Raw genomic sequence first — 70,614 nt, 5'->3', positions numbered from 1 at the left:
TACTGGAGAAAAACCTTAAAAACCTAATGAATGTAAACAATGTGATAGACCTTTTGCCTCTCATGGTCAAATTCAAAGGCATGAAATAATTCATAGTGGAGAGAAACCTTATAAAAGTAATCAATGTAGTAAAGCCTTTTCATATCAGGGTTATCTTCAAGTCCATAAAAGAACACATACTGGAGAGAAACCCTATGAGTGTAATTAATGTGGTAAGCCCTATTCACAACCATGTGACCTCAAAAGCCATAAAAGAACACATATTGGAGAGAAACTCTATGAATGTAACCAGTGTAGTAAAGTCTTTGCATATCCTGGTTATCCTCAAATACATAAAAGAATACACCATTTGAGAGAAACCTTATGAATGTAAGCAATGTGGTAAAGCTTTTGCAGATCACAGTAGTCCCTGAATACAGAGCACATAACTGATCTTTTGATCAAATACTTCTTCCCTGATGCTTTCAAAACAGTCAGGAGCCCTGAGTCACCATTCCAGATAGCATGAAGGTTGTTAGAGGAACCTGAGTCTCAAACAGATTCCCCTAAGGTTGAGGAAATCTGGCATTGCACAGAGCTGTGGAGTATAGGTACACTAGTAGGGAGGGAGCTTTGGATGTGGGAAGAAGAGGATTGAAAGGCCAGAGATCAATACTTAGGGGATGTCCCTGAGGACAAGTTGGCTCGTACAATATTCTCTGTATTCACTCAGCTGTGGTGGGTCATCCCCCTCTTTCCTTTTCTCAGCAACTGCATGTAGCTGTTGGTGCAGCACCATTCAGGCTCCTACTTTGTGGTCTCCAATTTGACCTTAAAGATCCTCAGTCCCCACTGTGTCATCCCTGTATCGTGCCTGCCTGGTAGGGATAAGAATAATATATGAGACATTTATACCTCTCCCTGAGGACAACATCTAGTGAAACAGTAGACTCCATGAAATTCAAATTTCACCTGCAATCGCATTCTAGAAGAGTGACTCCTCCAGGAGAGAATGTCTCTGCTGAATAAATATTATCTTATTATCTGAATACCTTGCAGGATAGAAAGGAACTGAGAATGGGGGAGGGATTTATGACTAGGAAAAGATTAATTACATGGCTTGATTAGATTATTTCGTTGTTCAGATGTCTTGCCTTACTTCTATCTAAACCTGTTAGAACCCCAGGGATGATTTGGTTAAGTTAGATCTTCATTATTGGTCAAAAATTAGTCATACCAAATAAACAAGTTAATATGCTTTCAATTTTCATTAACAGTTTGCTTCGCCCCCATTGTTTCTTTCCTCCTTTTTATTATTTTAAAGAATAGTCTCGCCATGAATCTCTGGCTGGCCTAGAACTCAGAATATAGACCAGGCTGTCCTAGGACATTGGATAGGTCTGTCCACTTTACCTCCAGAGTGCCTGCATTATAGGTGGGCATGTCACAGCTAGATAATTCAGTTCTTCCAATTAGCTTATTGAGGATGAGTGGCTGAGCTTGACTTGATAGGGTAACCAGGACACAGGCTCTAGTCCTAACTCCAGTAACAGAAGAAGGATCCCATCAACTGCAGCTCTCTGCCTTAAAGTCCACTGTCTTCCAACTATGAGCAGCATTGTTTTACCTTATCATTGAGTCTATTATACCCATCAAAGGACCAGGGCAGAGTTTTGTCCTTATTCTACAGATAGTAAAACCCACCCTCATCAACAAATGTGGTTTTGCAATATAGTTGAGTACAGCTGTTCATTTCCAGAGCATCCGTATCTCCAGCCTTTTAGAAAATATGTTTCTGAAAGAAACTCTTTTATGTTGACTCAGGTGGCCTTGATGCCAGTCTGTTGCTCCCCAGGGCAATGACCTTGTTGTCCCCTGGACTAAGCTAACTAAATTCTTAAAGGATCGTACCACCACTCAGTTTTAAAGTTACTAATCTGAGTCATAATAATCTGTTGTGAGAAATACTAAAAAAGTCAGCTCACCATCTCTATTGCCCCACCAGTCTGTGTTTCCGCTCTAGTACCTGTACTGTCAGGCCATAACACTGTATCCCAGCAGGGTCCTGCTCATTGTGTTCTGAAGGCTGAGCTACTCTCTCCCAGGTAGTGAGTTTATTTAGCTTCCACACAGTGCCCCAAACAGCCCACAATCAGCTGTCTCGGCATCTAGTTTCCCAGTAGAAACATGACTCTTAAAGCTTATTTATCCAAACAGATTTATATAACAATAAGATCAAAACTTACAAGATGCTAATACAATAATTTCAGAGGCAATGATAAAGATAAAACTTTAACCCAATTATCCTAACCCTGTGAAATTCTTAACTACCTGTGGCTGTTTAAAACCACGTGGGATCAGGATCATCTTCCTGTTTGTCTGCCTCCACGTTGGCTTCTCTCCTTCTCCTCTCTATCTCTCCCTGTCCCCTAGACTCCTAACTCAGCCTACCTTTTTCCTGTCCAATCACAGGCCTGCCACTGCGCTAATGTGATTGGACAGAGAAAATTTTGCAACATTTCACCCTTTCTGTTTAACAAACAAACAAACAAACAAACAAAAAAAAAACGTTCTCTCAAAATATAAATTGAACACAACTATTACCATATTGTAAATTATATGGTTTAAGATAGATATAACACCCAGTCCAACATTTTGCCAATAAAATTGAACACTGTCCTCTATCCTAACTTAGCAGACTATAGTTCTGCACCTGGCTATGTCTTGGCTTTAGACTGAACGTCAACTGAAAACCATCCTCTTAAATCTGTTCCTCTCAAAGCAAAAAAGCCTGGACTGGCTAGGAGATTGTAGTTTTTCAACCCCGTCAGAAATCCAAGAATGACTGATAATAATTGAGAATATATAGGAAGGCTAACACAGCTTCCAAAACTTAGCCAATTGATAGAGACTGCTGAACACCTGGACAGTCCTTTACTTCAAAACATTGGGCATCGATCTTCAGTCTTCTGGCCAGGGTCATCTGACAGACCTAAAGAATCAGGAATATTAAGGACTAGCCTACTCTGTCTCTGCAGAATTAAGCTGTCGTAAACCTGATTGTGTCCTTTCTTTGGACAGTATTATGTCTGTAGATGAGAAGAGGCAATTCTTGTCTAGTTGTCTCGCCACAACCGGAGTAACTCATAAATGTTCAATTTCTTTTTTAAATCCAAGACAAGGCAAGCTGTCAGGAGCAGATACCCAATATTCCCGTGGAGTCCACATTAGACAGAATATGAGTATCCTGTGAGGCAAGTAAAGTAATCTATCTTTATACCATCTTAATACAATTGATTCACACTTCTATCTGTACTTGCTTATAAGCAGGCAACTAGTGAAAGCAGGATTTAAATCCAGAATTCCTGTGGAGCCCACGTTAGACAGAATTTGAGTAACCTGTTAGGACATATCACAGCAATATATCTTTATACCACCTTTCTGTTCAGCTCTCTGCCTAGAGCCAGATATTTATTTTAATACCCGTTAAAAGCAGGCAATGGTTATCATTGCACTCTCTACTCTGGAGTCAGTGACTAATATTCCCTATCCTATTTCATATTAAAACAATCTAAAACAAATGAAGTAAACTAAAATATTCTATGTGCCTACACTAGACCTTTCCTATCTTGCCAAGCAGGAAAAGACACTCAAAATTCCCACGTAGACCACATTAGACAGAATATGAGTATCTTGCGAGGCAAGTAAAACAATCTTATACCATCTTATGGTTTGGCTCTCTGCCTAGAGCAGCGAACTTGTTATACCATCTATCTGTTGAGCTCTCTACCTGAGCCACAGACTTCTTATAATTAATACCTGTTCAAAGCAGGCAACTATCACTGTTCTCTCTATTTGGAGTCAGTGACTACTTCCCTATTCAGTTTCTAACCACAGGTGAAATTCCCCAAGTGATTCAGACAAAATATGTATATTAATCTATCTGTAAATTAATCTATAATAGCTCAAGCTATTCAGAACCACTTGCTTGAAGTCAACTGATGGTCACAGTCTTCACTTTCACTGACACCACAAATCTGTCCTCAGTATCCAGAACCCCACCATGGCTGGTCTCCAGCACTTAATAAATGAATTGACATAGTGTATGTAGTCATTAAGAAATTTAAATTTGGTTTTCTGCCCTTTTACTCTTAGATTTTAAATTTTATACAATAACTGCGGAATTCAGTAGATTTAGAGTTTGGAATGGTATTGGGGCTCACACTCCATGTGTGATCAAATGACCCTTACTCCATATAGATTTCAGACACTATGGTTGATGACTGTGCAGCCTAGCTGACTCCAGATTAAACTTGGATCCATCTGCTCTACCCTAATTATTTCCTTAATAAGACACGGTTCTGAGTTTTCCATAAATTTATAGCTTCCAGTGTCTTGAAAGGAGCACTGTTGATATCAAGAAGAATGTGGTAGACATTTCCAACTTGTAAGATACTTTGTCATTATGGCAGCACTTTCTCTCTCTCTAACGAGAGAAATCCAGAAAGTTTTCTTATGAAACAGTTTCACTTGATACCTGTGTTGTCAGAATCAAGTATCTGCCAAACATTTAAAGTCTTGACCTTTCTAAATAGCCCCTAGCTGTGTGGATGATTCTCATTTGCTCTGCTTGCCAACTTTTCCTGTCACTCTCTTACCAGGTTGTGGCAGTTTCTGATTGGTGTGCTCTACATATAGTTAATATCTCTGATGTGCACTACCTGAGTCTTCCTAGTCATAGTTGTAGAGCTAATTCATGCTTCCTGCTCTTTCAGTCATTACCATGAAGTTTCTAGTAGTCCGTGTGTTTTAGGATAAAATGTTCTGTAAATATCTGTTAAATCCATTTGTTTCATAACTTCTGTTAGTTTCACTGTGGCCCTGTTTAGTTTCTGTTTCCATGATCTGTCCATTTATGAAAGTGGTGTGTTGAAGTCTCCCATTATTATTGTGTGAGGTACAATGTGTGCTTTGAGCTTTACTAAAGTTTCTTTAATGAATGTGGCTGCCCTTGCATTTGGAGCATAGATATTCAGAATTGAGAGTTCCTCTTGGAAGATTTTACCTTTGATGAGTATGAAGTGCCCATCCTTGTCTTTTCTGATAACTTTGGGTTGGAAGTCGATTTTATCCGATATTAGAATGGCTACTCCAGCTTGTTTCTTCAGACTGTTTGCTTGGAAAATTGTTTTTCAGCCTTTCACTCTGAGGTAGTGTCTGTCTTTTCCCCTGAGATGGGTTTCCTGTAAGCAGCAGAATGTTGGGCCCTGTTTGTGTAGCCAGTCTGTTAGTCTATGTCTTTTTATTGGGGAATTGAGTCCATTGATATTAAGAGATATTAAGGAAAAGTAATTGTTGCTTCCTATTATTTTTGTTGTTATTATTTTTGTTAGTATTATTTTGTTGTTTCTGTCTTTGTATTGTTGTATTCTGTTATTATCCTTTGAAGGGCTGGATTCGTAGAAAGATAATGTGTGAATTTGGTTTTGTCATGGAATACTTTGGTTTCTTCATCTATGGTAATTGAGAGTTTGGCTGGGTATAGTAGCCTGGGCTGGCATTTGTGTTCTCATAGTGTCTGTATAGCATCTGTACAGGATCTTCTGGCTTTTATAGTCTCTGGTGAGAAGTCTTGAGTAATTCTAATGCCTTTATATGTTACTTGATATTTTTCCCTTACTGCTTTTAATATTCTGTCTTTATTTAGTACATTGGTTTTTCTGATTATTATGTGTCGGGAGGAATTTCTTTTCTGGTCCAGTCTATTTGGAGTTCTGTAGGCTTCTTGTATGTTCACCAGCATCTCTTTCTTTAGGTATGGGAAGTTTTCTTCTATAATTTTGTTGAAGATATTTGCTGGCCCTTTAAGTTGAAAATCTTCATTCTCATCTACTCCTATTATCCGTAGGTTTGGTCTTCTCATCGTGTCCTAGATTTCCTGGATGTTTTGAGTTAGGATCTTTTTGCATTTTTCATTTTCTTTGATTGTTGTGTCCATGTTCCCTATAGAATCTTCTGTACCCGAGATTCTCTCTTCCACATCTTGTATTCTGTTGCTGATGCTCACATCTATGGTACCTGATTTATTTCCTAGGTTTTCTATCTCCAGAGTTGTCTCTGTTTGGGTTTTCTTTATTGTTTGTACTTCCATTTTTAGATCCTGGATGGATTTGTTCAATTCCATCACCTGTTTGGTAGTGTTTTCCTGTAACTCTCTAAGGGATTTTTGTGTTTCCTCTTTAAAGGCTTCTAGCCGTTTAACTGTGTTTTCCTTTATTTTGCTCTTAAAGTCCTCCATCATCATCATGAGAAGTGACTTTAGATCCATATCTTGCTTTTCTGGTGTGATGGTGTATCCAGGACTTGCTAAGGTGGGAGAGTTTGGTTCTGATGATGCCAAGTAACCTTGGTTTCTGCTGCTTTTGTTCTTATGCTTGCCTCCTGCCATCTGATTATCTCAAGTGCTTGCTGCCCTCAATATATCTGATTGGAGCCTGTCCTCCCTATAATCCCAGTTGATTCAGGACTCCTCAGAGTCCAGCTTTCTCTGTGATCCTTTGATTGAGGGGTCCTGTGAACCTGATATTCTGGGTGTGTCAGAGTTTTTGGCAGTCAGGCTTCCTCTGAGACTCTGAAATACTGGTGTGACCCAGCTCCTGTTATCCTGGGATCCTGTTGTCCTAAGATCCTGGGAGTGTTACAGTGCCTGGAAGTGGTGTCTCCTTTGAGGACCATAAAGTTGTCTGGTCAGTGATCCTAAGGTCGCATGGAGAGTCCTCTGGGGAGTAAGGGGTGCCTGCCAATTCCACGCCCAAGGTGACCCAGTGCTGGTGCCAACGAGAAGGGACTTGTGCCCCTGGTCAGGCTGGTTTCTGCTTCCCTCCTGCTGTCTCAGGTCCCACAAGATTGGATTGAAACAGATGTTGTGTTCCACTCACCAGTGATTCTAAGATTGCATGGAGTCCTCTAGGGACCATGGGGGTGTCTTCCCTGAACATTTTTTTCAGGTGCTTTTCAGCCCTTCAGTATTACTCACTTGAGAAATCTTTGTTTAGCTCTGTATCCCATTTTTAAATGGGGTTGTTTGAATTTCTGGAGTCCAGCTTCTTGAGCTCTTTGTATATATTGAATATTAGTCCCCTATCAGATTTAGGTAAAAATCCTTTCCCAATCTGTTGGTGGCCTTTTTGTCTTATTGACAGTGTCTTTTGCTTTGCAATTTCATGAGGTCCCACTTGTCAATTCTTGATCTTACAGCACAAGCCATTGGTGTTCTGTTTAGGAATTTTCCCCCAGTGCCCATATCTTCTAAGCTTTTCCCTGCTTTCTCCTCTATACATTTCAGTGTCTCTGGTTTTATGTGGAGTTCTTTGATCCACTTAGACTTGAGCTTTGTATAAGGAGATAAGAATGGATCAATTCACATTCTTCTACATGATAACCGACAGTTGTGCCAGCACCAATTGTTGAAAATGCTGTCTTTTTTCCACTGGATGGTTTTAGCTCCCTTGTCAAAGATCAAGTGACTATAGGTATGTGGATTCATTTCTGGGTCTTCAATTCTATTCCATTGATCTACCTGTCTGTCATTGTACCAGTACCATGCAGGTTTTTTTTTTTTTCTTTCTCACAATTGCTGTGTAGTACAGCTTTAGGTCAGGCATGGTGATTCCACCAGAGGTACTTTTATTGTTGAGAATAGTTTTTGCTATCATAGGTTTTTATTATTCCAGATGAATTTGCAAATTGTCTTTTCTAACTCTGTGAAGAATTGAGTTGGAATTTTAATGGGGATTGCATTGAATCTGTAGATTGCTTTTGACAGGATCGCCATTTTGGCTATATTAATCCTGCCAATCCATCAGCATGGGAGATCTTTTTATCTTCTGAGATCTTCTTCAATTTCTTTCTTCAGAGATTTGAAGTTCTTATCATACAGATCTTTCACTTCCTTAGTTAGAGTCACACCAAGGTATTTTATGTTATTTGTGACTATTGTGAAGGGTGATGTTTCTCTAATTTCTTTCTCAGCCTGTTTATCCTTTGTGTAGAGAAAGACCATTTATTTGTTTGAGTTAATTTTATATTTAGCTACTGCACTGAAGCTGTTTATCAGATTTAGGAGTTCTCTGGTGGAATCTATATATACTATCTTATCATTTGCAAATAGTGATTAAATGATACTCTTGAAGATTACAGTTCACCATTTGGGTTGTGGCCCACAGTTTGACAATTGTTGTTTTAAAGCCCCTTGCAGAAATCTTGGAAATGATTTGAAATTGTAGAAGAGAATTAACAATATAGAGATATGATACAAAGAAAAGGAATAGAAATGAAAAAGTGTTGCAGACTGATTTCTCGAGGGGGAGATTTGGTTTTTATTTTCTAATACCAGGGCCCTTGACTGAAGAAACAAGTGCTGGCTTGTTTCCAGAAAATTCTAGAAGCGACCAATGTTTCTATCTTAATGCTCACCATAGGAAAAGGATTATAGAGTCCAGAGAGCCTTTGACTTGAATTTCAAGATGGTCTCTCATCACCCCTGCTGGTTCACTGTGTTGCAGAAGATGCCTTTGATGAACTTGTAGGCCTTCCCTCAGCATCCTTCTTGCAGGGATTACAGGCATATGCCAGAAGCTTAAACCAGCTTCCCAAAGAACAAGTATGAAGTCGTGGCTGCTTCTGTTTTTCTTGTTATGTGGTTTCTATGTGGGATTGTTCACATTAGGAAGTGAAGCTGAGATATATGCAGTTGCATGACATAATTCCAATCACTAGGCACACATATGTGGGAGAATTGGATGTTCAAGACTAGTATGAGTTCTTGAATTTGAGCCTACATTAGGATAGAAGACCTTCTCTTAGGAGAAAAAAAGTACAACTGAGCAATTTCTTAAAGTTTTTTTTGTTGTTGATTTGCATAGAGTTTAGCAACATGTTCTAGTTGAATTTTTGTTATTGTACTAAAACACTGACCAAAGCAATTAGGGGAATGATACCACTCATATGGCTTCCTGGTTATAGTCCAGCATGGGGAAAACCTAGGGAGAAACTGAAGGAGACAAAGAAGGAATACAAATTGCTTTTTTATGCTGGCCAGTTCTGTATGGCTAAGGATAGCACTGCACACATAAGGTTGTGCCACACTGATCATTAATCAGGGGTATAGACCTCAGCAAGTGGTCAAAGGATTTGAAAATACTTGTGCCCCATTTAAATGCACTTCAAAAGGTGATCTTGTGTGTGGTCACCAGTATCCAAGTAGATAGGAAGATCTGCTCTGTTTCCCAAGCTATCCCTATCACTGTCAAATAGGCCCATAAAAAGGTGATCAAAATGGAAATCATGGAGGTTGTACAATGATTCTCTGGCAACAATTGCTACTGAGTACCAGATCTATCAACAGGAGAGACCAACACTGAGTCACAGACATGGCATCATTCCCCAGGGTCACCTGCCAACAATCTGGTTTCAGGTTGACTACATTGGACACTCACCTCTCTAAAAGGATAATGCTTCATCTTTACTGGAACAGATACTTTTCTGGTTGTGGAGTTATCTTTCCTGCATGTAATGCTTCTCCTAAACCACAATATTACAAAATGCCTTACATGCACTTGGAGAATGCTTTAATCGCCACCATGGAATTCAACACACTATTACATCTGACCCACAAATTTACTTCACAGTCAGAGAAATGTGACAGTGGGCCCACAAAGTATGTTATATATTTTATATCTGGAATGTAGAAGATCTTTTAGGATATCTCTTGGTGCTACTAAGTTTTTAATGAAAGTAAACTTGAAAATGCAGTAGCCTAATCCAGACAGGATGACAAAGAGCACAGACACATCAGAAATAAAAGTATGAGTCACTCTTCTAGGAAAGGGGTCACAACTTGCTGAGGGGCAAGTAGAGGGGCATGGAGGAACTACAAAATGAGTACTACACAAAGGTAGTTATAAATGTCAGCTAGGGCCACATTGCCAGTTGCACAAAACAAGATTCTATCATGACTGAGTTTTAAAATTTTGTTCAGAATGCATTTATGTGGATATTTTTGTTTTGCTTCCCCAATTTCTTTGTCAGGTGATGTAATACCAATATACAGAACACAGGTGATAATCATATTGAAGACCAACATAACAGAAAAATGTTCTTTGACAGACACCACATTAATTTATAATGTATTTTCAGTTGTCCATGCCTCCTTCTTAGTGCTGGAATACTATATAAATTGAATATGTGCAGTTCTGATGAATGATAAGAAATTCTCTGTGAGTTGATGCAATCATTAGTCCTTTTTTGTTTTGATGATACCGTTTCCTTGAAATCACCCAACACCTTGACCCCTTATATTCATTGACATATTTTCCCACACAGATCCCTAAGTCTTGAGTGATATTGCTGCTCTACACAAACAGGTTGTAAGGAGGTAGTCCTGAACACAATCCTGACTTATTTAATCAGATACAGACAAGTTAAGCAGGTCCCCAACTAGAAGCCTTACCTCTGATGCCTAGAATTCAAGTTGCTGTAAAGTACACTACATGATACCAGAGGAAAAGGTAAAGGTAATAAATACCAAGTGGGACCCACATCATAAAGATCCCCCCAATTCTACATGTACACTTAAAAACAAACAATGTACCCTCTTACAGTGTTTTCCCTCATACAATGCTCAGGAAAAAGTGAAGAAGATGGTGGGAAAGAGCTTGAGAGTCAAAGGATGAGGAAGAAGGCTGTGAACATATATCTTCTCGGAATGGCATAGGTAGTCCAGGAAGTCTTACCAATACTAACCCCAAAATATGATCTGAAGAAGGAACACAACAACGAGCATACCAAACTGATTGGAAGAAAGTTTCCAAACTTTTAGACTGCATAAGCATTTACAGAAAACTGTAAATCAGGGAATGTAAGAGGTTCTCATCGCCATGGAAGGGAACAAAGATTAGTCATGTATTACCAAATAATGAGCAATAAGAATATAAACACATGCAATTTTACATGGTTTCTACAGATTTATTTCAAAATATATATGTATATACAAATACACATGGGCATTTAATAAGAATTAAATAAATAAGAGGCCATTTGCATTTTAGCATTACAGAAAGGATACAAAGGATATTTTAGAGACAGAAAATGTAAAGAAAGAACAATTAAACACTAATGTAAAAATCAAACTACAAAATAGCAGTTAAAAATAAAGCAATAAACAGTACCTTGAGAGAAAAACGACATTGAATTCAACAACAGATGATCAAAAATAATAATGTGATTTTGTATGTGTGTGTGTGTTTGTGTGTAATATTAAACTCAAATAAGATATAATAACTCTTATCCTGATAAAATTTATAATGAGACCCTTCATATAGAGTGCTTTATATGTTCACAGACTTCATTGACTTTATTGTGATAAAGGTATTGTGTATGATATTATTCTCACCACTATTTCTCACTGAATGAAACATATTCAATTCAAGATAAAATGGTGTGTTTTCATATAAAGTACAAGAGCCTTGTATCGCAGGAACAATCTGAACCCCATTGCCCTATTCATGTACTGTACTCTTCTTCTTCTTCTTCTTCTTCTTCTTCTTCTTCTTCTTCTTCTTCTTCTTCTTCTTCTTCTTCTTCTTCTTCTTCTTCTTCTGTTTTTCGAGATAGGGTTTCTCTGTATAGTCCTGGCTGTGCTGGAACTCACTCTGTAGACCAGGCTGGCCTCAAACTCAGAAATCCACCTGCCTCTTCCTCCTGAGTGCTGGCATACTGTACCCTTCTTAATATGTTACCCAATATTGTTAACATCTTCATAATACATTGTAAAGCTATTCAAAATCCTCCTCCTTTGTGATGGCCATCAACAATATGTAATGCTGCCTCTATGTTCCATACTCAACTAACATTCACTTTTGTTCCTCCTTTTCAAATTGGTTCTTTTTATTGCATCAGTAATCTATGATATTCCAAATTCCTAATTAGGCAATTTAACATTTTGCTAAAGTCTTAGTTTCTGTTGATGTAACAAAATACCATGGTCAAAAGGAACATGTGAAAGAAAGGTGTTGATTTACCTATGTACCTTGGTCACAGTCAGATAAATGAAACCAAGGCAAGAACATGGATACAAGGGCCCAATTAGAGTCCATGGAATAATGGTCATTACTGCCATCAGGTCTATGTTGTCTACAGTCCTCTTATAATTCCCAGAACAACTTGCCTAGAGGTGGCACTGTCCACAAACAGTAGGGTCATCTTATATTAATCATTAATTAAGAACATGGCTTGCACACATACACATGTCAAAATGATGTCAGTTATTCCTCACTTGCAATTCACTGTTCTCAAAGTTTAGGTTTGTGTTCTTATGAATGAAACCATTTCCCACCAAGCCTTTATCATTGGTATTTAATTAGGCTGTGCTATCCTGCTATGTTAGCACAATCTTAGTATATTACTTAATTTTTTGTATGATTTAGTAGTAATTCTGTTAAGACAAAGCAGAAAATAACATTAAGTACCATCTAACATTTTAAAACTACTGAAGTTTCAATAATGAAATTTATTTTTGTACTTCTCCCGAAAATTTGAATCTGATTTAACTAAGATAACATAACACTTTGGGACAAAGATAAACCCTAGCAATGCTGCACTAGAAGCCAAGATGGAGAAGACCTCCACAACTACCATGGCCTTTCCCCTGGTACTGTGGTAGACAGGGAGGAAGGTGATCCAGACACTGCAGAACATCAGCATGCTGAACGTTAGGAACTTGGCTTCATTGAATCTGTCAGGAAGGTTCCTAGCCAAGAAAGCTACAGTGAAGCTCCCCAGAGCCAAGGAGCCCAAGTATCCCAGGACAAAGTGGAAAGCAATGACTGAGCCTTTGTTGCAAATAAGGATGGTCTTCCCATGTTCAGATTTTGTATCTCTACCAATAAAAGGAGGAGATGTTACTAACCAGATTCCACAAAGAACAATTTGGATTAGGGTACAAATGGGAATGGCCAAGTTAGGTGCCCCTGCTACCAACATCCCTCTCACCCTTCTTCCTGGAGCAGTGAGCTTGAAAGCCATGACCACAGTTATTGTTTTGGCCAACACTGTAGAAATGGCTACTGTGAAAAATACTCCAAATGTGGTCTGCTGTAGGATGCAGGTGGCCTGGTTGGGATGTCCAATGAAGAGCAATGAGCAGAGAAAACAGAAGACTAGAGAGATGAGCAGGATATAGCTGAGAATGCGGTTATTGGCTTTCACAATGGGAGTATCCTTGTACTTCACAAAAGTGAAAAATACTAGTAGTGTGAGGGCAGAGAAGCACAGGGCCATGCAGCCTAGAGCCATCCCCAGTGGATCTTCATAAGCCAGGAATGACACAGCTCTTTGAAGGCAGTGGGTTTGCTCTAAGTTAGCATACTTATCATCTGGACACCTCACACACTGTTCCATATCTGCTGGTGAACAATCACAAACTTTTATAAGATATCACAATTATGTACTTAATAATTGAGTATGTGTATTACTCAGAGAATACCTCAAATTTATTTTGGTGTTGACCATTTATTTCATTACTTATTGCTGTAGGGACCAATGACCTAGGAATGCTCTGTATTATCCTATGCTTGGTGATAGAAAAAAACATACCATCTTAGGGAATGGAGGAGAAAAATACTTATTAGTTGTATAGGAAGGAAGCATAATTTATTTTTCAGTGAATTGTAAATAATAATATGCATGAACTCATATTATATAATTCCTTGAACCTTAAACTATCACAGATCTGTGTGGTGTGCTGACATATCTCAATGACAGCTGATGAAATGCATTATATACTTTGTTGTCTTTGAGTGTAGTTCCTTTAGTCAGTATCATCAAAAGGCACAAGAACATAAAATTACTCATGGAAATACTCTCTGCATAAAGTCATAATTCCATTATTAAAGACGTATGCATCATAGACCTCTGCATGTCCTCTTTCTTGTGGTAATATCTCTTTTCTCAACTACACACTACAAACTAGATGGCATGAATTTTATCGATATTCAAACTCATCATTCTTTCCTTAGCTAGGCTGTGATTGTTGATGAGTACTACAATATCTTTAGGTGCATTCTTGATTCTTGTTATCTTCACTCTTGTTCTAATTCTTTGACAGCAAATGTTTCATCCTTTAAAATATCTAAGCTCTTAAAATATATTTCATTAAACAAAAATTGTTGCCCTGAGTATATGGCCTTTTTCAAGGACCAAGTTGGATGATACGAGGAAAACACTGTGGACTGATCATGAAGTCAAATAATTTTGTTCAAATAATCAAGGAAGACTAAACATATGCATGGTCTCTGCTTAAAATTTATTGTTTAAAATGCTAACAGGATCCCATTGCCATCTCTCCTACCATCTTCATCACACTTGCTGAGCCTGAACCATACAAATAAGCTTCCCATTCCCCATCTTTCTTCCCTGCTTGCTGAGTCTTCTGGAACAAGCCAAGTTACTCTGAGCACCCTGCTATCCCAGGTGGACCTCCATTCTCCCCACCCCTACCTCTCCATTCACCGTCATCAGACCTGTGGGTCCTGAACCATACAGGTAAGCTTCCCTTTCTCCCACCCATCTTCCCTAATAGTTGAGTCTTTTGGAGAAAGCCAAGCTGCCTTGAGCAGCCTGATACCCCAGGCAGACTTCCATTCTCCTGCCACTTCTCTGCCCAGTATCATTAGATCTGCAATTCTTGAATCAGATGGACCTGTAGATCCTAAACCATACAGATCTGCTGATCCAGAAACATACAACCCAAGGATATCTATCAAAGGCCTGCCACACCAAGACCACAGATGTTAACTACCCCCCAATACCTACTACAACAAGAACATCCAGTGACCAAACCCATCTTGATGGCTAAAGGTCCTTGAAAGACCAGAATCAACAAAAAACCCAGGCAATATGGAACCCTGAGAGCACAGTTATCCTACATCAAGCCCAGGATATCCTAACAAAACTGAAGCACAAGAAAATGACCATAGATTAAACCTCATAAAGATGATAGATGCTTATTCCCCGGCAGTGTCTTCTCAGGCCTCAGTTGGAGAGGATGCACCAATCCTGTAGAGACTTGAGGACCCAGAGAAAGAGGAGCCTGGGAGCCAGAGGGAGAGCACCTTCTCAGAGGCAATTGGGAAAAGACATGTGATGAAGAACTGTGGGAAGGGGTAGAAGGGGTAGGACAATGTCTGGAATGTAAATAAATAAAATAATGAAAAGTAAGAAAATGTCTTCCAGTGTCTATTTACACCCAGGAGCTATGGCTATTCTACAGTACTCTGCACACAAATCCTGCCATGAGAGAGTCTCTCATGCAAGAAGCCAACAGAACTTCAAAGAGATTGGACCAGAAAAGAAATTCCTCCTCTCACATAATAATCAAAACACCAAATGCACTGAACAAAGAAATATATTAAAACCAGTAAGGGAAAAAAGTTCAAGTAACATATAAAGGCAGACCTATCTGAATTACACCAGACTTTTACCAGAGACTATGAAAGCTAGAAGATCCTGGGCAGATGTTATATAGACTCTAAGAGAACACAAGTGCTAGCCCAGGCTATAATACCCAGCAAACCCCTCAATTACCATAGATGGAGAAACCAAAATATTCCATGACAAAACTAAATTTACACAATATCTTTCCATAAATCCAGCCCTACAAAGGATAATAGAAAACTCCAACACACAGAGGAAAACTACATCCTAGAAAAAGCAAGAAATCATCTTCTTTTAAGAAACCAAAAAAGAAGATAGCCATATAAACCTAATTCCAACTCTAACAACAAAATAACAGGAAGCAACAATCATTTTTCCTTAATATTTCTTAATATCAATGGACTCAATTGCCCCTAAAAAGATTTAGACTAACAGACTGAACATGAAAACAGGACCCAACATTTTGCTACATACAGGAAATGCACTTCAGTGACAAAGACAGACAGTACCTCAGAGCAAAAAGATGGAAAATTTTTTTCCAAGCAAATGGTCCCAAGAACAAGCTGTAGTAGCTATTCTAATATAGAATAAAATCAACTTTCAACCAAAATTATCAAAAAAGATAATGAAGGACACTTCTTACTCATCAAAGGAAAAAAATCTACCAAGATGAACTCTTAATTCTGAACAACTATGTTCTAAATGCAAGGGCACCCACATTCAAAAAAGAAATTTTAATAAGCTCAAAGTACACATTGCACCTCATACAATAATAGTGGGAGACTTTAATACCCCACTCTTAGCAATGGACAGATCATGGAAACAGAAACTACACAGAGATGCAGTGAAACTAACAGAAGTTATTAACCAAATGGATTTAACAGATATCTATAAAACATTTCATCTTAAAACAAAAGAATTCTTCTTCTCCTCAGCACTTCATGGTAACTTCTCCAAAACTGATCATATAATTGGTCACAAAACAAGCCTCAACAGATACAGGAAGATTGAAATAATCCCATGCATCCTAAAATCTGGATGAAATGAATAATTTTCTAGACAGATACCAGGTACCAACATTAAATCAGGATAGGATAAACCATCTAAACAGAACCATAACCCCTAAAGAAATAGAAGCAGTCATTAATAATCTCCCAACCTCAAAAAGGCCAAGACCAGATGGGTTTAGTAGAGAATTCTATCAGACTTTCAAATAAAACCTAATACCAACACTCTTCAAACTATTCCACAAAATAGAAACAGAAGGAACACTACCCAATTTATTCTATGAAGCCACAATTGTGCTTATACCTAAACCACACAAAACCCAACAAAGAAAGAGAACTTTAGACCAAATTCCCTTATAAATATCAATGCAAAAATATCCAAAAAAATTTTGCAAAACAAATCCAAGTATACTCAAAATAATCATTTATTATGATCAAGTAAGCTTCATCCCAGAGATACAGGGATGATTCAATATACAGAAATCCATCAATGTATCCCACTACATAAACTCAAAGAAAAAAACCCACATAATAATTTCATTAAATGTTGAGAAACTATTTTTAATTAGATATTTTCTTTATTTACATTTCAAATGTTATCCCCTTTCCTAGTTTCCTCGTTGAAAATCCCCTATCCCTTCCCCCCTTGCCCTACTCCCCAACTCATCCACTCCCATTCCCAGTTCTGGCATTCTCCTATACTGGGGCATACATAGAACCTTCACAGGACCTAGGGCCTCTCCTCCCATTGATGACCAGCTAGGCTATCCTCAGCTACATATATAGCTAGAGCCACATGTCCCACCATGTGTTTTCTTTGATTGGTATTTTAATTCCAAGGAGCTCTGGGGGTACTGGTTAATTGATATTGTTGTTCCTCCTATGGGGCTTCAGACCCCTTCAGCTTCTTGGGTACTTCCTCTAGGTCCTTCATTGGGGGCCTTGTGCTCTGTCCAATGGATGATTGTGAGCATCTATTTGTGTATTTGCCAGGCACTGGCAAAGGCCCTCAGGAGACTGCTATATCAGGCTCCTGACTGAGAAAGTATTTTACAAAATCCAACACCCCTTCATGATAAAAATCTTAGAAAGATAAAGAATTCAAGGCCAGCATCTAAATATAGTAAAAGCAATATACAGCAAACCAGTAGCCAACATCAAGCTAAATGGAGAAAAACTTGAAGCAATCCCACTAAAATCAGGGACTAGGCAAGGCTGTCCACTTTCTCTCTACCTTTTCAATATAGTACTTGAAGTTCAAGCCAGAGCAATTAACAAAAGGAGGTCAAAGGGATAAAAATTGGAAAGGAAGAAGTCAAACTATCACTATTTGCAGATGATATGATAGTATACTTAAATGACCCCAAACACTCCACCAGAGAATTCTTAAATCTGATAATCAACTTTAGCACAGTTGCTGGATATAAAATTAACCCAAACAAGTCAGTAGTATTTCTCTACTCAAAGGATAAACAGGATGAGAAAAAATTAGTGAATTGACACCTTTCACAATAATCACAAATAATTTAAAATACGTGGTGTGATTATAAAAAGCAAGTGAAAGATCTTCATGATAAGAACTTCAAGTCTTTCTGCCAAGCGTGGTGGCACAGGCCTTTAATCCCAGCACTCAGGAGGCAGAGGCAGGTGGATTTCTGAGTTTGAGGCCAGCCTGGTCCTCAAAGTGAGTTCCAGGACAGCCAGGGCTATACAGAGAAACCCTGTCTTGAAAAACAAACAAACAAAAAACCAACCAACCAACCAACCAACAAACAAAACAACAACAACAAAAAAGAACTTCAAGTCTTTGAAAAAAGAAATTGAAGAAGATCTCAGAAGATGGAAAGATCTTCCATGCTTGTGGATTGGCAGGATTAATATAGTAAAAATGGTCATCTTGCTGAAAGCAATCTACAGATTCAATGCAATCCCTATCAAAATTCCAACTCAATTCATCATAGAGTTTGAAAGAGCAATTTGCAAATTCATCTGGAATAACAAAAATCTTAGGATGTCGAAAGTTATTTTCAACAATAAAAGAAATTCTGGGGGAATCATCATCCATGACCTCAAGCTGTACTACAGAGCAATAGTCATAAAAACTGCATAGTATTGGTACAGAGACAGGCAGGTAGATCAATGGAACAGAATTGAAGACCCAGAAATGAAGCCACACATCTATGGTCACCTGATTGTTGGCAAAGGAGTTAAAATCATCCAGTGGAAAAAAGACAACATTTTCAACAAATAGTGCTGGTTCAACTGGAGGTCAGCATGTAGAAGAATGAAAATTGTTCCATTCTTATCTCCTTGTGCAAAGCTCAAGTCCAAGTGGATCAAGAACCTCCACATAACACCAGATACACTGAATCTAATAGAAGAGAAAATGTGGAAGAGCCTTGAGAATATGGGCACAGGGGTAATTTCCCTGAATAGAACACCAGTGGTTTATGCTCTGAAACCAAGAATCAACAAATGGGACCTCATAAAATTGCAAAGCTTCTGTAAGGAAAAGAACACTGTCAGTACAAAATGGCAACCTTCAGATTGGGAAAAGATCTTTACCAACCCTATATCCTATCAAGGGCTAATATGCAATATATACAAAGAACCAAGAAGTTAGACTCCAGAGAACCAAATAACCCTATTAAAAATGGAGTACAGAGCTAAAGAACGAAATCTCAACTGAGGAATATAAAATGGCCGAGAAGCACCTAAAGAAATGTTCAACATCTTTAGTCATCAAAGAAATGCAAATCAAAACAACCTTGAGATTCTACCTCACACCAATCAGAATCAAAAACTAAGGTGACAACAGATTCTGAAGAGGATGTGGAAAAAGGGGAACACTCCTCCATTGTTGTTGGAATTGCAAGCTGGTAAAACCACTCTGGAAATAAGTCTTGTGGATTCTCAGAAAATTGGACATAGTATTACCTGAGTACCCAGCTATACCACTCCTGGGAATATATCCAAAAGATGCTCCAACATTTAACAAGGACACATGCTCCACTATGTTCATAGCAGCCTTATTTACAATAGCCAGAAGCTGGAAAGAACCCAGAAGTCCTTCAACAGAGGAAGGATACAGATACAGAAAACGTGGTACATTACACAGTGGAGCAGTACTCAGCTTTTTTATTTATTTTTTTATTAGATATTTTCTTCATTTACATTTCAAATTCTATCCAGAAAATCCCCTATACCCTCTCCCTGCCCTGCTCCCCAACACACCCACTCCCACTTCCTGGCCCTGGAATTCCCCTGTACTGGGGCATATAATCTTCACAAGACCAAGGGCCTCTCATCCCATTGATGGCTGACTAGGCCATCCTCTGCTACATACACAACTAGAGACACAAGCTCTGGGGGGTACTGGTTAGTTCATATCATTGTTCCTTCTATAGGGCTGCAGACTCCTTTAGATCCTTGAGTAGTTTCTCTAGCTCCTTCATTGGGGGCCCTATGTTCCATTCAATAAATGACTGTGAGCATCCACTTCTGTATTTGCCAGGCACTGGAATAGCCTCACAAGAGATAGCTATATCAGGATCTTGTCAGCAAAATCTTGCTAGTATATGCAATAGTGTCTGGGTTTAGTGGTTGTATATGTTATGGATTCCCAGATGCAGCAGTCTCTGGATGATCCTTCCTTCTGTACTCAGCTCTTAAAAACAATGACTTCATGAAATTCTTAGCAAATGGATGGAACTAGAAAATATCATCCTGAGAGACATAACCCAATCACAAAAGAAGAAACATGGTATGCACTCAGTCATAAGTGAATACCCAATATACAATTCACAGACCACATGGAGTTCAAGAAGAAGGGAGATCAAAGTTTGGATACTTTGGTCCTTCTTAGGAGGCATAACAAAATACTCACAAGAGGAGATACAGCAAAAAATTGTGGAGCAGAGACTGAGAGAAAGGCCATTCAGAGACTGCTCCACCTGGGGATCCATCCCATATACAGTTACCAAACACAGACACTACTGTGGATGCCAAGAAATGCTTGCTGACAGGTGCCTGCTATAGCTGTCTCCTGAGAGGCTCTGCCAGAACCTGACAAATACAGAGGTGGATGCTCACAGCCAACCATTGGACTAAGCTCAGGGTTCCCAATGGAGGAGTTAGAGAAAGACATGAAGGAGCTGAAGTGGTTTGCAACCTCAGGAAGAAAAACAGTGTAAACCAACCAGACTCCCCCAGAGCTCCTAGGGACTAAACCATCAACCAAAGGGTACACATGGAGCGACCCATGTTTCCAGCTGCATATATAGAAGAAGATGTCCCTGTTAAACATCAATGGAAGGAAAGGTCCTTGGTCCTGTGAAGGCTCAATGTCCTAGTGTTCCAGAAGGCCAAGACAGGGAAGCAGGAGTGGGTGGATTGATGAGGAAACAGCCTCATAGAAGCAGAGGGAGGGGGTATGAGAGAGGAGGTTTTGTAGAGGAAAACAGTAAAGGGGATAACATTTGGAATGTAAATAAATAAAACATCTAATAATTTTTTTAAAGTAAGAAAATATGTACATTTACACAATGGACTCAGCCTTTAAATACAGGATTATTAAATTTGAATACTAATTAATGGAACTAGAAGTAAAAGATCATAGAGACCATTAAAGAGATAAGGAATAAATCCCTTAAAAATACAGGAAAATACAATCTAATAGGTAGAGGTCTTTAAAGAGGAAAAAATGAATCCTTTAAAGATATATGTTAAAATACAATTAAGAGACAACCGGCCACCTTCCTGGTGAGAGCACAGGGGTCTGCCTGGCCTGAGAGGTTTCTGCCTCAGGCTCCACGGGAGCCACCTTGGTTCCGGGACTCCGCGGAGGGCAGGCTGCATGGGTGAGGGTGTGGAATACAGAGGCCAGCAGTTTCTGGGACAGGCGAGAGCCAGGGACCTTCTGAGGGGGCACCATTTTCAGCTCCAGACAACCGGACACATCCCTGGCCAAAGCAACACAGCTTCTGGGAAAGATACTGTTTTGGGCCTTCATCTTCAGCCAAGAGGAGGTCCAAACACCAGATAACTGTGCACATTCTCTGAAAGAGGAGAGCTTGCCTGCAGAGACTGCTCTGACCAATGAAACTCAGAGGAGAGAGCTAGTCTCCCACGTCTGCTGATAGAGGGTAAAAAAATCACCAGAGGAACAATCTCTAAACAAAGACAACTATAATAACTATCTCCAGAGATTGCCAGATGGTGAAAGGTAAACGTAAGAATCCTACTAACAGAAATCAGGACCACTCACCATCATCAGAACCCAGAACGCCCACTTCGCCCAGTCCAGGGCACCCTAACACACCTGAAAAGGTAGACCTGTATTTAAAAGCATATATCATGATGATGGTAGAGGACATAAAGAAGGACTTTAATAACTCACTTAAAGAAATACAGGAGAACACTGCTAAAGAGTTACAAGTCCTTAAAGAAAAACAGGAAAACACAACCAAACAGGTAGAAGTCCTTATAGAAAAACAGGAAAACACAATCAAACAGATGATGGAAACGAACAAAACCATACTAGACCTAAAAAGGGAAGTAGACACAATAATGAAAACCCAAAGGGAGGCAACACTGGAGATAGAAACCCTAGGAAAGAAATCTGGAACCATAGATGCGAGCATCAGCAACAGAATACAAGAGATGGAAGAGAGAATATCAGGTGCAGAAGATTCCATAGAGAACATCGGCACAACAATCAAAGAAAATGAAAAATGCAAAAAGATCCTAACTCAAAACATCCAGGAAATCCAGGACACAATGAGAAGACCAAACCTACGGATAATAGGAGTGGATGAGAATGAAGATTTTCAACTCAAAGGACCAGCAAACATCTTCAACAAAATTATTGAAGAAAACTTCCCAAATCTAAAGAAAGAGATGCCCATGAACATACAAGAAGCCTACAGAACTCCAAATAGACTGGACCAGAAAAGAAATTCCTCCCGACACATAATAATCAGAACAACAAATGCATTAAATAAAGATAGAATACTAAAAGCAGTAACGGAAAAAGGTCAAGTAACATATAAAGGCAAGCCTATCAGAATTACACCAGATTTTTCACCAGAGACTATGAAAGCCAGAAGAGCCTAAACAGATGTTATACAGACACTAAGAGAACAAAAATTCCAGCCCAGGCTACTATACCCAGCCAAACTCTCAATTACCATAGATGGAGAAACCAAAGTATTCCACGACAAAACTAAATTCACCCATTATCTCTTCATGAATCCAGCCCTTCAAATAATAACAGAAAAAAACAAATACAAGGACAGGAATAACGCCCTAGATAAAACAAGAAGATAATCCCTCAACAAAACTAAAAGAAGACAGCCACAAGAACAGAATGCCAACTTTAACAACAAAAATAACAGGAAGCAACAATTACTTTTCCTTAATATCTCTTAATATCAATGGTCTCAACTCCACAATAAAAAGACATAGACTAACAGACTGGTTACACAAACAAGACCCAACATTCTGCTGCTTACAGGAAACCCATCTCAGGGAAAAAGACAGACACTACCTCAGAGTGAAAAGCTGGAAAACAATTTTCCAAGCAAATGATCTGAAGAAACAAGCTGGAGTAGCCATTTTAATATCGGGTAAAATCGACTTCCAACCCAAAGTTATCAAAAAAGACAAGGAGGGACACTTCATACTCATCAAAGGTAAAATCCTCCAAGAGGAACTCACAATTCTGAATATCTATGCTCCAAATGCAAGGGCAACCACATTCATTAAAGACACTTTAGTAAAGCTCAAAGCACACATTGCACCTCACACAATAATAGTGGGAGACTTCAACACACCACTTTCATCAATGGACAGATCGTGGAAACAGAAACTAAACAGGGACACAGTGAAACTAACAGAAGTTATGAAACAAATGGACCTGACAGATGTCTACAGAACATTTTATCCTAAAACAAAAGGATATACCTTTTTCTCAGCACCTCACGGGACCTTCTCCAAAATTGACCATATAATTGGTCACAAAACAGGCCTCAACAGATATAAAAATATTGAAATTGTCCCATGTATCCTATCAGACCACCATGGCCTAAGACTGATCTTCAATAACAACATAAATAATGGAAAGCCAACATTCACGTGGAAACTGAACAACACTCTTCTCAATGATACCTTGGTCAAGGAAGGAATAAAGAAAGAAATTAAGGACTTTTTAGAGTTTAATGAAAATGAAGCCACAACGTACCCAAACCTATGGGACACAATGAAAGCATTTCTAAGAGGGAAACTCATAGCTCTGAGTGCCTCCAAGAAGAAACGGGAGAGAGCACATACTAGCAGCTTGACAACACATCTAAAAGCTCTAGAAAAAAGGAAGCAAATTCACCCAAGAGAAGTAGAAGGCAGGAAATAATCAAACTCAGGGGTGAAATCAACCAAGTGGAAACAAGAAGAACTATTCAAAGAATTAACCAAACGAGGAGTTGGTTCTTTGAGAAAATCAACAAGATAGATAAACCCTTAGCTAGACTCACTAAAGGGCACAGGGACAAAATCCTAATTAACAAAATCAGAAATGAAAAGGGAGACATAACAACAGATCCTGAAGAAATCCAAAACACCATCAGATCCTTCTACAAAAGGCTATACTCAACAAAACTGGAAAACCTGGACAAAATGGACAAATTTCTGGACAGATACCAGGTACCAAAGTTGAATCAGGATCAAGTTGACCATCTAAACAGTCCCATATCACTTAAAGAAATAGAAGCAGTTATCAATAGTCTCCCAGCCAAAAAAAGCCCAGGACCAGACGGGTTTAGTGCAGAGTTCTATCAGACCTTCAGAGAAGATCTAATTCCAGTTCTGCACAAACTATTTCACAAAATAAAAGTAGAAGGTACTCTACCAAACTCATTTTATGAAGCCACTATTACTCTGATACCTAAACCACAGAAAGACCCAACAAAGATAGAGAACTTCAGACCAATTTCCCTTATGAATATCAATGCAAAAATACTGAATAAAATTCTCTTTAACCAAATCCAAGAACATATTAAAGCAATCATCCATCCTGACCAAGTAGGTTTTATTCCAGGAATGCAGGGATGGTTTAATATACGAAAATCCATCAATGTAATCCATTATATAAACAAACTCAAAGACAAAAACCACATGATCATCTCATTAGATGCAGAAAAAGCATTTGACAAGATCCAACACCCATTCATGATAAAAGTTTTGGAAAGATCAGGAATTCAAGGCCCATAACTAAAAATGATAAAAGCAATCTACAGCAAACCAGTAGCCAACATCAAAGTAAATGGAGAGAAGCTGGAAGCAATCCCACTAAAATCAGGGACTAGACAAGGCTGCCCACTTTCTCCCTACCTTTTCAACATAGTACTTGAAGTATTAGCCAGAGCAATTCGACAACAAAAGGAGATCAAGGGGATACAAATTGGAAAAGAGGAAGTCAAAATATCACTTTTTGCAGATGATATGATAGTATTATAAGTGACCCTAAATATTCTACCAGAGAACTCCTAAACCTGATAAAGAGCTTCAGTGAAGTAGCTGGATATAAAATAAACTCAAACAAGTCAATGGCCTTTCTCTATACAAAGAATAAACAGACTGAGAAAGAAATTAGGGAAACAACACCCTTCTCAATAGTCACAAATAATATAAAATATCTTGGCGTGACTCTAACTAAGGAAGTGAAAGGTCTGTATGATAAAAACTTCAAATCTCTGAAGAAAGAAATTAAAAAAGATCTCAGAAGATGGAAAGATCTCCAATGCTCATGGATTGGCAGGATCAACATTGTAAAAATGGCTATCTTGCCAAAAGCAATCTACAGATTCAATGCAATCCCCATCAAAATTCCAACTCAATTCTTCAATGAATTAGAAGGAGCAATTTGCAAATTCATCTGGAATAACAAAAAACCTAGGATAGCAAAAAGTCTTCTCAAGGATAAAAGAACCTCTGGTGGAATCACCATGCCTGACCTAAAGCTTTACTACAAAGCAATTGTGATAAAAACTGCATGGTACTGGTATAGAGACAGACAAGTAGACCAATGGAATAGAATTGAAGACCCAGAAATGAACCCACACACCTATGGTCACTTGATCTTCGACAAGGGAGCTAAAACCATCCAGTGGAAGAGAGACACCATTTTCAACAATTGGTGCTGGCACAACTGGTTGTTATCGTGTAGAAGAATGAGAATTGATCCATACTTATCTCCTTGTACTAAGGTCAAATCTAAGTGGATCAAGGAACTTCACATAAAACCAGAGACACTGAAACTTATAGAGGAGAAAGTGGGGAAAAGCCTTGAAGATATGGGCACAGGGGAAAAATTCCTGAACAGAACAGCAATGGCTTGTACTGTAAGACCGAGAATGGACAAATGGGACCTAATGAAACTCCAAAGTTTCTGCAAGGCAAAAGACACCGTCAATAAGACAAAAAGACCACCAACAGATTGGGAAAGGATCTTTACCTATCCTAAATCAGATAGGGGACTAATATCCTACATATATAAAGAACTCAAGAAGGTGGACTTCAGAAAATCAAATAACCCCATTAAAAAATGGGGCTCAGAATTGAACAAAGAATTCTCACCTGAGGAATACCGAATGGCAGAGAAGCACCTGAAAAAATGTTCAACATCCTTAATCATCAGGGAAATGCAAATCAAAACAACCCTGTAATTCCACCTCACACCAGTCAGAATGGCTAAGATCAAAAATTCAGGTGACAGCAGATGCTGGCGTGGATGTGGAGAAAGAGGAACACTCCTCCATTGTTGGTGGGATTGCAGGCTTGTACAACCACTCTGGAAATCAGTCTGGCGGTTCCTCAGAAAATTGGACATAGTACTACCGGAGAATCCAGCAAAACCTTTCCTGGGCATATATCCGGAAGATGCCCCAACTGGTAAGAAGGACACATGCTCCACTATGTTCATAGCAGACTTATGTATTATAGCCAGAAGCTGGAAAGAACCCAGATGCCCCTCAACAGAGGAATGGATACAGAAAATGTGGTACATCTATACAATGGTGTACTACTCAGCTATTAAAAAGAATGAATTTATGAAATTCCTAGCCAAATGGATGGACCTGGAGGGCATCATCCTGAGTGATGTAACACATTCACAAAGCAACTCACACAATATGTACTCACTGATAAGTGGATATTAGCCCCAAACCTAGGATACCCAAGATATAAGATACAATTTGCTAAACACATGAAACTCAAGAAGAATGAAGACTGAAGTGTGGACACTATGCCCCTCCTCAGAATTGGGAACAAAACACCCATGGAAGGAGATACAGAGACAAAGTTTGGAGCTGAGATGAAAGGATGGACCATGTAGAGACTGCCATATTCAGGGATCTACCCCATAATCAGCATCCAAATGCTGACACCATTGCATACACTAGCAAGATTTTATTGAAAGGACCCAGATGTAGCTGTCTCTTGTGAGACTATGCCGGGGCCTAGCAAACACAGAAGTGGATGCTCACAGTCAGCTAATGGATGGATCACAGGGCTCCCAATGGAGGAGCTAGAGAAAGTAGCCAAGGAGCTAAAGGGATCTTCAACCCTATAGGTGGAACAACATTATGAACTAACCAGTACCCCTGAGCTCTTGACTCTAGCTGCATATGTATCAAAAAATGGCCTAGTCGGCCATCACTGGAAAGAGAGGCCCATTGGACACGCAGACTTTGTGTGCCCCGGTACAGGGGAACGCCAGGGCCAAAGGGGGGGAGTGGGTGGGTAGGGGAGTGGGGGTGGGTGGGTAAGGGGGACTTTTGGTATAGCATTGGAAATGTAAATGAGCTAAATACCTAATAAAAAATGGAAAAAAAATATACTTAAAAGATACTTAAAAGTATCTAGACTTTTAAGTAACTTGCAACTTAAAAAAAAACCACAAATGCCAGCCTAGACTACTATTCCAACAAAACTCTCAATCATTATAAATGGAGCAAACAAGATATTACAAGACAAATAAAATTCAAAAAATACCTACCCACAAATTGAGCTCTACAGAAAATAGGAGAAAAAACTCCAATCCCACAGGATAAGTGTTTCCAAGAAAACACAAGTAATAAGTAATTCCATAAAAGCAAATCCCAGGGAAGGACACCTAAAGACACACACACACACACACACACACACACACACACACACACACACACAAACCACCAACACCAGATCAAGAGGAAATAACAATCACTTGTTATTAATATCTTTCAAAATCATTAGTCTCAAATACCCAGTAAAAAAATAAGAGTGGATGAGAAAACAGTATCCATCATTTTGCTGCATACAAGAAAAGCCTCAGCATTAAAGATAGAAAGGGGGCTGGAAAAAAAGTTTTCCTAGTCAACGAACCTAAGAAGCAAAATGAAGTAGCCATTCTAATATCTAATAAAATAGACTTTCAACCAAAATTAATCAAAAGAGACAGACAATGTCCCTTCATACCCATCAAAGGAGAAATCTATTAAGATAATATTTCAATTATGGACATCTATGCCATGAAACACAATGCGAACAACATTTGTAAAAGAAACACTATTAAAGCTTAAACCACACATCAAAATCTACCAACTGTTAGTGGGAGACTTCAACATTCCAGTCTCACCAATCAACAGGTCATCCAGACAAGAATTAAGGAGAGAAATAATGAAACTAACAGATATTATGAATCAAACGGACCTAGCAGACATGTATAAAGTATTTCACCCAAACACAAAAGAATATACTTTCTTCTCAACATCTCATGGACCCCTTTCCAAAATTGACCATAGTCACAAAGAAAGTCTCAAAGATAACAAGAGAATTGAAACAATCCCTTGTATCTTATCAGACCACCATGGATTAAAGCTAGATTCAACAACAGCAGAAGCATCAGAAAGCCTGCCCACTTGTGGAAATTGAATAACTCTCTAACCAATGATGTCTGGATCAGTGAAGAAAAAAAAAAAGAAAGAAAGAAATTAAACTTTCTAGAATTCAATGAAAATGAAGGCACAATATACATACATTTATAGGACACAATGAAAGCAGTGTTAAGAGGATAGTTCGTAGCACTAAGTACCTTGATAAAGCACCCCGCCCCAGAGTTCCCAGGGACTTAACTACTAACCAAAGAATACACATAGAGGGACCCATGGCTCCAGCCACATATGTAGTAGAGGATGGCCTTGTTGGATGGACATCAATGAGAGGAGAGACCTTGGTCCTATGAAGGCTTGATACCCCAGTGTAGGGGAATGTCAGGCCAGTGGGGCAGGAGTAGATGCCTGGGTGGGGGAGCATCCTCATAGAAGCAGGGGGAGGGAGGATGGGATAGGGGGCTTCCTGAGGGTAAACCAGGAAAGGGAATAACATTTGAAATGGAAATAAAGAAAATTTCCAATAAAAAAAAGAACACTCTCATACCATCAATTTAAAGGTACATCTGAGAGCTCTAGAAAAACAGAAGCAAGCTGTTTGAGGAGTTGAAGGCTGAAAATAATCAAAATCAGGGATGAAATCAATCAGTTAGAAACAAAGAATCAACGAAATCAAAAGCTGGTTCTTTGGAAAAATCAACAAGATAGACAAGCCCTAGCCAAACCAAAAGATAGGAAGTACTCAAAAAAAAAAGATATGAAAAGGGATATATAACAACTGACACTGAGGAAATTCAATGAATAATTAGGTCCTCTGAGAGGCACCACCCAGCAGCTGGCTCAGATAGATACAGACACCCACAGCCATAAACAGTAGATGGAGATTGCAGACTCTTATGAAAGAGCAGGAGGGAGAATTATGGGCCTCAAGGGAGATAGGAACTCCACAGGAAGACCAACAGAGTGAACTAAACTAAATCCTAGGAGTTCTCAGAGTCAGAACCACCAACCAAAGAAAATACATGGGCCTCCCACACATATGGAGCAGATGTACAGCTTGGTTTACATGTTTTGTCCCAAACCACTGGAACAGGGGCTATCCCAAAAGCTGTTACCTCTGTGGGGAATATCTTCTACTGCCTTGTCTGGGCTCAGTAGGAAATAAAATGCCTAGCCTCACAAGTATTAAAGTACCAAGGTGGGAAGGATACCCGGGGGCCCCAATCCACTCAGAGGAAAAGGAATGGTGGAAATGGAAAAGGATTGTGATAGGGGCTGACTGGTAGGGGGGCAGCGAGCAGGATATAAATTGAATAAATAAAGATAAAAATAAATTAAAAAATTAAAAACTCAAGAGAAACCACATGCTGGCAAGAATGTACATTGAGGGGGAACATTCCTCCATTGCTGGTGGGAGTTCAAACTTGTATAACCACTTTGTAAATCAATTTGGCAGTTTCTAAGAAAATGGAGAATAATTCTACTTCAAGATCCAGCTATCCTACTCCTGGGTGTATACCCAAAATATTCTCTAAAAACCCACAAAGTCACTTGCTTGACTATGTTCATAGCAGGTTTATTTGTAATATCCAGAAACTGGAAGCAACTTAGAAGTCCCTCAAATGATGAATAGATAAAGAAAATGTGGTACATCTACATAATGGAATACTATTCATCTATGAAAAGCAAAGACATCATACATTTTGCAATGGATTTTCTGATTGCATGTATCTTGAGTTGATCATCCTGAATGACGTAACCCAGTCCCAAAATGGCATGCATGGTATGTACTTACTTATAAGTGTATATGAGCCATAAAATAGAATGCCCATGCTAGATGTCACATACACATGGAAGCTGGTCAGGAAGGAGGGCACAAACAAGGATGCTTGAGTCTCACTTGGAAGGGGGTGGCATTGATATTGTCTCAGAAGTGAAATGAGAGGAGTGAACTGGTTGGGAAAGAGGATGCAGATGAGAGTGAGGTAGTTTGGGTCAGGTGTAGGGAGTGGCAATGTGGATGGCCAGATGGTAATGAATGTAAATCTACAATTGATTGGGGATGGGTTTTAGGGACTATCTCCAGGGGGAAAAAACAGAGATCTGGGATAGGGGAGGTGCCCAAAAATCAATGAGTGTGTTCTTAGCTGTGACTCACAGTACTGGGGTTATGAAGACTGGGGAGGCTTCCTTCTATGGCCAGGCAGTAACCCTGATGGAACCAGAGGGACATCAACCCATTCACAAAATGTTCAACCCAAAACTTATCCAATCTACAAAAAAAAAAAAAATGCAGATTTGAGATGGAACAGAGGCTAATGGAAAGGCCATACAAAACCAGGCCCAACTTGAGATTCATACCATTGGCAAGCACCATTCCCTGACACTGTTAATGATACTCTGTTATACTTGCAGACAGGAGTCTAGCATGGCTGTCCTCTGAAAGGCTCCACCCAACAGCTGACTGAGAAAGATACCAATAGTCAAACTTTGGATGGTGCGTAGGGACTACTATGGAAGAACAAGAAGAAGGACTTAACCCCCCATACCCTCAAAGGGATAGGATCTCCACAGGAAGACAAACAGGAGCAACTAACATGGACTCTTGGGGCTCTTGGAGATTGAACCTCCAAGCAAAGAACACACATGGGCTGGACCTAGGTCTCCCTACACATATGTAGCAGATATGTAGCTTGGTCTTCATGTGGGTCCTGAACACCTGGAGCAGGGAACTATCCCAAAAGCTTATGCCTGTCTGTGGAATATGTACTTCTATCTGTGCTGCTGTATCTGAACTCATGGGAGTGGAAACAGCTAGTCTCAAACAGTTTTGAAGTGTCAATGTGAGGGAGATAATATATAAAAAAAGAAATGGTTATAAATGCTTCTCTCCCTAAAAATTTTCTGCAAAATATAAAGTCACTAACCATCATATTGTGAGAAAAATGAGTTGTTTGTAGAAGATATTGCAGACTATTTGAAGGGTCCAAAAATGTTGATATCATTCAAAAGATTAAATTCTGAAACACACAGATTTTAGGACTCCCATTTCCATCTAGGCCATCTTCTATTTTACTTTGGAAAGAGAAGATATTTGAATTCAACAATTTTTTTTTCTGCATGGATACATATACCTGTCTCATTGGAAACCTCATTTTCTGGGCAATGGGCACAGTCAAAGCAGCAGTCTGCTGTTTGTTTCTGATGAATTTTTCTGAATCCAGCAGTACATGTCACACTACACATGGAGGTGGGAACCTGAGGATGTATATGCATAATGTATGTATACATCAAGTGTATAATATACATATATATATATATATATATTTACATGCATATGCAACAAAATTTCATGGTTTATATGTATATATCAGATATTGCTATACATATTCCTCTGATAAATCACTTATCAATTTCAGGCACTTTACTATTTTGTGTAAACCTCCAATGTCCTGAATGTAACACAGTATTTACTATATCATGTAATATTAAGTGTGTAAGAATTGTGTTGTATAGATTCTAAAATTTTCCTTCCTAAGGTGATTAAATGCAAACAGAACATTTGTGTGTCATCAGTTTCTTTCACATGATTTATAAAGAAAAAAAACAATAAAATTGAGTTGGGTAAAGAGAAAAGGTAGGGTAGATCAAAAAATTCTTTGATAAATATGAGCAAAGTATGATATAAGACTCATTATATAGAGGATTAGAGGTGAGGAAGACACAACATCTGCCCCAAGACAGGGAGTAACTGGGACCAGTGGAACCCAGGCACCCAGGAACTCCACCTGACCAGTGGCACAGGTTCCTTTTGGTCTGAGCCAGTGCCCTGAGAAGACCTTGAGTGCAAACTCAACAGCCAGTCTCATAACACCCAGAGGAAGCTCCACTCCCAGGCACTCTAACACCCTAGGTCCACAGGATCCCAGGATCCCAGGGCCTGAGGAGCTTGTCACACCAGGATCTCATGGTCCCAGAGGCTGCTTGACCCCCAGGAGCTCTGATATACCAGGATCTCAGGATCACAGGATCCCAGAATCATAGGATCATAGTGACAACTGCACTCTGAGGAGTTTTGACACAACCAGGATCACAGAAAGGACAGGCTCTATATAGATATATTAAGGACAGGAAGCACTAAAAATAATCAGATGGCAGGAGGCAAGAATAAGAACATAAGCAACAGAAACCAAGGTTGCTTGGCATCATCAGAACCCAATTCTCCCACCATAGCAAGTCCTGGATACACCATCACACTGGAAATGCAAGATTCAGATGTAAAAATTTCTTTTCATGACAAAGATAGAGGACTTTAAGAAGTACATAAATAACTCTATTAAAGAAATACAGGAGAACAGACATAAACAGCTAGAAGCCCTTAAAGAGGAAACATAAAAATAGCTTAAAGAAATTTAGGAAAACACAATCAAACAGGCAAAGGAAAATGAACAAAATCATCCAAGATCTAAAAATGGAAATAGAAACAATAAAGAAATCACAAAAGGAGACAACCCTGGAGTTAGAAAACCTAGGAAAGAGATCAGGAGTCATAGATGCAAGCATCACCAACAGAATACAAGAGTTAGAAAAGAGAATCTCAGGTGCAGAAGACACCATAGAAAACATTGACACAACAGTCAAAGAAAATGCAAAAAGCAAAAAGGAACCCAAAACATCTAGGAAATCCAGGACACAATGAGAAGAAACTTAAAGATAATAGGTATAGAAGAGAGCAAAGATTTCCAACTCAAATGGCCAGTAAATATCTTCAACAAAATTATAGAAGAAAACTTCCCTAACCTAAAGAAAGAGATGTCCATGAATATACAAGAAGCCTACACAATTCCAAATAGATTGGACCAGAAAAGAAGTTCCTCCCATCACATAATAATCAAAACACAAAATGAACTAGACAAAGAAACAATATTAAAAGCCATAAGGGAAAAATGTTGGGAGAGACCCTGTTTGAATGTCAACTGCCTTGTCAGCCATAAGTGCTTACTTACAAAGTCTTGGCCTTAGTGGAAAAGTGCTAGCTTAGTTGAGATTTCTGTGGGAAAAGTTGAGGCCTCTGTGGGAAAGTACTACCCCTAGTTAAGAACAAATAGCTAAAGATCTTGTGGACAGGTACCTTACAACCCACCCTGTTCTGTTCCTCCTGCTGAACTTTTTGCCTAGCCAATATCCTGCTTTTGGGAACAGGTGCATTCCCCCAGAAGCAAATCGATTCTGTGTCATCCCCCCTCCCCATATCCTGCTTCTGTGGATATAAAATCTGCCTGGGAAAAATAAAATTTGTCAGCTTGATCAGATTTTCTTTGTCTTGCTGTCCATTCTTTGTGTTTCTTGTCCCCCATTCTCTCTACAGGTAGTTCCTCAGTCCCTGTTCTACTGTCCCATGGGTCGGGACAGGAAAATGTCAAATAACATATAAAGGCAGACATATCTGACTTACACCAGATTTCTCACCAGTGATTATGAAAGCTAAAAGATCCTGGGCAGATGTCATACAGACCCTAAGAGAACACAAATAACAGCCCAGGCTACTAAACCCAGCAAAACTCTCAATTACCATAGATGAACAAACCAAGGTATTTCATGACTAAACCAAATTGACACAATATCTTTCTATAACTACACCCCTACAAAGGATAATAGATGGAAAACATCAACACAAGGAGGGAAACTACACCCTAGAAAAAGCAAGAAAGTAATCTTTCAAGAAACCCAAAAGAAGATAGCCACACAAACATAATTCTACCTCTAACAACAAAAATAATAGGAAGTAACAATCACTTTTACTTAATATCTCTTAACATCAGTTCACTCAATCCCCCCCAAAGACATAGACTAAAAGACTGGATTCATAAACAGGACCCGGCATTTTGCTTCGTACAGGAAATGCACCTCAGTGACGAAGGCAGATATTACCTTTGAATAAAAGGTTGGAAAACAATTTTCCAAGAAAATGGTCCCAAGAAACAATCTGGAGTAGCCATTCTAATATCAAATAAAATCAACTTTCAACCAAAAGTTATCAAAAAAAAGTTAAGGAAGGACACTTCATTCTGGTCAAAGGTAAAAGCTACCAAGATTTTCGCACACATCACACCCCACATAATAATAGTGGGAGACTTCAACACCCCACTCTCAGCAATGGACAAATCATGCAAACAAACTAAACAGAGACACAGTGAAACTAACAGAAGTTATGAACCAAATGGATCTAAAAGATATTTATAGAACATTTCATCCAAAAGCAAAAGAGTATACCTTCCTCTCAGAACCTCATGGTACCTTCTCCAAAACTGACCATATAATTGGTCACAGAACAGACCTCAACAGATACAAGAAGATTGAAATAATCCCATGCACCCTCTCAGATCACTACAGACTAAGTTTGGTCTTAAATACCAACAAAAACAATGGAAAGCACAAGTACACATGGAAACTGAACAACACTCTACTCAATAATAACTTGGTCAAGGAAGAAATAAAGAAAGAAATTAAAGGCATTTTGGAATTTAATGAAAATGAAGACTCATCATACTAAAACTTATGGAACACAGTGAAAGCAGTGGTAAGAAGAAAACTCATAGCTCTAAGTGCCTCCAAAAGGAAACTGAAGAGAGCTTACACTAGCAGCTTCACAGCACACCTAAAAGCTCTAGAACAACAAAAAAGTAAATACATCCAAGAGGAGATCAGTTATGGTAGGTGAGTGGGAGAGAAGGAAAGAAACCCAAAAGGCCAGGAGAATGAAAGGAAATATGTAGCAGTGGGGTGCGGGTGGAGGGAACCTCTAGAAAGTCTCAGATACTAGGGATGTGAAAGGCTCCCAAGACTCAACGGGGATGACATTAATGAAAATATCCAACAGTGGGGAAATGGAACCTGAGAGACCACCTCAGAGAGAGTAGATAGACATGCCCCTGGTTGAGAGATGGGGCTAGCCACCCATCTTAAAGATATTGACCTAGAATTGTTCCTGTCTTAAGGAAATACAGGGACAAAATTGGAGCAGAGACTGAAGAAAAGGGCATCCAGAGACCACCACACCCTGGGATTCATCCATCTTCTGATACCAAACCCCCAACACTATTGCTGATTTCATGCTGTGCTTGCAGAAAGGAGCTTAGAATGGCTGTCATCTGAGAGGCTCTACCAGCACCTGACCAAGACAGATGCAGATTCTTATAGCCAAGCATTGGACTGAGCTGGGGTCCCCTATGGAAGAGGTAGAGTAAGGACTGAAGGAGCTGAAGGAGAATGCAACCCCATAGGAAAAATAACAGTATCAACTAATTGGACCTCTCAGAGCTCACAGGAACTAAGCGACCAACCAAAGAGCATACATGGGCTGGTCCATGGCCTCCACTACATATGTAGAATAGAACTGCCATGTTTGGCCTTAGTGGGAGGGGATGTGCTTGCTTATGTGGAGACCTGATGCCCCAGGGAAGGTTGATGTGAAAGGGGTTACCTGGGAGTAAGTTGGAGGGTGTGGGGAGGCAGATGAGTTGGGGTGCTCAAGGAATAGGGACAGGGAAGGGGTACAGCATTTGAAATGTAAATAAATAATAAAAATGAAAAAATTAAATCTTTTTTTAGTAATTCTAAAAATACATTGCATATATAATAATAAAATTAAGTTAAATATATATATCTTCAAATTTCATAAATGTATTTATGTATTGTGTGTGACTAGGCATGTGGGTGCATTTAAACATGGAATCAAAGACCTTTAATCCCTATGACCTAGATTTACATGAAGTTGAGAGTTATCAAATTTTGATGTTGGTAACCAAGAATGGGCCTTTTGCAAGAGCAGCAATTGGTCTTAATCACACAGCTACATCTTTTGTGCCACAAATTTTAAAATTTAGATATACTTCAAATAAGAAAAATTGTGGTACACACCGACGTTCCTCCTGTGGCCCACTCCAAATCTTCAGATATATGAAGTTGTTGATTTTGTGGGAAGCAAGGATAATAGCTTCCTATTTTCACTCTTAATCCAAGGCCTTGTGGAAAATTCCAAATGTTGAAAATGTCATAATCTGCACACTGATTTTCCCTATGCTTCATGTTCACCAGTTCTCCAACAGGGTTAGTAAATACTCTGGTCTTCAGCAAGGAAGCCACCTAAGTGAGATGCTTCATTAGATGCTTACATAAGCATAGCAATAAAGGGAATGCAAAATTGAAAAATTCCCCTAATTCTTCAATGGTTTCCAGGAAAGACAAATATATTAAAGTTATCCCATGCAGTAAAATGCAATATGTCTCATGGGTAATTAAAATGTTTACCAAATAAAGAGTAACACAGTCTCTCTCTCTCTCTCTCTCTCTCTCTCTCTCTCTCTCTCTCTCTCTCTCTGTGTGTGTGTATGTGTGTGTGCACTCGTGCACGCGCATATTTGGAAAAAATAATTTTAAAAAATGAAGAAATATGTGTGAGAATGAGTAGGCAGTTTGAATATCTGGAAGCTGTGGAAATGAAAAGTGGTAGTGGGTCATTCATGTACATATAGTTTACATATAAATAAACATAAGCTTAAGAAAATGTGCTCTCAGTATCATTTATGTTTCATAAAATGTTACTTTAAATGTCAAACTATTAATTACAGCACATGTACCAATTCCTGAAGAAATTATTCTACTCAAGTCATCACTTGAGGATTTATGGTAAAACTCATGGCTTTTATTTTAAATATTGAACTCATTTGGTAAAGTGTTGAGACACATCTTCACAAAACTCACTGGTGTCCACACAAAAAATACTGTCTCCTATTAAATGTTATCCTTGTGCATGATATATATCCATATATATGATTCATTAGGGAGTTTTTTAGTATAGAAATCTTTCTTTTGCAAAAATAAATTCCATCGAATGTATATGAGTTTCTCATGGGCCATTTATAAGACAACATTGCTAAGCATAATGAAATGTAAGAACCTTTACCTGCTGACAGTCAGTGAATATTCCTTTGGGTTCTGCCATTTTCTGAAACTCTACTTGTTGGAGAATGAGTTCATGGTATGTGTGGGCCACAGCATATACAGCATTATACAAATTGTAGCCTTCTTCACTCAGGACCATGTTTAATTTTTGCAGTGCTGTCCATTCCAATGTGTTGTTGAATGTAAAATGATCCATTTTGCTGTTGCTGTTCTTAGAGATTGAACAATTAAAATAATTCCACTCCTGCATAGTCTGAGAAATGTCTAATGGGTACTTGGAAGTGTTCACTGTTTGCAAAAAATTCCTAAATATAACAATTTCACCATTGTGGTGTGCAAAAGTGACAGTCCCATGGAAGAAATCAAAGCTGAAATCTCTTTTATTTGTGATGACATCCCATTGTGAGGTTGTGATCCAGATTCTCCTTGCACATAAATATGCCCATCTTCTAAAGCTGACTTCTAGAGTAGAGTTCATTTCACCATAAATGATAACAACCTTGGCTGATGATGTCATAATTTGTTTGTCATATATCTTACCCCTTGTCATATATATCTGCATGTTTTCTGGGATCATATTCACAAAAGCTAAACAGATTCCATGTCTTTGCATTGCTTCTCTCAAGTCTGAGAGAAACTGAATACTCTGATCATCATCTGAGATGACAAGTCCTATCCAAGTCCATCTAAAATGAAGCATCAAGGAGACCATGCCATGGGACAAATGTGTGTCCTTGGTTGCTACCTGATAGATATAGGGAAACTGGTCATGGTCACTCAGGTGAGAATTAAATGGTCCGAAGAAAACCTAAAGGATGTAGAAAGAGGATTAAACATCCCCATAAGTAATGTGCTTGTTAGGACATTTGGACTTATATACAAGAAACATTTTTCACCTTTCACTCTTATTGAAAATAGTAAGATTACACTGTAAATATTGTGAATTGTCCCTATTAGATTCTAGGCTATTCCTGACAAGTCCCACTGTTCTAGAAAACAGTGTTCAGTGTTATCTGTTTCCCCAATACACCTACAAACTGATTTATTTATATTTTTATATTTATATTATATATATATATGTATATATACACACACACATACATATATGTGTGTGTGTGTGTGTGTGTGTGTTTGTGTGCTTGTAAAAGAGTACATACAAACCATGCCAAACAAGTTTTCTCCCTAGGTACCTATGAATAGAATAGAATTAAAAAGTTAGTTCATCCAATGGCACAGATTCTTACCTTTGGTTTTCTAGAATTAATTGCCAGTTTTACGGATGTTGTCCATGATGGCCCTGTAAGTTCTATATCACATATTGGCCTTATTTCACAGTTATAATTAATACTATTCCAAGTATTGTTTGGTGAATGTGTTTCTTCCAGGTATCCCAATGTATCTCCACACATGCCAACAATGAGGCAGAAAATCAAAGACATGTTTGGTAAAAGATAAGGATTCCTGTTGATCTCATCAGTAGCAAAAAACATTACCAAAAAAACCTCATATCTCCTTGCTGGTATTCTACAAGAAGGCATAGAGATGATTTAGGATGACGTTTGAAACATGAAATTTTCTCTACAGTTGCAGTAAACTTTGTACTAGGAGATAAGTAAATGCTACCTTTCCTAAAATAAGCTTGGGAAATTAGTGATATTTACAGAAGAATACACCTTAGAAATTCCCACAAAGAGGTCACTCTGTTATGAAAATTTTTATTTTTGTGTACATGGATAAAGAGCTGTTTATCCCTGGATGCCATACATGAACCAGATTACAGTCCTATAAACTAAGATTGCTATTCAAGTTCTAATTCCACAGAATCAGGCGTCTTTGAAATCTTGGGGTTTCCAAGTCAACTTCAACTTCACTGCTTCTAGTTCTAATGTTTGGGATTCACACATGATCTTATGGGATGTTCTGAAGGCCTTGTGTCACTTCTCAAGTTCTGCCCTCTGTAGCACTTTAGGCTCTGGTCAACTCTACTCCATTGCTGCTACTGTTCTTGGTGGTCATTCCATGGTGCTGGCATCTCTAACACTCTGGGAACTTTTGCTTCAACTAGGCTTCATCAATAGCCTCCCATAGGCTCTCTCAATAGTGCCAAAGCTCAACTTCTATACATAACCAGTTTAGTCCTGGGCCATCAACTACAACTGAGGCTGCACCTTCACCAATGGCCTTCCCTGGCATCTTACAGTGACAAACCTCAGCTGCTCTCCATGATTACTTCATACCTTCAAAACCAGTACCACCTGGGTGATTCTTATGCATTACCAACCCAGCTGCAGCACAAGGGACAACCTTAGCTATCTCTATTTCTGGAAAACAGCTTCTTCAAGATTTGAGAAAACACTTACCAAAAGATTTTGTCTCACATGATGCTGGCCTCTTCTCTATCAATGCTAATTTCTTAGCTCCAGCTAACCAGTATCAATTGTCCCAGTAGTCCTTTCTATTCTTGACCCTAATGCCAAAGCAACATAGCCAAAGCTGACTATTTCTACTAATGGCTGATGCTGGAATATGGTCCTTCATTATTCTATTACCAGCTTTTTTTTTCAAGTTCCTCACTCCTGGAGCTTTCCTTGTAGATTGACCTTGAACAAAAAGATCTGCATGGCTCTTTCTCCTTTATGCTGCCATTAAAGGCATGTACCACCATGCCTGGGCTTCAGCTTTACTTAACCTAAAACTTGTTCTGTTTAAGAGTGGCCTTGAACACAGAGATCTACTTGCCTTTGTCTCCTGGAATTAAATCTGTGTACCACCATGCCGGTGCCTAAGCTTTTCATGGCCCATGTTCCTCAACATCCAGACCTAAAGCCTGTGTCTTCCAGTCTCAAGATCTGGATCACATGTGGGCCTTCTATTTCTGGATTGTAGGTCACTCCAGATTAAAAAATCTAAACTATTCTTTATTCAAATGCAAACACAAGCAATAAGCTTATCTGGGTGGGATCTTGCCCTGAGATCACTAGCTCCATTTTACTTCCTGGGGTCACTTTATTATAATTTGCACAATATATTTTGTACTTTTATTCTTTTTAATATTGCTGTGCTTGAACAGAATGTTCTTCATGACACTAAACCAGAAAACAAAGATTGTGATGGGCTTTTTAAAGACTCTCTTTGTCAATGAAATTAATATAAATCTCCTTACTTTAACCACAGGTAGACTCTTCAGACAAGGGCATAAAGCAGTCACACTCTTCAACAGTATATAACTAAAACTGTCTCTAGGCCATATACTGAAATTCTTCTCCACTAAAACCTCTTAGGCCAGATCCGTACAGCTTAAATCACTCTAAGCTATTAGGATAGTCCATTAAGCCCTACTTAAAGCATTCAACTGCTTTCCAAATTGACATTCTTCCAAACAAAAGTATGGTCAGCCCTATCACAGTGATACCCCAGTCACTGGTACCAACTTCTGTCTTCATTATACTTTTACTGCTGAAAACAGACACCATGACCAAGGCAACACTTATATGGACAACATTTAGTTGGGACTGGCTTACAGGTTCAGAGGTTTAGAGCATTATCATCAAGGTGAGAGCATGGCAGCATGCAGGCATGCATGGTGCAGAATCTGAGAGTTCTACACCTTCATCTGAAGACCAATAGGAGAAGACTGGCTCTCATGTGATTAGGAAGAATGTCTCATTGTCCCAATCCCACAGTGACTCATTTCCTCCAACAGGCCAAACCTACTAAAACAAGGCCATACCTCCTAATGGTTCCACTCCCTGGGCCAAGCATATTCAAACCAACACTATTCAAAACATCAAATTTCCATTCAATTGCAGTAAACTTTGTACTACAAGACATGCTAAATTTCTGTGTAAATGCTACCTTTCCTGAAATAAACTTGGGGAAATTAGTGATCTTTACAGTTGAATACATTTCAGATCATAAATATAAGTCTCTCTGATATGATAATTTTTATATTTGTGAAAACCCATGAAGATTTTCTTTCTCTGAAAGCAATACTTTTAAAGTAAGGCTGCTAAACAATCCTCTTGAAACACTAATTCAAAAAAAATGCCTTGAGCCATATATCAAATCTATAACACCTTAAAATTTTTATATTTGAATTTTTTATGTATCAAATAACAACATTGAGTGTTTTAATTATCAAATACTACAACATATTTCATTCAACTTTTCTATTGTTATCCTTCACTACCCTAAAATTTTCATTACCACATATTGAATAATATGCATAACTCAGGATCCCACTTATAATACTTGAGTACTAAATTATGTTTCAAAACATACAAAATAATCTTTGTAAATTAAACATGGTAAAAGAACATAAAATATTAAAGAGAAAATCATTAAGAAATACATTAAAAAGCCAATATATAATACCACTGACATAGAGTGAGCAAATTCCAAATGCATTATATGTCTGTATAAATTGTCTAATAATAGTTTACTTAAAAAAGATTATCATTGTTTATATTAGAGGATTTATGTAATCAGTAATTAAATTTTAACAATATCAAAATAAGAAAAACTCTTTGAAGTCAAGCATAACAAAAATGATAATTTCATTATTATTGATGTATAGCCTTAGTACAAAAAACAAACATGGGCTGGTCAGTGGACACTGGCACATATGTAGTAGAGGACTGTCTTGTATGGTTTCAGTGGGAGAGCATGCACCTAATCTTGTAGAGACTTGATATCTCAGGAAAGAAGGATACTGAAGGAGGACTAGGGTATAGAAGATGTGGGAACATCTGGAAAGGATGTGTTGGGGATGAGGTGGGAGTGTTGGGAGCGCACACTCTCAGATGCCAAAAAGTGGGGGGATGGGTGAAGAACTCTGGAATAGGGGACCAGGAGGGAGGAGTATTTGGAATGAAAATAAATAAAATAATAAAAAAATGCTACTTTCAGCCAACATCAAACTAAATGAAGAGAAGTTGGAAGCAATCCCATTAAAACCAGGGACTAGACAAGGCTGCCCACTTTCTCCCTACCTAATCAATATGGTACTCAAAGTCCTAGCCAGAGCAATTAGACAACAAAAGGAGGTCAAGGGGATACAAATTGGAAAGGAAGAAGTCAAAATATCACTATTTTCAGATGATATGATAGTATATGTAAGTGATCCTAAAAATTACACTGGAGAACTCCTAAACATGATAAACAGCTTCCTTGAAGTAGCTGGATATATAATTAACTCAAACAAATCAAGTGTCCTTTCTCTACACAAAGGATAAACAGGTTGAGAAGAAATTAGAGAAACAACACCCTTCACAATAGTCACATATAATATAAAATATCTTGGTGTGACTCTAACTAAGGAAGTGAAAGATCTGTATAATAAGAACTTTAAGTTTCTGAACAAAGAAATCATAGAAGATCTTAGAAGATGGAAGATCTCCCATGCTCATGGATTGGCAGGATCAATATAGTAAAAATGGCTACCTTGTGGAAAGCAATCTACAGATTCAATGCAATCCCCATCAAAATTCCAATTCAATTCTTCACAGAGTTATAAAGGGCAATTTACAAATTCATCTGGAATAACAAATAAACCTATCATAGCAAAAACTATTCTCAACAATAAAAGTACCACTGGTAGAATTACCATGTCTGACCTAAAGCTTTACTACAGAGCAATTGTGATAAAAACTGCATGGTACTGGTATAGCGACAGACAAGTAGACCAATGGAATAGAATTGAGGACCCAGAAATGAACCCACACACCTATGGTCACTTGATCTTTAACAAGAGAGCTAAAACTATCCAGTGGAAAAAAGACAGCATTTTCAACAAATGGTGTTGGTACAACTGGTGGTTATCATGTAGAAGATTGTGAATTGATCTATTCTTATCTCCTTGTACAAAGCTCAAGTATAAGTGGATCAAGGAAGCAGGGACATTGAAACTTATGGAGGAGAAAGTGGGGAAAAGCCTCAAAGATATGGGCAAAGGGGAAAAAATTCCTGAACAGAACAGCAATGGCTTGTGCTGTAAGATCAAGAACTGACAAATGGGACCTCATAACATTTCAAAGCTTCTGTAAGGCAGAAGACACTGTCAATAAGACAAAAAGACCACCGACAGATTGGGAAAGGATCTTTACCAATCCTAAATCTGATAGAGGACTAATATCCAATATATATTAAGAACTCAAGAAGATGGACTCCAGAAAATCAAATAACCCTATTAAAAATTGGGGTATAGAGCTAAACAAAGAATTCTCAACTGAGGAATTCTGAATGGCTGAGAAGCACCTGAAAAAATGTTCAACATCCTTAATCATCAGAGAAATGAAAATCAAAACAACCCTGAGATTCCACCCCACGCCAGTCATAATGGCTAAGATCAAACATTCAGGTGACAACAGATGCTGGAGAGGATTTCGAGAAAGAGGGACACTCCTCCATTGTTGGTGGGATTGCAAGCTGGTACAACCACTCTGGAAATCAGTCTGATGGTTCCTCAGGAAATTGGACATTGTACTACCGGAAGATCCAGCAATACCTGTCCTGGGCATACACCCAGAAGATGTTCCAACTGGTAATAAAGACACATGCTCCACTATGTTCATAGCAGCCTTATTTATAATAGCCAGAAGCTGGAAAGAACCCAAATGTCCCTCAACAGAGGAATGGATACAGAAAATGTGGTACATTTACACAATGGAGTACTACTCAGCAATTAAGAACAATGAATTCATGAAATTCTTAGGTAAATGTATGGATATGGAGGATATCATCCTGAGTGAGGTAACCCAGTCACAAAAGAACACACTTGATATGCACTCACTGATAAGCAGATATTAGCCCAGAAACTTAGAATACCCAAGTTACAATTTGCAAAACACATGAGAATCAAGAAGAAGGAAGACCAAAGTGTGGATACTTCGTTCCTCCTTAGAATGGGGAACAAAATACCCATGGAAGGAGTTATAGAGACAAAGTTCAGAGCTGAGATGGAAGGAAGGACCATCCAGAGTCTGCCCCACCCGGAGATCCATTCCATATACAACCACCAAACCCAGACACTATTGCATATGCCAGAAAGATTTTGCTGATAGGACCCTAGTATAGCTATCTCTTTTGAGGCTATGCCAGTGCCTGGAAAATACAGAAGTGGATGCTCACAGTCATCTATTGGACGGAACACAGAGCCCCTAAAGAAGGAGCTAGAGAAAGTAACCAAGAAGCTAAAGGGGTCGGCAACCCTATAGGAGGATCAACAATATGAACTAACCAGTACCCCACAGAATTGTGTCTCTAGTTGCATATGTAGCAGAAGATGGCCTTTTTGGCCATCAATGGGAGCAGAAGCCCTTGTTCTTGTGAAGATCATATGCCCCAGTAAAGGGGAATGCCAGGGCCAGGAAGCAGGAGTGGGCGTGTGGGAAGCAGGGTGGGGGATTGTATAGGGAGTTTTGGGGATAGCACTTGAAATGTAAATGAAGAAAATATCAAATAAAAAAACAAATTTAAAAAATGCTATTTTCATATACAAGAAAAATTTCAATAATATTTCCCTGATTTTTGTGTAAAAATCTTTTAATATTTTCAAATGTTAATGTCTATCATGTTAATATCAACATGAGAATTATTTTAACAATTTCATTTAAATGTATGTATCCATATCAAAATATATAAAATAATACAATATACTACATAAGCAGATTATTATCATTTAGGCTCATTTGCATATCAATTTAATATTACCTCTTAGTGTGAATGTTAATATATTAATTTGCTAAAACAATATCAGATCTCTCTCTCTCTCTCTCTCTCTCTCTCTCTCTCTCTCTCTCTCATATAGAATAGAGTTTATTTAGGGCATGGGGAGGTAAGTTGAGAGGGTAGTAGAGACTGAGAAAGGGAGAGTGACAGAGACATAGAAAAAGAGAGCAGAGGAGTAGAGGCCAGCCAGGAGCACATGGAGAGAGAGGGGGGTGGGTATTGGGGAGAGAAGGGGAAGAGACAAGAGGACAGAGCAGGGGCAAGAAGGCAAGAGAGCTAGATGTCTCTTACACCTCAGTCTTCCTAATTCTTTGCCATCCTTTAAGTGATGTCTGAGCACTGAGATTTTTTCTCCATATAAAATGTGTTGATCTCTCCCACACTTTTTCAGCAATCTGTTACTATTAGCTAGGGGAATTGGAGTCCACTGTACTGAAACCAAACTAAATGCTGACACATTCGAAAATATTAAAATAGTGATGGATGTGCTATATAATTTTCAGTGGTTCTTAATGTTACAATGGGAAGAACAGGACAGAACCCCAGTTTGTATATGCATCTATATATTTCTAACTCATAACATTTAAGCAGGAAAAAAAATTAATGATTTACCTAAAATCAATACAAAAATGGTAAAAATCTTCTTTTATAGGTTCCTCAGATGTGAAAAGAAAAAAACCACAGTCACGATGCAAATCTCCATCATTATCTTCATTATTCTGGATACGCCAAAAGCAACTGGGTCCAGTCAAACTGCACAAGAAGAGAGAAAATGTCATGAGCAAGAAGGAAATAGTGAAAACACACAGCTTCTTCATGTCTGCTAGGATCTAAGATGGAGCAGTTGTGAAATCTTTTTCTTATGCAGACAACTATCACACACACACACACACACACACACGTACACCTATATGTCCATTGCAAGGCTATTATTGTCTGGAGATCCACTCAATTATTTTCTACATTTCCTTCCCACTCATCCTGTGTCATAGTCCCTGAATACATCTGGAAAATTGTGGCCTCGAGCTCTGCATCTGAGGTCTGAAAACTTTATTCAAACATTCGTGAAAACATGTTGTAAAGGTCATGTTCACCATCCTCAGGTGCCATGATTTCATTTATATCCATGGCATACACTCCAGGGACAATCTTATCCTGAACAGCTTGGGCCAGACCACATATCAACAGCTGTATCTAAGAACACAATTGGCAATCATGATAATGGATTTCATCAGAACTTCCATAGTAAGACAAAAGTTGAGAAGTTCATAAATGTCCCTTGTCATTCAGACTTTGAGTTGATTCATGGAACATTATGTTTTCCATTATCTAGTGTAGGGAAGGGGAGTCTTACATGCAAAATTGAGCCAGGAATTGAGCATTCCCTCTGTTGTATATATACTAATCTATGTTAGTCATCTTTGGAAAATCTCTTCAAACGTCCTATGATTCAGGTCATCTGGAGAACCTTTGTTCATGTTACATCCAGTAATGCCTGGAATTACAGATATTCAACACCAATTCTGTCCAATATCAGTACCTATGCAGACAATCACCGTGTTACAATGCTAACTTTTTTTGCCTGATCTTCAGTCCATGGCAATCAGTCCCTTCTGATAAAACATGTCTTTGGTTGATGTTTGTTCATACCTTATTAGATGACTGAGAACAATTTCATAGTTTTTACTCAAAGGAATGAGAGAATTTCGTTGTCATTTATAAGAGAATTTTACTCCTAATGTTAGTATACACCTTATATTTTTCATTCACCTCTTGTTGGTATTTGCTTGGATTATATTGCAACAACACATATGTATGTCTGGTATGCTAATTTATGTAACTTGGGTAAGTTACAATGAGTGACACATTTTTTGAGCTACCTTATACTTATGCCCATGATGGCCACACTGAATTCTATCTCTACTAGAAATTAACTGGGGTCTTTAAATCAATCTATTCAGCACCACTGGTGCATTTTTGGGATAGTTGATATTTCATTGGCTTAAAATAGTCTCTCTCTATGGAGTTTATTGGACTAGCAGTTACTATGAATAAGAATTTGTTTCATCCTTTGGTTGATTTATGTCTTTGTCAGTTTAAATATTCTTTCATGACTTTTGCAGACCTATTGATAGGGTAAATTGAGTATGTTGATGTTTGTGATTTTTCTATTCTTTATACATAGTGGATGGTATTGCCATGTCAAATGAATTAGTAATATGCATTCTCTCTATAATGTAGGCAGACTTTACGTTATATTATGTTTTCTATTGAATTCCATCCTGACTGTGGTACTGTTTTGGGTGTCTGGGAAATATAAAGTACTCATTATATCAAGTCAACTAATCAAACATTCAGTTTCTTCAATATTGTTGAATTTTCTTTTGCCAAAATTGAGAGATGAGTCTCCATATAGTTTTTTACAAAGACACACTCTATGTTCCTTGGGACACAAATAGAATTCTTGAACATTCTCTTTTTGACTAAAACTTATGTTATTATGTTATAATTTATGTTATGTTATTGAATTGACATGGTGGAAAGAATACAGTACACACCAAATGCCATAGTGTATTTCCTGATTATCAAGGAAAGTTTTGATTTCATTTTTACCTTTAGGTTATTCTGTTGACTAGCAATCTTAATATATTTATTACAATACTTGATGAGTATTTAAAATAAAATTTTGCCTCTATGTTTATCAGCTATTATTCCATAGTTTCCTTCAGGTTTTTGTCTCATTATTTCTTGTTGATATCAGATATCTGATACCATGTTGTACTATGTGGAACATGTGATAGTCTCTATCACCTTTTCATTTTCTAGAATAATATTAGAAGTATTGGTGTTATATTTTCACTAAATGTTTGATATCATTTGTTAATGAAACATTCTTGTACTATTTGTTTCCCATTAGTTGGAGGCAGTTTATTGTTTCTTAATTCACTTGGTGTGATACAGTGCAGAGGCAAGATTTATTCAAAGCACTGAAGCAGTTACAAGTATCTTCGGTCATCACTACACGAATGGAAAAACTTCTTCTTCCATGACTGAGATATGCAGTAGTAAAGATCTCATTGATTATCCACAGATATTTGCAAGGCAATGTGATGGCCATCATACATCCATGTACTAAAAAACCATAACTTCATTATTATAATTGTTGAACTTCTCAGTCAATTATAATGATGCTGATTTAGGTAGAAAATAAACATTGCACTTAATGTATTGAAATGAAATATGACTGATTATTACCTGATTATAGATAGGATTTTTTTACAGAATGGGTCATAATTGTCATGACATGTTACTTCAGTAAGACTTAAAGTACTAAGCCACACAGGTTTGCTGGAGTCAATTCTTCCAAGTTGTCCCTTCAGAGCCTTCAAACCATTAATAACATCTTGTGTTAAAGAGTCCCATATTCCCTTCTAAGCTTCATTGTCCCATATCCTGAACCACACTAATAAGAATATCAAAAAAGGAATCTTAGTATTCTATATAAATTTTACACTTGAAGAACCTATACTGTCTGAAAGCATGGAAGAATATGGGGTTGCCTCCCAACCTGTACAGCTTACCTGTCTCACAGGAGGTCTACCATAACTAGAAACACAGGTGAGGTTCCTTCCCCAATACCCACACCAACCGAGACCCACAAACACACAGCACACATGAAATCTATCCCATGATGCACGAGCTCCATTATCCTTCCAATCTACACCTCCACCTGAATCATGGAAGATCCACATGCCTGTCACAAATCCCCAAAGCCAACCTGTATCCTAGGATGTCTGCCCTAACCAGGAACACAGGGATACAGGAATTCAGGAGGCTCGCATAAATCACAGAAACAGGAGACGTGCCCTAACCAGAGACAGCAAATTCTGCCTCTCTGAAGGCTTGATCAAAGCAAGGTCACAAAGATCTACCTGCCTCCAAGGAGCCCTGTTCTAGTCCAACATACTCAGCCCAATAAACACCAGAGATATAAAAATGGTGAAAGGCAAATTCAAGAACAACAAAAAGCAATGTAAATTGGCACCATCAAAACCCAGTTCTCCTACCACAGTAAGCCCTGGATACTCTAACACATCTGTAGATCAAGATTCTGACCTAAAATCCCATTTCATGAAGATGATAGAGACCTTTGAGGAGAATATAAATACCATTCATTAAAAAAGAAAACATATGCAAACAGATAGAAGCTCTTAAAGAGGAAACAAATAAATTCCTTAAAGAAATACAAAATGGTCCAAGACCAAAAATAAAATAGAAACAATAAGGAAATCAAAAAAGGAGGCAACCATGGAAATGGAAAATCTAGGAAAGAAATCAAGGGCTACAGATACAAACATCATCATAAAACAAACAAACAAACAAACAAACAAACAAAAAATGCTGGGCAGTCGAGGCACATGCCTTTAATCCCAGCACTTAGGAGGCAGAAGCAGGTGGATTTCTGAGTTCGAGGCCAGCCTGGTCTACAGAGTGAGTTCCAGGACAGCCAGGGCTACACAGAGAAATTCTGTCCTTAAAAACCAAAAATTAATAATAATAATAATAATAATAATAATAATAATAAAGAGTGATGGAAGAAAGAATCTTAGGCATAGAAGACACCATAGGAGATATTGGCACATCATTCAAATAAAATACAAAGTATAACCATTACAACCCAAAACATCCAGAAAATTTGGGACACAATGAAAAGACAAAAACCTAAGAATATTAGGAATAGAAAAGGGTGAAGATTTCCAGTGCAAAGGGACAGAAAACATCTTCAACAAAATCATAGAAGAAAATGTCCCAAATCTAAAGAAAGATATGGCGATAAATGAGCAAGAAACCTAAAGAACACCAAGTGGATTGGACCAGAAAAGATAATCCTCCTACCATATAATAAAAACACTAAATGTACAGAAGAAAGAATATCAAAAGATGGAAGTGAAAAAGGCTATGTAACATATAAAGGCAGACCTATAAGAATTATACCAGACTTCTCAACGGAGTCTCTAAAAGCTAGAGGAGCATGCATAGATGTGATAGATGTGAAGAGCCTAAGAGACTACAGATGTCAGCCCAGACTACTGTATCCAGCAAAACTCACCATCACCATAGATGGAGAAACCAAGATATTCCATGAACAACAACAACAACAACAAAATCAAACACATTTTAAAAGTATTGTTCTACTAATCCAGGCTTCCTGAGGATACTAGGAGGAAAACTCCAACACAAGGAGGATAACTACACTCAACAAAACACAAGAAATTAATCATATTACAACAAACCCAAAATAAGGGAATGACGATACGTAATACCCTTCAAAAACAAAAATAACAGAAACTGACAATCATTTGTCTTTAGTATGCCTCATATTAATGGAGTCAATTCCCATTAATATGAGTGAAAAGATGCAAGGTAACACAATGTATACACAAACAGGATCCATCATTTTGAGACATACAAGAAATATACCACAGTGACAAAGACAGACACTACAACAGGGTTAGAAAAAAGGTTTCCAAGAAACATCCCAAGAAACAACCTGGCTTCCCCATTCTAATTCAACGAAAGTAATGAAAAGAGATGAGGAAGGATTCTTCATACTCATTAAAGGAAAAAAAAATACACCAAGATTAAGTCTCCATTGTGAATATCTATGCCCCAAATGCATGGGCACCCATGTTCATAAAAGAAACTTTACTAAAGCTCAAAACACATACAAAACCTTACACAGTATGTTGAGAGACATCAATACCCCCCTCTCTCCAATGGACACACCATTGAAACAGAAACTAAAGAGAGACACAGTGAAATGAAGAGAAGTTATTAAATGCCACGGCACTCTGGTCGAGTCAGCTTGTCAGGCAGGGATGCCTAAAAGCTACTCATGAAGCAAAAAGAGTTTCAGAGAAACTCTCTCCTGGAGTCTGGAGTTTTCTCTAGCTCATACATTAATTTTCCATTCCCGTGTTAGTCTAGTATATGGATCCACGTGCTATCTTTCAGTATTATCCTATTATAAGTGCCTTTTAAAGATTGAATTCTGCCCTAGAAAAAACAAGAAGGTAATCCCTCAACAAACCTAAAAGAAGACAGCCACAAGAACAGAATGCCACTTTAACAACAACAACAACAACAACAACAACAAAAACCAGGAAGCAACAATTACTTTTCCTTAATATCTCTTAATATCAATGGACTCAACTTCCCAATAAAAAGACATAGACTAACAAACTGGCTACACAAACAAGACCCAACATTTTGCTGCTTACAGGAAACTCATCTCAGAGAAAAAGATAGACACTAACTCAGAATGAAAGGCTGGAAAACAATTTTCCAAGCAAATGGTATGAATAAACAAGCTGGAGTAGCCATTCTAATACCTAATAAAATTGACTTCCAACAAAAAGTCATCAAAAAAGAAAAGGAGGGGCACTTCATACTCATCAAAGGTAAAATCCTCCAAGAGGAACTATCAATTCTGGATATCTATGCTCCAAATACAAGGGCAGCCACATTCATTAGAGACACTTTAGTAAAGCTCAAAGCACACGTTGCACCTCACACAATAATAGTGGGAGACTTCAACACACCACTTTCACCAATGGGACAGATCATGGAAACAGAAACTAAACAGGGACACAGTGAAACTAACAGAAGTTATGAAAAAATGGATCTGACAGATATCTACAGAACATTTTGTCCTAAAAAAAAAAGGATATACCTTCTTCTCAGCACCGCATGGTACCTTCTCCAAAATTGACCACATAATTGGTCACAAAACAAGCCTCAACAGATTCAAAAATATTGAAATTGTCCCATGCATCCTATCAGATCACCATGGATTAAGGTTGATCTTCAATAACAAAATAAATAATAGAAAGCCAACATTCACGTGGAAACTGAACAACACTCTTCTCAATGATACCTTGGTCAAGGAAGGAATAAAGAAAGAAATTAAGGACTTTTTAGAGTTCAATGAAAATGAAGCCACAACATACCCAAACCTATGGGACACAATGAAAGCATTTCTAAGAGGAAAACTCATAGCTCTGAGTGCCTCCAAAAAGAAACTGGAGAGAGCACACATTAAAGGGTTGACAACACACCTAAAATCTCTAGAACAAAAGGAAGCAAATTCACCCAAGAGGAGTACATGGCAAGAAATAATCAAACTCAGGGGCGAAATCAACCAAGTGGAAACAAGAAGAACTATTCAAAAAAATCAACGAAACGAGGAGCTGGTTCTTTGAGAAAATCAACAAGATAGATAAACCCTTAGCCAGATTCACTAGAGGGCACAGGGAAAGCATCCTAATTAACAAAATCAGAAATGAAAAGGGAGACATAACAACAGATCCTGAAGAAATCCAAAACACCATCAGATCCTTCTACAAAAGGCTATACTCAACAAATCTGGAAAACCTGGATGAAATGGACAAATTTCTAGACAGATACCAGGTACCAAAGTTAAATCAGGATCAAGTTAACGATCTAAACAGTCCCATATCCCCAAAAGAAATAGAAGCAGTCATTAATAGTCTCCCAGCCAAAAAAAGCCCAGGACCAGATGGGTTTAGTGTAGAGTTCTACCAGACCTTCAAAGAAGATCTAATCCCCGTTCTTCACAAACTATTCCACAAAATAGAAGTAGAGGGATCTCTACCCAACTCATTCTATGAACCCACAATTACTCTGATACCTAAACCACAAAAAGACCCAATAAAGATAGAGAACTTCAGACCAATATCCCTTATGAATATCGATGCAAAAATCCTCAATAAAATCCTTGCTAACCAAATCCAAGAACACATTAAAGCAATCATCCATCCTGACTAAGTAGGTTTTATTCCAGGGATGCAGGGATGGTTTAATATACGAAAATCCATCAATATAATCCATTATATAAACAAACTCAAAGACAAAAACCACATGATCATCTCGTTAGATGTGGAAAAAACATTCGACATGATCCAACACCCAATCATGATAAAAGTCTTGGAAAGATCAGGAATTTGAGGCCCATACCTAAACATGATAAAAGCAATCTACAGCAAACCAGTAGCCAACATCAAAGTAAATGGTGAGAAGCTGGAAGCAATCCCACTAAAATAAGGGACTAGACAATGCTGCCCACCTTCTCCCTACCTCTTCAACATGGTACTTGAAGTCCTAGCCAGAGCAATTCGACAACAAAAGGAGATCAAGGGGATACAAATTGGAAAAGATGAAGTCAAAATATCACTTTTTGCAGATGATATGATAGCATATATAAGTGACCCTAAAAATTCCACCAGAGAACTCCTAAACCTGATAAACAGCTTCGGTGAAGTATCTGGATATAAAATAAACTCAAACAAGTCAATGGCCTTTCTCTACACAAAGAATAAACAGGCTGAGAAAGAAATTAGGGAAACAACACCCTTCACAATAGTCACAAATAATATAAAATATCTTGGCATGACTCTAACTAAGAAAGTGAAAGATTTGTATGATACAAACTTCAAGTCCCTGAAGAATGAAATTAAAGAAGATCTCAGAAGATGGAAAGATCTCCCATGCTCATGGATTGGCAGGATCAATATTGTAAAAATGGCTATCTTGCCAAAAGCAATCTACAGATTCAATGCAATCCCCATCAAAATTCCAACTCAATTCTTCAACGAATTAGAAAGAGCAATCTGCAAATTCATCTGGAATAACAAAAAACCTAGGATAGCAAAAACTCTTCTCAAGGATAGAAGAACCTCTGGTGAAATCACCATGCCTGACCTAAAGCTTTACTACAGAGCAATTGTGATAAAAACTGCATGGTACTGGTATACTGACAGACAAGTAGACCAATGGAATAGAATTGAAGACCCAGAAATGAACCCATATACCTATGGTCACTTGATCTTCGACAAGGGAGCTAAAACCATCCAGTGGAAGAAAGACAGCATTTTCAACAAATGGTGCTGGCACAACTGGTTGTTATCATGTAGAAGAATGCGAATTGACCCATTCCTCTCTCCTTGTACTAAGGTCAAATCTAAGTGTATCAAGGAACTTCACATAAAACCAGAGACACTGAAATTTATAGAGGAGAAAGTGGGGAAAAGCCTTGAAGATATGGGTTAGGGAAAAAATTCCTGAATAGAACAGCAATGGCTTGTGCTGTAAGATCAAGAATTGACAAATGGGACCTTATGAAACTCCAAAGCTTCTGCAAGGCAAAAGACACCGTCAATAAGACAAAAAGAAAACCAACAGATTGGGAAAGGATCTTTAACTATCATAAATCAGATAGGGGACTAATATCCAATATATAGAGAGAATTCAAGAGGGTGGACTCCAGAAAATCAAATAACCCCCTTAAAAGATGGTGCTCAGAGCTGAACAAAGAATTCTCACCCGAGGAATACCGAAAGGCTTAGAAACACCTGAAAAAAAATTCAACATCCTTAATCATCAGAGAAATGCAAATCAAAACAACCCTGAGATTCCATCTCACACCAGTCAGAATGGCTAAGATAAAAAATTCAGGTGACAGCAGATGCTGGTGAGAATGTGGAGAAAGAGGAACACTCCTCCATTTTTGGTGGAATTGCAAGCTTGTACAACCACTCTGGAAATCAGTCTGGCGGTTCCTCAGAAAATTGGACATAGTACTACTGGACAATCCCGCAATACCTCTCCTGGACATATATCCAGAAAATGTCCCAACTGGTAAGAAGGACACATGCTCCACTATGTTCATAGCAGCCTTATTTATAATAGCCAGAAGCTGGAAAGAATCCAGATGCCCCTCAACAGAGGAATGGATACAAAAAATGTGGTACATTTACACAATGGATTACTACTCAGCTATTAAAAAGAATGAATTTATGAAATTACTAGGCAAATGGTTGGACCTGGAGGGCATCATCCTGAGTGAGGTAACCCAATCACAAAAGAACTCAAATGATATGTACTCAGTGATAAGTGGATATTAGCCCAGAAACTTAGTATAGGGAGATATAAGGTACAATATGCAAAACACATGAAACTGAAGAAGAATGAAGACCAAAGTGTGGACATGTTGCTCCTTCTTAGAATTGGAAACAATCACCCATGGAAGGAGTTACAGAGACAAAGCTTGAAGCTGACACAAAAGGATGGACCATCTAGAGCCTGCCATATCCAGGGATCCATCCCATAATTAGCCTCCAAACGATGACATCATTGCATACACTAGCAAGCGTTTGTTGCAAGGACCGTGATATATCTGTCTCTTGTGAGACTAGGCCGGGCCCTAGCAAACACAGAAGTGGATGCTCACAGTCAACTATTGGATGGATCACAGGGCCCCCAATGGAGGAGCTAGAGAAAGTATCCAAGGAGCTAAAGAGATCTGCAACCCTATCGGTGGAACAAGATTATGAACTAACCAGTACCCCAGAGCTCTTGACTCTAGCTGCATATGTATCAAAAGATGGCCTAGTCGGCCATCACTGGAGAGGCCCTTTGGTCAGGCAAACTTTATATGCCCCAGTACAGGGGAATGCCAGGGCCAAAAAATGGGAATGGATGGGTAGGGGAGCAGGGGGGTGGGTTGTGGGGGACTTTTGGGATAGCTTTGGAAATGTAATTGAGGAAAATACGTAATAAAAAAAAGAAGACTCTTGTGCGCGCTCAACTGGCCAGGAAGAACGACGCTGCTACAGGATCCTTCTGCACACGTTTATTCAGTCCTGTTTCTTCTTTCTCTATATTTCCCTTGTTTATATCTCCCTTGTTTATATCTCTCCCTTGTTTATATCTCCCTTGTTTATATCTCCCTTGTTTTTATATCTCCCCTGTTTTTATATCTCCCTTGTTTTTATATCTCCCCCGAACCCTGGGCCTCTCACTCTTTTATACTCTCAGTTCCCATCCACGCACAGCAGGCCACGCCACCTCACCAGGCACGCAGCTTCAGCTAATCAGGGCAGCAGGGGCATATCTCCATCAAATTGGATTCACCTGAATCCTGGTACACCTGCGCAGCACTCAAGATGTTTGTGTCTTATATGAGGAAGTCAGGTGCAAGTCATATGACTTAGCTGCAGTCCCTGGCGCCTTTGGGACTGCCGCCACACCCGCTCCCCACAGAAGACAATATGTACAATTAACCTGTCTTCTACATGCATGTTCACCTACTCACACACACACACACACACACACACACACACAGACACACACACAAAAGAATAAATCTATTAAAAGATGAAACAAACATGAAAAGTATTAGACAAATTTATTGAAATACATTTAAGGACATAAGTGGTGATGTCCCGTTATAGATAGGAAGACTTTATCATGAAAGCACCTCTTATCTCTAGTCAAATCAATAAACTGAATATAACTCCAATAAAAATATACTTTCTCCTGAAACCTGACAGTGTATGAATAAGCAACTTGAAAAAGCAAGAATTACGACAGTGATTTCGATGAACAAGAAGAGTGGGGAGAACTGGCTCACAGGGCATTAAAGCTTTATAAAAGATGCCTTGGCACTAACACAGGGTATACAAAAAAAAAAAAAACAAAAAAAAAACAACAAAAAAAACCAACAAAAAAACAGGACCTATGAAAAAAAGAAAATATACAGTGATCATCATCTGTTTTTTTTTAAATCAATAATGGTTACTTTAAATGAATAACTATTAATCACAACAAATTTATAGATTCTTGAGGAGATAATTCTAATCTAGTCACTTAAGGCTTTTATGATAAAACTCTTGACTCCTATTTTGAATATTGAACTTATTGGGTAAAATGTTGATACATGGCCTTCCATTCTGCATCTCTACCAGGCCAGATGGAGTGTCTGACCCTCTCAACATGCAACAGTCTGAAGACCTCCTAGGAGATCTGATGAAGACAGGGTTACAGGTCTCCAAGGAGACCTGCTGCAACCCAGGGATACAGAAGGTAGGCGCCAGACAGAGAAATCCAGGCTAGTTAGCACTAGAGTTAACCAGATGGTGAGATGCAAGCAGAAGATCAAAGCAAGAGAAACCAATATACTTTGGCACCATTTGAACCCAGTTCTCCCACTACAGCACGCTTTGGATAACTCAACATACCTGAAAAACATTATCCTGACCTAAAATCCCATCCCATACAGGTAATAGAGACCTTTATGTATGAAATAAATAATATGCTTAAAGAAATACAGGAAAACACAGTTAAAATGGTGGAAGTCCTTAAAGAAGAAACAAATGAGTCCCTTAAAGAAATGCAGAAAAACATAATCAAACAGATAAAGGAATAGAAGAAAGTGGTCCAAGACCTAAAAATGGTAGTAGAAACAATGAAAAATCAGAAAGGGAGGCAACCCTGGAAATGGAAAACCTAGGAAAGTGGTCTGGAGCTACAGATAAAAGCATCACCAACAGAATACAAGACATAGAAGAGAGAATCTCAGATATAAAAGATATCATAGAAGATACTGGTACAATGGTCAATGAAAGTAGAAATTGTAAAAAATAAATAAATAAAAAAATAAAAAAATCCCTAACCCAAATAATCCAGGAAATCCAGGAAACAATGAAAAGTTCAAACCACAGAATAATAGGAAGAGAAAAAACTGAAGATTCTCAGCTCAATTACCAAAACAATCTTCAAAAAAAAAAAATCACAGAAGAAAACTTTCCCAAACTAAAGAAATAGGTGACCATAACTGTACAAGAAGCCTACAGAACACCAAATATATTGGAATAAAACAGAAAAACCTCCCATCATATAATAATCAAAACACTAAATGCACAGAGAAAAAAATAATATTAAAAGCAGAAAGGTGAAAATGCCAAGCAACATACAATATAAAAAAGAAGACCTATCAGAATCACACCAGACTTCTCAAAAGCAACTCTAAAAGTCAGAAGGTCCTGAACAGATATCATGCAGATCAGAAGAGAACACAAATGTCAGCACAGGTTACTATACCCAGCAAAACTTTCAATCATCATAGATTGGAAACCAAATATTCCATAATAAAACCAAATTTAAACCACACACACACACACACACACACACACACACACACACACACAAATCCAGACCTACAGAGGATTCTAGAATGAAAATTACAACACAAGGAAGATATCTGTACCAAAGAAAAAACAAAATATTAATCATCTCAATACAAACCCAAAAGAAGAGACCACACACACATAATACTACATCCAACAACAAACATAGCAGGAACTACCAATCATCTGTCTTTAATACTGCTCAACATCAACAGACTCAATTCCTCAATAAAAAGTGCCACACCAACCCCAGTAGAATCAGTGTGACAAGCTCCACAGACTGAAGCAAAAACTTCAAAAGACGGAGGCCTCTTGGAACCGGTTGTGGAACTCTTGTCTAGAAAAAAAAATATTGAGCCATAGTTCTCATGGCAGTTTATCTGTTTTATCTTCTTCTATTCTTTTTCATACTTATGAGACATTCCTGATGGCCTATGCTAAGAACTTGGGTGAGAATAATGGGTACAAGACCATCCCTTTCGATGAGGGCATTAGCCATGACCTTAGCTCCAGGGAAACCAGCGCCTCACTTTATAAATCATTTACAAGATAGTACTGATAGATAAAAACTTTCCCAACAATAAAACTTCAGTTGACTACACATGTGTCATCAAAGGTAGGCTTTGGTGTATTGTTTTAGAAAGCTTTAAATAAAAAAATTAAAATAGTTTAAATTTACATTTTGAAGATTCACAAAAAAGAACAAGTTCTAGATGTTAAATAATAACTGACCATAAAAACTTATTAACCTGCTCTTGGAATTGTGCAACTAGCCCTGGATGACTTTAGTGCTTTATTGTGCCAAATGACTACGATGATATCTGTCCTTTTCGTGACTGCTTCATTGAACACATCTTCTCAGAGATGCAATAATTGTTTGTTTATGTACAAAAATCCTTGATTGAGAGCTACAAAATATACTAAGATTAAAACTGCCTCTGTATTTGTTCCTGTTTGTCACTGCCGAATCCTTATCCACCTAACCTTTGAGGACCCTCGCCCCAGGGACCCCCATACCAACTGGGGTGGTCTGTGGCAAAATAGGACGTCAACTACCAGATTAGACAAGCAAACAGCATTCAGCATTCTGCTGCATACAATAAACACATATCAATGACAAAGACAGACACTTCCTCAGAGTAAAAGGCTGGAAGTTTCCAAGCAAATGGTCCCAAGAAACAAGTAGGAGTTTCCATTCTAATATCCAATAAATTAGACTTTCACCCAAAATGTATCAAACCAGATGGGGAAGAACATTTCATATTCATCAAAGGAAAAATGCACCAAGAAGTCTTAGTTCTGAACATCTAGGCCCCAAATGCAAAGGCACTCATGTTCATCAAAGAAAACTTATATAAGCTAAAAAAAATTGAACTTCACACAATAATAGTGGCTGACTTCAAAACTCCATTCTCACCAATCAACTGGTCATTGAAAAAGATACTAAATAGATATGCTTTGAAGCTAATAGAACTTATGAGCTAAATGGATTGAACAGATATCTACAGAACATTTTATCCTAAAACAAAAGAATATGCCTTTTTCTCAGCACTTCGTGGTGCCTGTTCCAAAGATGACCATATGATCAGTCACAAAACAAGCCTCTACACATACAAGAAGATTGAGATTATCTCATGCATCCTATAAGATCACCACAGACTAAGTCTAGATGTCAAAAACAACAGAGAAGCCACATACACATGGAAACCGAATCACTCTCTGTTTAATGATAACTTAGTCAGAGAAGAAATAAAGAAAGAAATCAGGCTTTTATAGAATTCAATGAAAATAATGACACAACATACACAAACTTATCATAAACAAAGCAGTGCTAAGGGGAAAATCCATAGCACTGAGTATATAAAGAATTTGGAGAGATCCTACACTAGCAACTTAATAGCACTCCTGAAAGCCCTAGAACAAAAGAAGCAAACACACTGAAGAAGATTAGACAACAAGAAATAGTCAAACTCAGGACTGAAATCAACCAATTATAAACAAAGAGAAAGATACAAAGAATCCACAAAATCAAAAGCTGTTTTTTTGAGAAAATCAATGAGGTAGATAAACCCTTAGCCAAACTAACTAAAGGACACAGAGACAGTATCCAAGTTAACAAGATCAGAAATGAAAAGGGAGACATAAAAACAGAAACTGAGGAAATTTGAAAAATCATCTGATCTTAGTATAAAGTTTTTACTCAACAAAACTGGAAAATCTGGATGAAATGGGCAATTTTCTAGATAGGTAAAACATACCATAGTGAAATCAAGAGCATGTAAACTATCTAAATAGTACCATATCCCTTACGGAAATAAAAGAATTCATTAAAAACTTCCCAACCACAGAATTCTACAAGATGTTCAAAGATGAGGTAGTACCAACACTCCTCAAACTATTTCATAAAATAGAAACAGAAGGAATACTACCTAACTGGTTTATGAAACCAAATTTACTCTGATACATAGACACAACAAAGAAATAGAACTAATGACCGAATTCATTCATGAATATCAATGCAAAAATACTCAATAAAATTGTAGCAAATCGAATCTAAGAATACATTAAAATCATCATTCACCATGATCAAGTAGGCTTCATCCCAATAATGTAAGTTGGGTTCAATATACGAAAATCCATTAATGTAATCAACTCAAATAAATAAACTCAAATAAATAAACTCAAAGAAAAACAATCACATGAACATTATGATGATGCAAAAGCATTTGAAAAAATACAACCCCCTTTCATGTTAAAAGTATTAGAGAGGAATTTAAGACCCATACATAACATAATAAAAGCAATATACAGCCAATACCAAACTAAATGAAGAGATACTTGAAGCAATCCCACTAAAATCAGGGATAAAACAAGGATGTCCACTCTCCCTGTATCTATTCTATATAGCAATAAGAGTTCCAGCTAGAGCAATTAGACAACAAATGGAAATCAAGATGATACAAATTGGAATGGAAGAAGTCATGGTATCACTATTTATAGTTGATATGATACTATAAATTAGCGACCCCAAAAATTCTACCAGAGAATTTCTACAGCTGATAAACCACTTTAGCCAAGTGGCTGGATATAAAGTTAAATTAAACAAAGCATTAATCTTCCTCTATAAAAATGATAAATGGGCTAAGAAAGAAAATAGGGAAATAATATCCTTCACATAGTCACAAATAATATAAAATATCTTGGGGCAACTCTAGCCAAAGAAATGAAAGATCTGTATGACAAGAACGTCCACTTTCTCAAGAAAGAAATTGAAGAAGTCCTCAGAAAATGGAGACATCTCCCAAGCTCAAGGATTGGTAGGATTAATATACTAAAAATGCCCATCCTACCAAAAGTAATCTACAGATTCAATGAAATCCCCATCAAAATTCCAACACAATTCTTCAAAGACGTGGAAAGAGGAAAACTCAATTTCATGTGTAAAAACAAAAATCCCAAGATAACATAAATACTTTTTAACAATAAAAGAACTTCTGGGAGAATCACTATCCTTGACCTCAAGGTATACTACAAACCAATAGTAATAACAGATTGATCAGTGGAACAGAATTGAAGAGCCAGAAATAAAAAACCATACACCTATGGACACTTGATGTTTGACAAAGAAGACAATAATATACAACAGAAAAAAGAAGTCATCTTTGATAAATGGTTTTAGTCTAACTGACAGTCTGTATGTAGAAAAAAGAAAATTAATCTATATTTGTCACCTTTCACAAAGCTCAATTCCAAGTGGACTAAGGACCTCGATAGTAAACAAAATACACTGAATATAACTGAAGAGAAAGTGGGAAAGAACTCCAAACTCATTGGCGTGGGGAGAAATTCTCTAAACAGAACTCCAATGCTCTAAGATCAAGAACTGATATATAAGACCTCATGAAACTGAGATGCTTCTGAAAGGCAGAGGACAGAGTCAATAGGACAAATGAGCAACCTACAAATTTGGAAAAAAAATCTTCACTAGCCCCATAACCCCTTAAACTGATAGAGGGCTAAGGTCCAAAATAGGTAAAGAACACAAGAAGCTAACCTTCAAAAAACACTGAAAACATGAATCCAAAAAAATGGGGTGTAGGGAATTCACAGTGTAGCAATCTCAAATGGCCAAAAAGCATTTAAAGAAATGTTCAATGTCCTTAGTGATCAGGGAAATGCAAATCAAAATAACTCTGAGATTCTACCTTACATGAATCAGATTGGCTAAGATAAAAAACTCAGGTGACAACACATGCTGGTGAGGATGTGGAGAAAGAGGAACACTCCTACGTTGCTGGTGTGGGTTTGGAAACTGGTATAACAACTAATTGAATCAATATGGAGGTTCCTCAAAAAACAAATGGAAATAGCTCTACCTGAAGACCCAGCTGTACTACTACTGTGCATATACCCAAGAGATGTCCCGTCATGCCAAAGGGGCAATGCTCTACTATGTTTATAGTCACCTTGTATGTGATAGCCAGAAGTGGGAAAAAACCCAGATGTCCTACAATGGAAGAATGGCTATAGAAACTGTGGTTCATTTACAAAATGGAATACTATTCAGCTATTAAAAAGGAGGACATCATGAGTTTTGCAGGCAAATGGATGGAACTAGAAAGTATCATCTAGACTGAGATAACTCAGACCCAAAATGACATGCATGGTATGAGCTCACCAGTAAGGGGATAATAGCCAAAAAGTACAGACTACCTAGGACACAATCCACAGAACTCAAGAATGTTGACAGGTAAAAAGTCCCAAGTGAGGATGCCCCAATCCCAGTTAGGAGAGAGAAGAAAACCATCATGGAAAGAGGAGGGGAAAGAGGGAATATGATCAGGTAATGTGGAGGTAGGAGACAAGTGTGAAGCCCTGAGGGCCAGCAGAATGAATGGAATATTCTGCAGGAGGTACCGCAGCATGACAATATGACTGATGCTATGATTGCTTACAGACAGAAGCCTGGCATGGCAGTACTCTGAGAGGCCCTACAAGCAGCTGACAGAGACTCACAGATACTCACACCCAAGCAATGGACAGAATTCAGGGACCCCTGTGGTTGAATTGGGAAAAGGTTGGAAGAAGAAGTGGAGAGGAGTGCAACCTCATAAGTAGATCAGCAATCTCAACTAAAGTGGATCCCTGAGATCTCTCAAACACTGAGCCACCAGCAAAGCTGCATACACTAGGTGGTCCAAGGCCCCTGATACATATATAGCAGAAGATTGCCTGTTTTGGACTTAGTGAGAGAAGGGACATCTAACCCTGGAGAGACTGGAGGCCTGGAGTGGTGGGGGTAGTGTGGGAATGGGAACATCCTCTTGGAGACAGCTGGAGGAGGAATGAGTGAGAAAATCTCAGAGGGCAGACCAGAAGGGGGATAATAACTGGGTTATAAAAAAAGATTAAAGATAAATATTATCAAATAAATAAAAAATATTTTAAAAAAGAAAAATTTTTTGAGACACATTTTTATAAAACTCACTGATATTCAACAAAAAAGATTGTCTCCTACTAAATGTTATCTTGGTGAATGGTATATATCCATGGAAAGGATTTCTTAGAGAATTTTATAGTATAAAAATCGGTCAAAAGAGAGAAGAGTTTCTAACAAATGTATGTGAGTTTCTCCGGGATGATTTGAAATATCACATTGATAAATATAAGCATAACGAACACTAAATTTTACCTTATGACAGTCAGGGAATATTCCTTTCTGTCTTGCCATTTCCTGAGATTCTATTTGTTGAAGAATGAGTTCATGGTAGGTATGAGCCACAACATAAACAGCATTATATAAATTGTAACCTTCTTCACTCAGGACCATATCAACCTTGTGTTGTGCAACCCATTTCACTGTATTATCAAGTTTAAAATGTTCTATTTTGCTAATGCTGTTCTTTGAGATTGAACAATTAAAATAATTCCACTTCAGCATAGACTGAGAAATGTCTAATGGATATTTGGAAGTGTTCATTGTTTGTATAAAATTGCTAAATTTAGCAATTCTTCTATTGTTGTATGCAAAAGTGACAGTCCCATGGAAGAAATCAAGTCTGAAATCTCTTTGATTTGTGATGACATCCCATTGGGAGGTTGTGATCCAGATTCTCTGTGCACCTAAATATCCCCATCTTTTAAAGCTGACTTCTAGAATAGAGTTCATTTCACCATAAATAATAACAACCTTTGCTGATGATGTCATAATTTGTTTGTCATATATCTTAGCCCTTGCCATGTATATGTGCATGTTTTTTGGGATCACATTCAGAAAAGCTAAGCAGATCCCATGTCTTTGCATTTCTTCTGTTGTGTCTGCGAGAAACTGAATACCTGAGTCATTATCTGAGATGACAAGTCCTATCCAAGTCCATCTAAAATAAAGCATCAAGGAGACCATAGCACGGGACAAACATGTGTCCTTGCTTGCTAACTGATAGACATTGGGAAACTGGTCATGGTCACTCAAGTTAGGATTAAATGGTCCAAAGAAAATCTAAGGGATGTATAAAGAGGTTGAAACATCCACATGAGGAATATGATTGTAAGGAACTTTGGACTCACATACAAGTATCATTACACACTTTACACAACTCCAATTAAAGATAGTAAGATTAACCTACAAATAGCATATATTACTATTAGATTATAGACAGTTCTTGGCAAGTCTGAGTGTTCTAGAAAATAGATTTGCCTGTTCCTACAGTATGTCTACAATCTGATTATTTAATCCTTTATAACGTATGTAAAGTAGCACTCATACACAAAACCATGCTGAACAACTTTCCTCCATAGGCAACTATGAATAGAATAAAAAATATTGTTAATTCATCCAGTGTCACACATTCTCACCTTTGGTGTCATAGAAGTAATTGCCATTTTTAAGGATGGTGACCATGATGGTCCTGTAAGGTGTACATAACATGCTTGCCATAATTGGCAGTTATAATTAATAAAATTAAGAGTCTTTTCTTGTAGTGAATATAGCTTGTCCAGAACTTCCAATGTACTGTCACACATGTCAACCATGACAGAGAATATCAAAGACATGTTGGGTAAAAGATAAGGATTTTTGTTGCTCTCATCAGTAACAAAAAACATTATCAAAAAATTCATATATTCTTCTTGGTATTCTAAAAGAAGGCATAAGTATGATTAAGGAGGGTGCTTAAAACATGAAACTGACTCTGTAATTGCAGTAACTATATACTACCAGACATGATAATTTTTTTGTGTAAATGATACCTTTCCTGAAATAAGCTTAGGAAATTATATATCTTTAGCATTGAAAACAGCTTAAGAAGTCCCCCAAGTAGGTCACTCTGATATGACAATTTTTATTTTTATGAAAATCCATAAAGAGCTGTTTTTATCTGTGAATGGCATCCATAAATTAGATTACAGTCCTATAAAGTAAGACTGTTACACAATAGATTTTCTGTTCTTATTATGCAGAATCAGACATCTTTAAACTCTTGGTGTCTCCAAGTCAACTTGAACTTCATATCTTCTTGTTCCAATTTTTGGGATTCACACATGATCTTCTGGGCTCTTCCAAAGGCTTTTGTCACTTCTCCTGCCCTGCATTCTTTAGTTCTCTAGGCTCTGGTTGATTCCACTACACTGGTGCTACTCTTCTTGCTGACCATCCCATTGTCCTGGCATCTCTAATACACTGCGGACATCTCCTGCAACTAGGCTTCACCAATAGCTGCTCATGGGCTCTCTTCATGGTGTCAAAGCTCAACTCTTTGAATCACCCCTTCAGGCCTGGGCTATCAACTACAACTTAGGCTGCATCTTCACCAATGGCCCTCCCTTGCCTCTCACTGTGCCAAGCCTCAACTACTCACCATTCAGCTGTACCACCTGGATGATTCTTATACATTACCTAGTCCAGCCACTGCACAAGGTACAACCCTTACTATTTCTGAAACACAGCTTCATTTGATCTCGTAAAATACCTCCCAGAAGAATTCACCTTCTTATTCACTGTTAATCTCTTAGCTCCAGCTAACCAGCATCAATTGTCCCAGAAGTCCCTTCTATTTTCACTTTAAATCCAGGGCCACATGGCTGAAGCTGTTGAGTTCTGCTGCTTGCTGGCACTGGAATATCCACCTTCTCCAACTCTCATTCTATTAGCAGCTTTCTGTTTTCCAACTTGCTCATTTCTAAACCTTGCTCTGTAGATTGATCCTGACCTCAGAGATCTGCATGGCTCTGTCTTCTGAATGCTAGGATTAAAGGTATATACCACCAAGCCTGGGCTTATGCTTTTGTTCACCTAAAAACTGCTCTATCTGAGAATGGCTTTGAACGTAGAGATCTACTTTGCTTTGTCTCCTGAGATTGAATCTGTGCATCACCATGGCTGGGCCTAAGCTTTTCATGCCCACTGGTCCTGAACATCCAAATCAAAAGCCTGTGTCTTTCAGCCTCACAATCTGGATCATAAATGTGCCCTCCATTTCTTGATTGTAGTTCATTCCAGATTAGAAGTCCTTTTTCTTGTTCAAGTGCAAACACAAACAATAAGCTTATTTAGGTGAGATCTTTCCCTGAGATCACCACTCCCTTAATCTCTTTATTTCCTTGAACACAGGTTTTAGATCCATTTCATTTCCTGGGTTCCCTTTGTTGTGACTTGAATCATACATTTTTTTCTTTTTTTGCTATTCTCAATCAGAATGCTTGTCATGAGACTAAACCAGAAAACAAAGTCTCTGATGAGCTTTTTAGAGACTCCTTTGTTAATGAAATTAATGCCTTACTGTCAGGTATATTCTTCGGAGAAGGGCATAAAGTAGTAACATTCTTTACCAGTATAAAAAAACAAAACAAAACAAAATAAAGCCAAAAATATCTAGTTCAAATACTGAAATTCTTCACCACAGAAAAGACTTGGTCCAGATCTCCATAATTCAAATCATTCCCAGAAACAAATTCTTCCATATTTTTATTAGGATAGCCCATTACACCCTACTTAAAGCATTCCACTGTTTACAAATACACATTCTTCCAAACAAAAGCATGACCAGTCCTATCATAGAAATAGCACAGTCCCTGATACAAACTTCTGTCTTCCTTAAGGTTTTACTGCTGTGAATAGAAAGAATGACCAAGAAAACTTATAAGGACAATATTTATTTGAGACTGGCTTAAAGATTCAGAGGTTCAGACCATTATAATCAAGGTAAGAGCATGGCAGCATCCAGGAGTGCATGTTGCAGGAGCATCTGAGAGTTCTGCATCTTCATCTGAAGGTCACTAGGAGGAGACAGCCTCCCACTTGGTTAGGAAGAGGCTCTCATTGCTGAATCCCACCCCTATAGTGACACACTTCCAATAGGCCATGCCTACTCCAACAAGGTCAAAAAGCGCCACTCCTTGAGCCAAGCACACTCAAATCATCATTGTTTAAAATATGAAATTTTCTATTCAACTGCAGTAAAATTTGTACTATAAGACATGCTAAATTCCTGTGTAAGTACTAAGCTTCCTGAAATTAGCTTAGGAACTTAGAGATCTTTAGAATTGAATACAATTTCAAATTATAAACTGGTCACTCTGTTATGATAATTTTTATATTTGTGAAAATCCATAAAAGGTTGTTTTATTTCTGAAAGCCATGGATGAAATAGATTATAGTCCTAGAGAATAGGACTGTTGCATAATAGTCTTGGAGGTTCAATTCCACAGAAACATTAAAAAAAACAAATCTTGAACCATATATGAAATATCCAAATCATCCTCCTTAAAATGTTTTATTTTTTTAAATTTCTTTTAAGTATTAAATAGTTTAATTATATTAAGCATTTTAAGAATTAAATAATACATGAAGATATTTCATTCATCTTCTTTATTAATTTTAGTACCCCAAAAGTATTATTAACACACTTTGAATAATATCCACAACTCAGGATCCCACTTCTAATGATTGAGTACTAAATTATGTTTCATAACATAAAATAATCTTCAGAAATTAAACATAGTAAAAGAGCATACAATATTAGAGAATCATTAAGAAATATATTAAAAAGCCATTATATGATACCACACAACATAAAGTGAAGGTATTCAAAATGTATTATATGTCTGTCTAATTTGTCTAATAATCAATTTACTTAAAAAGACTACCTGTTTTTATGAGAGAATTTATTTAATCATTAAAATTTAAAAAAATCAAAGTAGGAGAAACTTTTTGAAATCAATCATTAAGAAAATGCAGTTTTGTTATTATTGACTGCCAACTTTAGTACTAAGAACATACATGGTACGGTCTTGGACCCTGGCATATATGTACCAGGGGACTATCTTGTCTGGCCTCAGTGGGTGAGGAAGCACCAAATCCTGTTTAACTTTGGTGTACCATGAGTGAAGGATGCTGGGGGCCTAGGAGATGGGAGGTTTGGGGGATCTGAAGTGGTGGGGATGGGGTGGTGGTGAGGTGGTGTAGATGTGTAGGTGTGGGAGTAGCATGTTATTAGAGGGAAAAAGGAGGAGGAATGGGGTGAAGAACTCTGAGAGGGGACAGGAAATGGAGCAACATTTGGAATGTAAATCAATAAAATAATTAATTTTTAAAATGCTAACTATATACACAATGAAAAATTAATAATGATAGTTCTATATTTGTAGAATATTCTAATATTTTAAAATGTTAATATTTGTGATACACAGTAATTATTTTAAGATAAATCTCATTTAAATTTATATATCCATTCAAAATATGTAAAATATTACAATATAGCACATAATCAGATTATATCTTTTGGGCTCATTTATACATCAATTTAATGTTACCTTTTAGTGTGAATATTACTATGTCAATATACTAAAGATGTTATCAGATTTCTCTTAACACCTCATTCTTCCTAATTCTTTGTTTTCCTTTAAATGATGTCTGATCACTGAGATCTTTTCTCCATATGGAATGTGTTCATGTGTCCAAGAACACTCTCCCAGGACATCCATTACTATTTAGTATGTGAATTGGAGCACAATGTACTAAAATCAAACTAAACAGTGACACATTTGAAAGTATTAAAATATTGATTGGTGTGTTATATCATTTTCAGTGGTTCCTAATGTTACCTGGGAAAAACAGGCAAGAATCCCACAGATTGTGTAAACAGCTACATATTTCTAATCCATGACATTGTAGCAGGAAACAAAACTAATGACTTACCTAAAATTGATAGCATAATTATAAAAATTTTCTTCTATAGGTCCCTCAAATGTAAAAAGAATAAAACCACAGTCATTTCGCAAATATCCATCATTATCTTCATCATCCTGTATCCTCCAAAAGCAACTCAGTTCAGTCAAACTGCAAAAGATATGAGAAAACTTCAGGAACAAGAAGGATATAGTGAAAGCACACAGTTTCTTCATGTCTGCTAGGATCTATGTTAGGGCAACTTTGAAATCCTTTTCTTATGCAGACAAAAATGGCACACAATTGATACATAATATCTGTTTTAAGACTATGGATGTCTGGAGATCCACTTATATTCACAGTTCCTGTCTATTCATCCCGTGTCATAGTCCCTGGATACATCTGGAAAATTGTGGCCTCAAGCTATACATCCGAGGTCTGAAAACTTTTGATCAAGACATTTCTGAAAACATGTTGTGAAGATCATTTTCTCCATCTTCAGGTGTCACGATTTCATTCATATCCATGGCATATACTTCAGGGACATTCTTCTCCTGAGCAACTTGAGCCAGACAGTGTGTAAACAGCCATATGTTTGAAAACAATAGGCAATCATGATAATCAATTTCATCAGAATTTCCATAGGAAGACAAGAGTTGAGAAGGTCAAAAATGTTCCATGTCATTTGTACTTTGAGTTGAATCGTGAGAAATTATGTCCTCCTTTTTCTAGTGTAGGCAATGACAGTTTCACATGCAACATTGAGCCAGGAGTTGAACAAGTTTTGTTTGTTCATATACTATTGTATGCTAGTCATATTTGCAAAATCTCCTCAAACTTCCTGTGTTTGGGACACAAGTATGTTACTTGAAATTTCTCTCTTTTTGCCTTAAGCTCATGTTACTGGCTTGACATGATGAAAAGAATACAGACCACATACCTGACTAATAAGGAAAATATTTGGGTTTTTCCCTGCAGAATATTCTGTTGGCTGGCAATCTGAAGATATTCGCTGCAATATGGGTTGAGCATTTTAAATAAAAATTGTGCTTCCATTTTTTTCTTATAAGGACGATATTTAATTGGATCCAGCTTACAAGTTCAGAGTACAATCCATAATCATCAAAACAGGAACATGGCTGCATCCAGGCAAGCATGATGGAGGAAGATCTGGGAGTTCTATATCTTCTTCTGAAGGCAAATAGGAGAAGACTGGCTTCTAGGGATCTAGAATGAGGGTCTTAAAGCCCATGCCCTAATGACACACCTATTCCAACAAGGCCATACCTTTGAATGGTGCCACTCCCTGGGCT

The 70,614-nt window shown here is 37.9% G+C and overlaps 1 protein-coding gene and 1 pseudogene across 5 annotated transcripts; both read right to left on the bottom strand.

Annotated features, from left to right (window-relative positions):
• Positions 1-12,534: 12,534 nt before the first annotated feature.
• On the bottom strand, positions 12,535-45,909 carry Vmn2r17 (vomeronasal 2, receptor 17). 5 transcript variants are annotated; one of them, XM_030254648.1, is made up of 7 exons: positions 45,704-45,909; positions 38,608-38,887; positions 37,365-38,171; positions 36,318-36,544; position 35,497; positions 31,534-31,657; positions 12,535-13,439 (listed from the first exon to the last, which is right to left on the bottom strand). In XM_030254648.1, the coding sequence occupies exons 1-7, from the start codon at positions 45,907-45,909 to the stop codon at positions 12,535-12,537; spliced, it is 2,550 nt and encodes an 849-aa protein (XP_030110508.1). The 5 variants fall into 5 exon arrangements, with proteins under 5 accessions (XP_030110508.1, NP_001098098.1, XP_030110509.1 ...); NM_001104628.1 differs by lacking the exon at position 35,497 and having other exon boundaries at positions 12,535-13,442; positions 36,320-36,544; XM_030254649.1 differs by lacking the exon at position 35,497 and having other exon boundaries at positions 36,320-36,544.
• On the bottom strand, positions 63,845-65,278 carry Gm7171 (predicted gene 7171; annotated as a pseudogene).

The sequence above is a fragment of the Mus musculus genome, chromosome 5 (assembly GCF_000001635.26).
Source record: "Mus musculus strain C57BL/6J chromosome 5, GRCm38.p6 C57BL/6J".
Classification (NCBI taxonomy): domain Eukaryota; kingdom Metazoa; phylum Chordata; class Mammalia; order Rodentia; family Muridae; genus Mus; species Mus musculus.
This window is presented reverse-complemented; position numbering and strand designations above follow the sequence as displayed.

What these genes read in the sequence shown, in the direction of transcription:
- Vmn2r17 (XM_030254647.1), bottom strand. Translation starts at nt 45,909, where the DNA reads ATGAAGAAGCTGTGTGTTTTCACTATTTCCTTCTTGCTCATGACATTT. An exon ending in TATTCACTGACTGTCAGCAG is followed by an intron (nt 36,545 to 37,364) that starts GTAAAGGTTCTT and finishes CATCTCACTTAG; the next exon opens with GTGGCTTCCTTGCTGAAGAC. An exon ending in TGAGGTTTCCAATGAGACAG is followed by an intron (nt 13,440 to 31,533) that starts GTATATGTATCC and finishes GTTCACCAGCAG; the next exon opens with ATATGGAACAGTGTGTGAGG.